The 59,582-nt window shown below is 44.3% G+C and overlaps 4 protein-coding genes across 9 annotated transcripts; 2 read left to right on the top strand and 2 right to left on the bottom strand.

Annotated features, from left to right (window-relative positions):
* The first annotated feature begins 364 nt into the window (after positions 1-364).
* On the top strand, positions 365-11,888 carry JOSD1 (Josephin domain containing 1). 4 transcript variants are annotated; one of them, XM_066633910.1, is made up of 6 exons: positions 371-420; positions 2,114-2,938; positions 4,482-4,610; positions 4,707-4,901; positions 9,633-9,760; positions 11,670-11,888. In XM_066633910.1, the coding sequence occupies exons 2-5, from the start codon at positions 2,754-2,756 to the stop codon at positions 9,730-9,732; spliced, it is 609 nt and encodes a 202-aa protein (XP_066490007.1). In that variant the 5' UTR covers positions 371-420; positions 2,114-2,753; the 3' UTR covers positions 9,733-9,760; positions 11,670-11,888. The 4 variants fall into 4 exon arrangements, with proteins under 4 accessions (XP_066490005.1, XP_066490007.1, XP_066490003.1 ...); XM_066633908.1 differs by having other exon boundaries at positions 365-416; positions 9,633-11,888; XM_066633906.1 differs by having other exon boundaries at positions 9,633-11,888.
* Positions 11,889-12,157: 269 nt separating this feature from the next.
* Positions 12,158-21,204, bottom strand: TOMM22 (translocase of outer mitochondrial membrane 22). The gene is made up of 4 exons (XM_066633911.1): positions 21,034-21,204; positions 18,668-18,786; positions 14,584-14,701; positions 12,158-13,043 (listed from the first exon to the last, which is right to left on the bottom strand). Exons 1-4 carry the CDS (start codon positions 21,139-21,141, stop codon positions 12,969-12,971), a joined length of 420 nt encoding a protein of 139 aa, XP_066490008.1. The 5' UTR covers positions 21,142-21,204; the 3' UTR covers positions 12,158-12,968.
* A 2,640-nt stretch (positions 21,205-23,844) lies between these two features.
* CBY1 (chibby 1, beta catenin antagonist) lies at positions 23,845-30,221 on the bottom strand. Of its 3 annotated transcripts, none has more exons than XM_066634071.1 (5): positions 30,144-30,221; positions 27,612-27,730; positions 26,077-26,182; positions 25,336-25,451; positions 23,845-24,947 (listed from the first exon to the last, which is right to left on the bottom strand). In XM_066634071.1, exons 2-5 carry the CDS (start codon positions 27,687-27,689, stop codon positions 24,867-24,869), a joined length of 381 nt encoding a protein of 126 aa, XP_066490168.1. In that variant the 5' UTR covers positions 27,690-27,730; positions 30,144-30,221; the 3' UTR covers positions 23,845-24,866. The 3 variants fall into 3 exon arrangements, with proteins under 3 accessions (XP_066490168.1, XP_066490171.1, XP_066490169.1); XM_066634074.1 differs by having other exon boundaries at positions 30,153-30,171; XM_066634072.1 differs by lacking the exon at positions 30,144-30,221 and adding an exon at positions 30,110-30,134.
* A 2,294-nt stretch (positions 30,222-32,515) lies between these two features.
* Positions 32,516-59,182, top strand: FAM227A (family with sequence similarity 227 member A). Its single transcript, XM_066634471.1, has 16 exons — positions 32,516-32,636; positions 34,857-34,942; positions 37,477-37,555; positions 39,538-39,629; positions 40,512-40,658; positions 41,421-41,522; positions 45,434-45,538; positions 47,287-47,410; positions 47,733-47,840; positions 49,485-49,552; positions 50,546-50,630; positions 52,124-52,257; positions 53,055-53,212; positions 54,842-54,991; positions 56,339-56,436; positions 59,130-59,182. The coding sequence occupies exons 1-16, from the start codon at positions 32,516-32,518 to the stop codon at positions 59,180-59,182; spliced, it is 1,710 nt and encodes a 569-aa protein (XP_066490568.1).
* Positions 59,183-59,582: the final 400 nt, after the last annotated feature.

Here is a 59,582-nt window from a genome sequence, read left to right as displayed (position 1 = left end):
CAGAGCCCCATCCTACGCATGTCTACTCAGAAGTAAGTCCCCTTATAGTCAGTGGGGCTTGCTCCCAGGTAAGTGTGGAGCGGATGGCAGCCTCAGAGCCCCATCCTATGCATGTCTACTCAGAATCAAGTTGCATTCTAGTCAGTGCGGCTTACTCCCAGGCAAGAGTGGCTCGTGGCACCGCAGCCTGAGGTGGGTCGAAGTGAAAGCGGGAGCCCCTCCCCCACCCGCTCGCCCTGACTGAGGCGCGATTCCCCCCAGGCGCAGTCCTCAGCTCGCGCGAGCGCAACGGTCTGCGACGCACGCAGGGGGCGGGGCCAGTGGTGCGCGTCGCGGGCCAGGACTCCAGTCCCGACTGCGCATGCGCGGTGGCACCTCCGAGGCTGTTGGTCCCTGCAGGTTGGGGCCGCTGACGGGTGGGTGAGTGAGTGAGTGTGGTCGAGGGGGGCTCGCGCACTGGTACCTGTGAGGAGCAGAGGTGCCCCTCCCCCAACCCCACCCGAGAGGGACCTGGCCGGGCTGGGGCACGAGGCGGCTCCCCCTCTGTGAGGGCCCGCGCGTCGCCCCCGTGAGGAGACCTTCCGCCCGCAGCGCCTGGAACGCCCCGAGCGAGGCCCTTCGTGGCTCTCACTCCTCAGAAGCAGCCGCCCTCCCACCTCACCCTCATCACCGCAGGCTGGAGGGGCTGTTTACAAGGCTCTCACCTTGTCCGCCCGCGGGCACGCTGGGAAGGCAACGTCTTCCGTCCTGCCCCGAAGGGGAGGCAGCGCTCCTAGGTTCGGGGAAGGGAGGTTCGCCCTGGGCAGGCCTCGCAGCTTGGCCGGCGCTCGGGTTAGAGAGGACAGCTTGGGGCTGCCACCCTGGCCACACTTACCTGGGAGGAAGGCCCACTGGCTGGAATGGGGCTTGCTTCTGAGTAGACGTGCCTAGGATGGGGTTCTGAGGCTGTAATCCTATCCACACTTTCCTGGGAGGAAACCGCATTGATTATAATGGGACTTGCTTCTGAGTAGACATGCTTGGGTTCTCAGGCTGCCACACTTACCTGGGAGTAAGCCCCACTGTACTGCAGTCCTATCCACACTTTCCTGGGAGGAAGCCCCATTGACTATAATGGGACTTGCTTCTGACTAGACATGCTTAGGTTTGGGCTGTTAGAAACCTCCTGATGGGGCACTGCTTAAAATCTTTGCTCTTGGTTGTGGAGGGTGTGGGGATTCTATGCTTAATTAGATCTCTTCTCTCTCTCTCTCAAAATTTGATTTGTTTATAATAATAAAGGAAAAAGAAAAAACACAGTCAAAGATAGAGGAAAAACAATATTAAAGGTCACACACACACACACACACACACACACACACACACACACACACACACACACGGGAGAGAGACCACATATATGGTGGTGGTCAAAGCACAACAAAGAGGCTCTTAATGAGGCAGTCTGGTCTCCCATAGTCTGTAGCAGAGTGTGTGTTAGTAATAAAGAGGCTCTTAATGCAAAGACAGGCAATCTATCTCCAGTAGCCTGTGCAGCCAGCAAGTGTCTAACAGGGAGTAGCTGTTTACACAACAAATGCACTAGATTGGGCCACATGTTCACTTAACGACAATCACATAACAAGAGGGATAGGAGAATATATCCCTGCGGTTAAGTGGCACGCACCTGTATATAAATGTAAAAAATAAAAAGAATACTTACAATAATGTAAAGAACGGTTGAATGTTCTAATTACTTATAGCTTTATATCTTAATATAAATTTCCACCCATATATATACATTATATCCCTAACAGCCTCGCTTATCTACTCATTATTCCATTTCATATTATTATTTCAGATTAATATTCTCTATTCCTTACAATCTAATCTTCAAATCCACAGCTCATTATCTCATTATTCTCTCTCTCATGCACACAGTCTATAATCAATTTCCAGTTCTTCATAAAATTTTCTGTTGATTTCTCTTTAAGTAAAGTCAAAAGTTTGTCCGTTTCTGCAGAGTTCATAACTTTTGTCCACCATTCTTCTATTGAAGAAATATCTGTAGTTTTCCAATATTGTGCATAAAGTATTCTAGCCGCACTTATCAGATCTCTTCTTTCTCCATTAGGAATGCAAGAAGTCTTGGCCACTGAATTTTATCCTTGGTGAAGGCAGAGTTGTTTTTCTACTGCTTCCCTGGAAGAGACAGTTTCCTTCTCTATTTATTGGCATCTGTGTTTTTTGGGGGTAACAGCCTCTTTTTCAAGAATGGAAAAATGTACTTGATGTATCTCTGGGCTCCCTGTATTTCTTTTGAGCAGCAGCAACTTAGCCTTTCTTAGTTTCACTCAGTTTGAGCATACTTTCAAAGGCAGGCTGTGGACCTTGGTTGTATCATTGACCAAAGGAAATGGAGGAAAAGGAGCGATGTGATAAATTTCATCTCACACTCTGGTGTTAGGCTCATGTAAATTCTAAAATTTTCTTCAAGGAGTGACAAAAAGAAGAGAATATACCAAGGACAGCTTCTTGCAAGCTGAACTAGGGTTAGGGGAGAGAAAGTGGATGGGAGAAAAATGATCCGGCTCTTTAAGTTACTTTTGCAGCTATCAAGTAAAGATGGCTATTAAAACAACAGCAGGTTTGATGGTTGTGTGAGTTGGAGGTGCTTATAAAAGAACGGGCCAGTCACTCTTCATTTTGTGTGCACTGGGAAGGACTTTACAAACTTTACCATCTCCCATCTTCACATCCTACACTACGAGAAAATGAGTTGTGTGCCATGGAAAGGTGACAAAACCAAATCGGAATTGCCAGAAACCCCACAGCTGACACCTGTGCGTATTTATCATGAAAAACAACGCAGGGAGCTGTGTGCCCTCCATGCCCTCAATAATGTCTTCCAGGATAGCAATGCCTTTACACGAGACACGCTACAGGAGATTTTCCAGAGGTGAGAAGAACTTGGCTTTGCCAGTGTTATGTTATTGTGGAGTTGTTTCTTCTTCTTGCAGTTTTGTTTCTCTTCTCTGTGGGGTAGATGAGAGAAAGAAGAAAGATCCAGAATATCAATAGTTACTGAGTGAGTTTCTTTTGCCAGTTATTTCTAAACATTTTGCTAAGCAACCAGTAAGCTTGTCTTTTGTTCAAAGGCTCACCTGTCCATTGCTGTCTCTGAATCAGAAATAATATCTGCTTAGGTCTGTTTTGAATATGTACACATTTGGCAAAATAGTCCGGTATATAACAAATGTGGATTTGTTGCAGTTTCCCACAGTGAATATGAACAGTGTGAAAACAGCCCTTTCTAACATTTGATGTGCATGGTAATCATAGTCCATTGAGCTACAACTGGCAGCCCATCCCCATGTCTCTTACAGTCCACTGTTTGGGAATCACTGTCTTACTGTGCTGCTCAGCCATTTAGATGGGAAAGATCATGGCTTGGTAGAAGAGCACCTGCTCTGCATGCCAAAAGCCCCATGTTCAATCCCTGGCATCCTGGGTACATCTGGGAAAAATCTTTGTCTGAAACCACGGACAGCTGTTGTCAGCAATGTATTATTGTCTGTCAGCAATAAATATTGCAGTTCAGTGGACCAATGGTATAGCTCTGCAGAAGACAGCTTACTACGTACTTTATGTATGTACTATAATACATACTTCAAAACTGAAATTCTCTCAGTACCTCTTTGGGTTCCCAGTCCTGTGCACATTTGCCCATTAAAGAAAGACTTTTTTCATAAAAGACATGCAAAGTTTTCTAACTTGGTGACTGAAAGGTTTTATTGAAAATGAAAACAGGTGATAATGACAACACAGGAGCTTCTGTGTTGTTTATGCAGTGTTTTCTTGTTCTTTGGGAAGTTCTGTATATTCCTCAAAGCTCTCAGGAGCCTTAATTTAAGAGATGGCACATGGAAGTGTTACTCCCTTGTGTTTCTATCTTGGGCTTGCTGAAAGATCAAATGTACAGACATGTGCAGGAACTTTTAGAAAAACTTATAGGTTCTTAATGGTTTTGTGATTTAAGGACTTAAAAGTGTAATTTCAGAAGTATTTTGTCTAACCTGCAAAACGATTGCTACTGTGCAGAAAAGTGACTCTATATTGTCTACATTTATCTAATATCTTTCCTTACCAGTTTTCTTATTACAGTAGTCCATGATCCAAGACTAGTGATCTATCTAGTCTTGTGATCCAAGGCTAGTTAACACTTTTCTGAAATGGGTCTTACCCGACTTCTCTCTCCCAAATGTATATTGCATAGTATAGCAATCTCTTCAGATCCTCTGACCTCCCCTTAGCCATGAAGTTCAGTAGGTGACTGTGGGCCAGTCACAATTTCTCAGGATAATCTGCCTCTCAGGATGACTTTAACATGGTGGGAGTGCTGCCCTGATCTCCTTGAAGGAAGGTGAGATATAAATGTTATAAGTAAATCTATCTGGGACGCTATTGTCTTATACATTTGTACAATAACGTCTCGTGTCCAGGTTGTCTCCCAATACCATGGTGACTCCACACAAGAAGAGTATGCTGGGAAATGGGAACTATGATGTGAACGTCATCATGGCAGCACTTCAGACCAAAGGTTATGAAGCAGTGTGGTGGGATAAGCGCAGGTAAGTAGAATCAGAATGCCAGGTGGAGGTGGCTACTTCCCAGTGCATAACTCTGTGAGAAGCTTACAGTATGTTGCTATTTCTTCCTCTGTTCAGGGATGTTAATGTAATTGCCCTATCTAATGTAACGGGCTTCATTATGAATCTGCCGTCGAGTCTCTGCTGGGGTCCCTTGAAACTTCCTCTTAAACGGCAACATTGGATCTGTGTCCGGGAAGTGGGAGGCACATACTACAACCTTGACTCCAAGCTCAAGTTGCCAGAATGGATTGGAGGTGAAAGTGAGCTCAGGTGAGTTGTCTTCCATCCTGGCCTGTAAACTGGGTGCCACCTTCTGCACACATTGTAAATTGGAGCCCATAATCTATACTGGATGCTTTGGTTTCACTTGTCTGAGAGATGAAGAGAGTGAAGTGTGACAGAGGTGAAGATCTGGAACAATTTGGAACACATTCAGAATATTTTCACTTCTTCACAACAACATTAGGAAAACCATCAGCAAAAAATAAGAGACATAAGTTGGCAGTAATTTTTTAGACCAGTATTTCCTAAACTGGATCGCAGCCCAGTTTGTGGTGGGTCATAACATGATGCTCTTTGTCACACTGCAAAACATTGCTGTGAGCCTCCGGAGGCTGCTTCTGTATTGTGCTGGGCTTGCTACCCACTCCATTGGCCTCCACGGACCCTGGAATGCTTTGCGGAAACAACCAGAAGCAATTTCTGGTTTGCTTCCACAAGACATTCTGGGGCCTGCAGAAGCCAATGGAGTGGGTAGCAAGCCCAGCACAACACAGAAGCAGCCCCTGGAAGTTCCCAGTAATGCTTTGCAGCATGATAGCATCACTTCGCGGCCCACCACAGAGGACAAAGTGGGTCGCAGCACTAAAAAGTTTGGGAACCTCTGCTTTAGACTTGTTTCTGACCTTAGCTTGGGCAATTACAGTCTTAGCCTTTGTTAAATCTGAGGTGGTAATTTTTGTACTTCTCAATGTGTATCTTTGAAAAAGAAAAGGAGGGAAATCCTTGGTATTTTCATTGCCCCTACAGTATGTGTGGTAGTACTACCATGCCCTCTGCAAAACTATTGCATTTCTACTTGGGTTGTAGGCTTTGAATTCAGTGCCCAAGCCCCAGGCACTATAGCTGTGGTAGCTCTGAACTGATTTCTTTTTTTAAAAAATTCTAGTAATCCTTCATGCAGCACTTCTAATTTATAAAGTGATTATACATTCCTTTTGCCCATTTAGTGGAGAGATGCCATTATAATTTATATATGGGGCTTTGGTATCCATGAGGGATTCATTCTCAGAAACCCACCCCACCCCTGTGGATACCGAAAACCGCAGATACTGAAATCTGCTGTTTCAGTCCCATGTTTCAGAGCTGTGCTTTGGTCACCTCTGGAAGGCTTCAGAATGGCTGTTAAAGCTGAAAAAATGCAACTTCCAGTTTCTAGAGGGAAACCAGAAGTGACATTTTTATGCCTTGTAAGGCATTCAGAGGTCTGGGGATTCTAGAGTAGGGGTGCCCAAACCCCAGCTTGGGTGCCACTTGTGGCCCTCGGGGACTCCCAATCTGGCCCACAGGGAGCCCCCAGTCTCCAATGAGCCTCTGGCCCTCCGGAGACTTGCTGGATCCCACACCGCCCGACATAACTGCTCTCAGTGTGAGGGCAACTGTTTGACCTGTCACATGAGCTGTGGGATGAGGGCTCCCTCTACTGCTTACATCTGTGATGCAGCAGTGGCAGCAAAGGAAATGCCGGCCTTGCTGTGTGCAAGGCCTTTTATTTAAGTTGAGCTATTGCAAGACCTTCATTCATTCATATAAGTTCCATCTCTAATACATTCATTTATGTAAATTTATTTAAATTTGAAATGTAAATTATTTTTTTCTGGCCCCCAATACAGTGTCAGAGAGATGATGTGGCCCTCTTGCCAAAACGTTTGGACACCCCTAGAGGGGAACTGGGAGTTGTTTTTTTGGCCTTAACTGCCATTCTGAATCCCACAGAGGCTGCGGGTGGACACATGGGGCCTCTGCTGGCTTAAGAAAGCCCTTGAGGCAACCAGAGCACTACTCTGGTCACCTTTTGGAGGGTTTGGGTTGGGCAAAGTCTGGCTCAATGCGGATCCAGGAGACCCACGTCAGCCAAACCCATGGATATAAAATCTGTGGATAAACAGGCTCCACCTGTACTGAGGATTGTTCCTTTTGGGATACAAGCAAAAAGATGGAGCCATGATAAATTCATGATAAATTCTGATTATGTCCATTCATGTTCAAAACAGATGCCAAATTAACAGTTGTGATATATAGGGCGCAATCCTAACCCCTTATGTCAGTGCTTTCCAGCACTGGCATAGCGGTGCCAATGGGACACGTGCTGCATCCTGTAGTTGGGTGTCACTCACAGAGGCCTCCTCAAAGTAAGGCTGCGGTTTTCAAACTCACAGGGAGTTTGTGGCTGTCAGAAGACTACAGTGAAATATCTTATGCAGTAGAGAGGGAAGTTATCATTCTCCTGAAAATGTATGCATCAAAATTGACAATATTGCACTCAATAATACCCTGTGTACTACAGGGGCACAAATATTATTGCTAGTTCAAAACATGCTTTTCAGGATCTACCACCACTACTACAACTGTATTGTAACAAAACAACCACCAATGAACTGCACTAAACTCTGCATTAGAACCTTATCCAGGATGATGTTGTCACTTGGGAATAGTAAGTGGAACTGTTTTATTTATTTGAAAAATTTCTATCCCATGTCTCCCATGCGAAGCAAATGCCCAAGGGGGCTTATAAAACTACAAAAAAAAATGTTGCATTCACCATTGCGTTTCTATAATTTGGTATATAGTAATTCATTTCTGGTGTGATCACATTCCATTGACTTGTTGTCCTTCTGGTCACATGGAGAGATTCTCTTGCAATTTTAACATAGAAGGCCATTGCTTCTGGGAGAGTTGTCCATAGAGATTATTTACTACTTTCTATCTGGCACCAGCCCCATTCATTTGAACAAGGCAAGTGTGGCTGTATGCTTAATACCTGCCTTAATACCTTATTGATACGCTGTGTTTTCAACTGCTGAAGAAGTGCTGCGGGGGGGGGGGAATAAATTGGTGCCCTTTCCCTTTTTCATAAACAGTTACTTCCTTAAATTGTTGACACTGTTTGCTTTGCAACAATTATTAAATAGGGAAACTTTATTGCTCTCCAAGTTACAGAATACAGGAAGTGCCTTTGACTTGTCAGGAGCCGGAGCATTGGCAATCTCATGGACTGCTATAAACATTTCTAAAAAACCTAATGGACACACCTAAAGCTATAACTTTGTCAGAGTCTAGCTTCTTTAATATGGACAAGCTAAGACTGCAACTTTAATATGAGCACTTTTGCTGTAACTGTCACATGCATGAAAATCTGTCGCACTCATGAACTTATGATAGCTTTTGAGCCACTAACTTGTGATATATCACAGCCAATAGATTGCCAGCACTCTTCGTCCTGAAAAGTCAAAGACACTTCTTGCACCCCATTCAGTCACTGGCTGTGATGCTGTGTCCTGTTTTAATGGAAGAGGTAAAGGTAAAAGGATAGCATGGAGAACTTGGCTTATATTTCTCAATTCCATTTCTGCATTTATACCTTTGGCAGATGCACTAGCAAAAAAAAAAATCATTATTGTCAGAAAGCTGACATGTCATCAGTGCAAGGAAGTATGGTATTGTTAAGCAGAACTATTTGTCATGCAGATTCTCAGTTCACTGGTAGTTATTCTGAAACTACAGTTATAGTAAAAATGGTAGATTCTGACAAGCACCTTCTAAACACAAAAGAAACTACTCCTGCGCATACTCCTCTACCTTAATATAATAGTCCTTCTGCAAAAGGTCATTATTTCCATTGATCAGATGAGTTCCTCTGGCCACAGAATAAATGATGGAGCTTGGACTTGAACCCAGATCTTCCAGACCCTAATCCAGCTCTCTGGTCTTGAACTGTAATAATAGATAATCTTAATATGACTCTGGCTGGGCTACAATAGGGACATGCAAACATACTTTAGAAATTAGAGGTGTAAAACACTCGGAATACCCTCTGTTCATTTCCAACAGCAGATCGCCATTTCTAAAAGCTCAAAGAAAGACATCTTTCTGTGCTGCCAGAAGCCTCCATATTTCAGAAGATCTCCTAATAGAATGAATTCCAAAACTGTTGCATTGCTGCCAACTGTGTAGTTTCAGCATGCTGTTTTTTTGGCTCTGTGCATAAATGGAACTGAAGAGTATTCAGTTTCCTAGTCAAGATAACGGAATATGAGGAAGATAACTGTTTTAGGTAATCTCTTTAGATATTGAGCATATATACTCGATTATAAATCAAAACATTTAAGCCTAAAAATCAACTCTTATAAGCTTGCTTAACGTATTAACAGGTTAACACCTGCTTCCTACCACAGATGCTTTTGTGCAACATTATATAAGTTGCATTTTAGCAACATTTTCAGGGAACTCCAAATGTGCAAATAGGGTCAAACAAGTGACAAAGTACATTTTTATTCAATAACTTAATTTTGGTCTTCATTTAAAACACAGATGCTATTACAAATTGGCACTTAATACCCATAGTGGTGGCACTATGGATATTAAGTGCCAATTTATAATAGTGTCAGTGTACCTTATGATTTCACTTTGTTACTACTCTTCAGTAGAGTTCTTCGGTAATAATTACTGGTAAGTTGTTTGATGTGTGAAAATGACCACCAGCTTTTCCAGGATCTGGCTTCAGGTAAAATCAGACAAAAATGATCTAATTCAAAATATTTTACACTTTTTACACTTGCCTTATCTACGGGTCATAGCAAATTCCATTATTTTGGGTTCAAAATTTGCCCTCGACTTGTGAGATTGACTTACGTGTGGGTGTATATGGTAGATCCAAACCCTTTAGAGGTCTTTAAAACTAGTATCTTGAATTGCGTCTTTTTCCCCCTTTGGTTTCCACAGGAAGTTTTTGAGATACCAGCTTCGAGGAAAAAACTGTGAACTTCTGTTAGTGGTGCCTGAGGAGGTTGAAGCACATCAGAGTTGGAGAGCTGATGCATGACCTGCAAATACCCTGTCCTCGCACTACAGTACTGGTGCCTCTCCCCCACCAACTTCTCTTGTCATGTGATATGGATAATAAGTGCTCTGGCTCCCCTTCCACTTGAGGAGTTCTTCAGGAGGCTGTTTTTTCCTTTTCATTTTGGGGGTGCAGTAAGGCACCACAAGAAATTGTCACGGCCAACATATAGGAGAACAGAAGGTGGATGATTAGTGGGAGAAGGAAAAGAGCTAGCACTATGCTTTTAATTATACTGCATAGTGTGCTTTAGGAGTGGGGTTTGAGAATTCTTCCTAAATTTCCTGCTTTCCTTTTCTTCCCCTTGATCTTAAAAAACTTTATAATGGATTGTACACTACTGTCAGCAGGAATTCCCAAAGATCATTTGGGAGGATGATGTATCTTTCCTTTGAGGGCTGGGGCCAAGCATGCTCCCTCCATAGCCATGTCTCCTCCAAACACAAAACTATTTTGAAGAAATTTGCAAACCATATAGGTCTCTCAGGAAACTAGATATTCTTAGCAATGGTATGGTGCTTGTGGATTCTATAATAGTAATTGTCCCAAGGGGTAGTGGACATGTAAACAAAATGGGACCATCATTGTGGAACTCCTTACAGAAGTCTTGAGACCTGCTTCGTACTCTATTAAAAATGTGCCCTTGGTCAGTGCTTGAAAAACCAAGGGGCTTAAGGAAGCTGTAATCAACAGATGCTAATTTGAGTCAAATTACTTTTTGTGACAGTGCAGTACTGCCTGCATGTATTTTTCCTGCCACTTGTGCTGTGATACAGGGAGATATTCACTGGCCTTTGGTGAATGGAATCATGAAATAAAAGGGAGGAGTAGCCAGATTTCAACAAGGAACCAATCCTTAGGAAGCTGGTGGAGGGCAACTGTTAACTTTTAAGAGGCAGTATGAGGAACAGGATCAAAGGGCTAGATTTCTGTGGCTCCTGGCATAGGGCAAGTCTGGAACGAAGAGAGGAAAAATTTACAGCAGACAGGCTACGCCGTGTTCTTCCATTGTGACTGGCAAGTGAGCAGTCCCCCTGTATTAATCACCTTCTCTACTTCTCCCTGCCCCTTACCAATCAGTGAAAGAGTTGAAGACCCCAGCAGAAAAACTGAATTATAGCTTGCCTTGTCACCTTATGCAGGTGTTCTGTGTGGTATATTCTTGTCACACTTAGTAGATGAGATGGAGAGATTAGGATGGACCTTCACACTATTGATTCTTCCTTGAGCCCAGGTTAGTCTGTTGTTACATTTTTCATAATGTTTTTCACCAGCTTATTTTCAGTATAGCGGAACTGCAAGCGTTAGAACCCATGTCAGTTTTGTGCTGTGGGGCAATTTATGTGATTAATTACAAAGAAGGGCTGAAACTGATTCCTATGCGGAAGGGTATATTTGGCTTGCCCATCATAAATATGAACAAGACGCACACCTTTTGCTAAGCCAGCATTCCAAGTAGCTAAACTTTCTTCACAGTTGAATGCAGCAGTTGAATGATCAAGATAGGAGTGATCCTGTTTGTAGGCCTCTAGATAACCTGCAGCCAATATATTGGACGCTCGAGCGGTTCTTCTCTGCAGGTACTATACTGTATGCCCAACTATTTATAAAAAGGCCTCCCCTTCTGGATATACATTCCAATGACCAAAACCAGCTGGCAGAATTTGTACACAACACATACACACACTTCCCACAAGCAGAACATCAGGCTTGCAGTTCTGCTTCTGACTTGAAGCCATTTTTTTGTCAAAGAGCATTTTAAAAAAAATCAGCAGGAAAGACTGTTCTCTATGCTGACTAAAATAGCACTTTGGAAGACCCTGTTCGCATGGAAGCCAATGGACCAGTGCACAATATGCAAATCTCTTAAAACTTATGGCTTTCTCTCCTATGTATTTATGCCATTGTTCTGTTCCTAGGGAAAGTGGTGTGAATCAACAGCTCAGGAAAAGGGAACACGTGATCACACACCTCTCTGGACCAGTGTTATGGCAACAGAGGAAAGGAACCAGCCCAGTCCCATTGCTTGGGAATGGAGAAGCCCATAATTGTTTTCTTGCTTGTTTTTGTTATAGCCTTGTCTTGGGTTTGTTTACAGAGATGTATTTTGTTTAACCAAATATTAAAAATGAAAAACACTTTGTGTCCTGTCACTTGTGTACTGAGTTATGTTCTATAGCACTGTATAAAAAGGAAAAATAAACATACTTGTTATGAAGTAGTAGCCTTACAGAAAGTCTTCTTGCCCAGCTATTCCATTCTAGTTTCAAGGAGCAGAAGCCATGATCGCAAATCACTTCTCCCACCCTCCACTGCTGAGAACACCCATGTAAAACTGAGCAATAAGGTTCTTTTCCTTTGCACCCAGATAAAAAAACCATGAATGATGGAAATTAAACATGAAGAAAACAGTTGCACTGAAACTATTTAATACAAAAGTGTTGTACCCAACTTTGATACTAATAGGTTCAGCACATACAGAGTGGGTAAAGATGACTTCCTGCTTTTTATAAACACGAAACACTGCAAGACATGTAATTTTCTTGCAATAATAACTTACTCCAAAGAGTGAGAAATTATCCCATATGCTGTATCTATTGATACACGCCATTTCTTGCTATTACTGCTCTGAAACAGGTCCTGGATACAGCAGAAGAGGAACACAGGACTGTTTACTGGCTAAAGTAAGCCAAAGTCTGACATGTCCTGGGGTGGCTTACAGGAGCTGAGGATACCAAAACAGAAGCTTCTCAAGTCTTCATAGTTGCTTACAATATGGATTAAGTAGATGGAAAAGTCATGACTGCCTAAGAGTGAAGGATGATATCCCTTATTGGAGATCCCAGTAGGGGCTCTGCCTTTATTATTAATGTTGATGTGCCCAAGGTTTAAGGCAGCAGTTCCTACCCAAGCTTACCATGGTCACATCACCCTGCAGTCATGTAGCCCTATCACAGAAGCGTCATTATCCAGATGTCCCAGGCAACACCATCTTGAATCATACAAGATCACATATGATTCAAGATGGTGATGCCTAGCTCTCTGGGGCACCACCATCTTGAATTTAGCACAATTTGGGATGGTGGCACCCAAGACAGCAGGTAAGAGGTCACTGGCGTCATCCTGCAGTGCAGAGTTGGAAAAAAATGCCCCAACCTAACCATTCAACAGTTCAAACAAATGACTTCTTTCCACGATGTGGCTCCAGTGTAGTTTTACTAGATTTTTCCAGGAAGAGAAGGCAGGGCACCTGGCATCCCACCAGATAGTCCTGTGTTGGGTCCCAATAGAATCTGCAAGAAATCAGGAGAAAAACAATTGTTGAAAAGCAAAGTGAATGTTCAACCTCTACAGCTTACTGAGAAATTTTCAAGACACCCTCTTCCTATATTTTGCATTGGTTTTTGCAATGAAGAAAGTAAATCCAGTAGCACACTGATCATGTAGCCACCCAAGTCTGTATTTGTGCTGTCTTGTAGCAAGGGGGGAAGGAACATCAGTTAATGCAGAAACTTCAACTTTGCAATAGCAGATGCCAATGTTTTGGCGTTCAGCGAGATGACCAAATAAGTCTTTTCTGCTAAGAATGACACTTGGTGCTTTAATTAGGGTAATGCGCGTGACCACAGTTTAATTTAGTGAAAGAAGAAAGCCAGGCAAGGTCAGTCAGACTAAATTTCTGTCAAATGGAGAGGGCAGCATCATTCTCTCTAGTCGAAAGGAAAATAAGAATATATAATGTTACTAGCTAGGAACATGAGAATATATGGGGGGGGCACCCCATCTGCACTTTCACATCCACAGATCAGGTCCATGGGGCCTCCCCATGTGGGGCCTCCTCTGGAGGCAAAGGGAGCTCTGCTCCCCTCATCTGCAGAGGGTGAGCCCAACAGAAGCCATGGATTCCGTCTGCAGCCTCTGCCAGGCTCAGACTAAGCTCGGTAGTGGAAAAAACATCTCCATGAAACGAAAGTGACTTCAATGCCTTATAAGGCACTGGGAGGACCGGGGAAGCTGGGGCAGTGGCAGCCGGGTCTTCTCCAAGCATCCCAATGCCTTACAAAGCATTAAAAACAACATTTCCAGTTTCATGAAGAAACCGGAAGTGCCATTTTTTTCCACTGCCGGGTTTAGTCTGAGCCCAGCAGAAGCTGCGGATGGACACCCACAGCCTCTGCTGGGCTCAGAGGACCTTCCAGAGGCATGGGGAGCAGAGCTCCTCTCACCTTCGGAGGGTGGGGACCAAGGCGCTTGCCGGTATCTGTGGTTTCACTTAACAGCAGGGAATTCTGGAACAGAACCCCCACGGATATGGGGGCACGCCTGTATAATGTTCCTAGCCAGAAATATCCCAGCCAATGCTATCACTCAGATGTTTTGCTGGAAGAATGGACCTATACCTCAGCTGATATGCTTCTAAAGGTACTAAACAGCCTCCAGTCAAAGAAAATGGTTCATGGTTTTCAGTTGACTTATGAACAGTTCAAAGGCTGAAAGGTAGCAGTAGCAGAGATGGGGAATGGAGATGCAGAGATCTACTCCATCTTGCACCAGTATTTATGTCAATTGGGAAGTATGTGTATGTATGTTGATAACACAGTACGCACAGTTTGCTTCTAGCGAGAATACAATGTGGGGATTGTGACAAGATACATGTACAGAAGGAAGGATACAACTACATGAATGATTTAAAGCTTCAGGAATTGTATTGAAGGGAGTGGGGGGGGGGGGGAAGAGGCCAAAGGTCTACAAATAAAAGAAGGAACTTGTTCTGAAAAAAGAATTAGAACAATTATGTCAATTGGCTACAGGAGAGAAGACTTCAGTTCTCACCTGCCGTTGTTGCATTTGCTGCTGCTGCTCCATCTGCAGTTTCTCAGTTTCAAAAACAACAGGAAGAACTAGGATCATAAAGGAAGTGGTCCCAATCCACAGAGCTGCCCTGGAGAATCTTAGCAGAGAGGAAGGCCATAAGCAGGGTAAAACACAAATTTTCCATGCTTACTAAAATGCAAGGATCAACCCTAAAAATCCGGCTTGGATTAAATTTCATCTCAAAATTCCTTCATGTGGTGCCACCAATGTCTACGAACCTACTCCCTAAACCTCTTCACTATCTGGTTTTTGCTTCCAACTAATCACAACATGTATGAAGTTCTTCAAACTTCAAGGTCTTCTCATTTTGGTATATCAACTATCCTTTAACACTCTCTATAAAGGGTTAATAAACCAAGGAAGGAAATCCATGCTATTAAAGAATGGGCAAAATTTACCATATTTAGGCTGTGGTATTTTAGAAGTCTTGCAAATAAATTTGTTTTTTCTTTTTGTAAAGAAGTTTCTGGCTCTCATCTTTGTGATGGCCTGGGAAGGTGACAGCAATCATGAAAGCTTCAAAGCCAAACATAAGCAATCTAAACATATCCTTTCTAGTCCTCTCATGATTTGAAACACTTAGAATCTAACAACATTTTAATTTAAATCCCCAAATTAACCTATCCTAAAGGTTTAAGAATTGGCAACCAACAAAATAGAATGGCATGCCAATTTTATTAATCAAAAAGACTGAAATAGAGCATCCTAGTGGTTTGGAATACTGTGGCTTAATAGAGCAAATAGGAATACTGTTTCTATGTTTGCAGGCATAGGGCTCAATCCTATCCAACTTTCCAGCACCAGTGCAACTGCAGTGCAGACCCAAGGTAAGGGAACAAAAGTTCCCATACCTTGAGGAGGCATCTGTCACTGCCTCCCCACCAAAGGATGCAGTGTATGCCCCACCGGCACAGCTGCACAGGCACTAGAAAATTTGATAGAATTGGGCCTATGCTCTGCAATGTTTATTTAAGAAATGTATATCCTGATTTTCCCATGCTGAAGCAAATGCCCAAGGCAACTTACAAAGCTTTATAATAAAGTACCAAGTATCACAACAGGTAAAAACATCAACAAGGCATTAAAACATTAACATTACATATTGAAATGTAAATCAAAGCAGAGCAAAATCGAACAAATATCATTGGGCCAATGGGGAACAAATTAGTACAGGGAAACTGTCAAATCACATCTGTTTCAGAGGCACAGAGGGCAAAGAGCCACTCTAGCAACTAAATGCTAGATGGAACAGGTATGTTTTGAGCCCTTGCTGAAAAGCCATGAGGGAGGGAGTAGTTCTCAGTTCCCTGGAAGGGAATTCCATAGTTGTGGTGCCACTACAGAGAAGGCTTGCCCCAAGGTTGCCACCCCTCTCACTTGGGACAAAGGTGGCAAAGGAAGACTCCCTCAGAAGACCTAGGAGGGCAGGCTTGAATATATGGAAGGAGGTGTGGTCTTTCTGATAGCCTTGACCCAGATCATGGAAGGCCTTAAAGATTAGAACTAGCACCTTGAACTGGGACCAGAAGTGGATGGGCAGCCAGTGTAGCTGCTGAAGTGGTGGTCCACCACAGAATCATATCAACTAGCCCTCGTAACCATTTGAGCCACTATATTCTGCACTAACTGCAGTTTCTGAACTGTTTTAGAGGGTAAATGTAAAATGCATTGAAGTAGTCCAGTCTTGAAGTTACTAAAGCATGGGTCACTGCAACCAGGTCCAAACAGCTCAAGTATGGTCTCCTTATCCTAAACCAGTGTTTCTCAAGGTTTGTTCCCTACTGTACCACTTCACATGGTCCAAGTATCTCTGGGAGTAAATGGTGATGACATCAAGGCCAGTTATTTCTGGGTTGGGAGACCAGATACAAGTGTACCAGATGGTGGCACCCATACCTATACCACTGGTTGAGAAACAGTGTCCTAAACTATATTTCTGACTCCTGATAATTCAACAAAAGCCCTTCCTTTTTCTACCCTCAGTTACCATGACCTCTCAATTCCCTATGTCATTGGTGACCTATAGAAATGCCTCCTGTATTTACATGAATTTATTACACAAATATTTGGATTGCATATTTATTACATTCTACATTGATTTCTGCACTTTTTCTTTGTGGGGAAAAAAACTTAAATATTCATGAGAACATAAGAAGAGCTCTGCTGGATCAGGCCCAGGGCCCATCTAGTTCAACTTCCTGTATCTCACAGCGGCCCACCATTTGCCTCAGGGAGCACACAAGACCACAAGACCTGCATCTCGCTGCCACTCCCCTGCATCTGGCATTCTATTCACCCTCACACAGCCCAACAAAGACACCAGACTGCACTTGGGTTTAACTTGGGCCACTTTATTAAACACATATGACCAATTTTAACACATGAAACCTACTGAACACACTCCCCCCTTGCCAGTCTGGGGTAAGTGAAAAAAACTGCCATTTATGGCCAATTCAGATGACAGAAAAAAATTCCTACCCGGCCCTCATAACGAGCGACCAGCTAATCTCAGACTGTACATACCCATCATGGCTTTAATCTGTGATGGAGTTTTCCTCCAGAAACTGTCCAATCCCCTTTTAAAGACACCTCAGCTGGATGCCATCACCACATCCTGTGGCAAGGAGTTCCACAGACCAATTACACACTGGGTAAAGAAAGATTTCCTTTTGTCTGTTCTATCTCTCCCAACACTCAACTTTAGTGGATGTCCCCTGGTTCTGGTGTTGTCTGAGAGGGAAAAGAGCATCCCTCTATCCACTCTATCAGTCCCTTGCATAATTTTGTATGTCTCAATCACGTTCTATTGATTGACCATCATAATCATTTTGACAGCCTAAACAGAATTATTTTGAGCTGCACATTGAAAAAATTCACATATTACATCCTGAACAAAGTGCAGTCTTTAATCATATTTGTCCATGAAACTTTTGAAACCTTCAGCGTAAGCACCTCAGCACCCAGGCTCAATCACCAGCAACACAAATAGCTGGTGTTACACATGAAGCAGTCTTCCAACAAGTCAGATCATCAGCCCACATTCCTTAGTGCTGTGTACACCAACTGACTGCAATTCTCCATGGTCTCAGACAAGTCATTCCCTGTCCTAGATGGAGAGGCTGCCAGGGGTTGAACCTGGGACCATCTGCATGCCAAGCAGGCACTGCACCACTTAGCTTTCCTGCTCCCTCTGTCACCACAGACTACAATATAGTTTTGATGAGGCCTACCAAAGTCACATCTACAGTCAGTTCTTGTTATCCACTAGGGTTAGGTTTGTGGAAAACCTGGATAACAAATTAGTGGAAACTGAATCATTGAGTCTATGGGGAAAATGAGGTTAGGTTCCAGTGGACCCTCTTCACCATACACTCTATGAACTTTATGAACCTGAATCTTAAGTTGAAGTATATGGGGCTGGGTGATAGTGAGGGCTCAAAATCTTCAACATCTGATGCTTCCTTCTCCATGCTGGATACCCCTCAATGCTCTGAAGATTGTGGCAATGACAATTTCTCCATGTTGGCTATCCTTCAACTCACTGAAAGTTGCTGACCCAAGAATGAGACCTCAAAGTTCAGCAATGAGGAGGGGGTTGCTTCAATTGTCCTCCTCCATTACTTAGCTCCTTCCCTTGGCTTACCCTGGCCCTCAGGTAGCCTTCCAGAGATCTCTCATCATCAGCCTCTCATCCTTACCAGGGTTGTGAAGGTTCAGCTGGAGTCACCAAGACAGTGCCCAAGATGGTACAGCAAGTCTGGAAACAGACACAAAATGTGTCCAACTACGGGCCAATACCAATGCCTGTTTAATGTGCCAGTCGCACAGTATAATGAGAACACATTCACAGATAACAAGAGGAAGGTGGTATTTCTGCCCCTCACAGAAGCCGCTTTGGGTCCCTTCAGGGAGAAAGGCGGGGTATAAATGAAGTAAATAATAATAAATACGCAAATTCGCAGATAGTGAGTTCACATCTAAATGACTGTATTAATGATCATGACAGGAGGTAGAACTTGGACCCTCATCTCCCATTTCTCACCTGTACATTTTCTGGGCTACAGAAAGAGATAAATCAAAGGTTGCTCCAGCTGCAGACCGGACGCCTTCAGGAAACATCTCTGTCAAACCCCAGAGCCTCTCTGCCAACGTTTCATCCAGCTCCAAATGAGAAGCAAAAATAAATAAGCGTGGGGTTACCAGATACAAAAAGGACAGACAAAGGTGCCTATACCTTGCAACAGTGGTTCTCAAACATTTAGCACTGGGACCCACTTTTTAGAATGAAAATCTCTCAGGACCCACCAGAAGTGATGTCATGATGGGAAGTGACATCATCAGGCAGGAAAATTTTAGCAATCCTAGGCTGCAATCCAACCCACACTTACACAGAAGTAAGTCCCACTTACTATAGTTGTTAAAAGCATATATATAGTAGCATGACAAAAGTACAGGTGTGTAACATTTCCCCAAATGCAGTCACATACTATGGTGGCACCAAGTTTAATATATTAAAAATAAAATATTGAAATGAATGAGGACCCACCAGAAATTGGCCCATGACCCACCAAGTGGGTCCTGACCCACAGTTTGAGAAACACTGCCTTGAATCACTGTATAGAAGAGGGAATTTTGGCAGGCGCAGCTTTTTAAAGTCATCCATGTTGAGCAGCACCTGCCAAATTCTCTCGTTATGCAATGGTGGAAGGTATAGGCCAGGGGTGTCAAACATAACGCCCAGGCCCATGGAAGCTTTTTATCTGGTCCTCAGGTTCTTAGCTGCTGAGCAGTGTTGAGGCATTCTGGAAGGACAACCTATATGCAAATTGGGCTTGAAATTATTTCTTGAAATATAAGCAAGATTTGTGTATTTTCTCTTCTGTCATTTGCAGCTGATGAGTTCTTAAGTGAGAAAAAGTGCTTATTTTTGATTATGACCTGTTTAATATCACTTCCTGCCTAATGATATCACTTCTAGCCCTCAGCAGCATCATGAATGCTGCTTGGCCCTCAGTATGAAACAAGTTTGACAACCCTGGTATAGGCACTCTGCCCTCCATTGTATCTTGTCACCCTGAGTCAGTCAGTGTCTGTCTGTGTGCATGAGAGACACACACACACTCAGAGTGACAAGATACAGCAGAGAACAGAGTGCTTCTATCTTTAATCACTGTATAGAAGAGGGAACTTGGGCAGGTGCAGCTTTTTAAACCCCTCCATGTTGAGCTGCTCTTGCCAACATCTCCCCTCCTTTTGTTGGCATCCTTCAGTCTCGGAAGACTATGGTATTGTACTCTGTTCTGGAACAGAGTGTCCTCTCCAGTGTGCAAAGCCTGGGAAAAGTAGATATGGAGGATAGACTGTTTCCCATGCAGCAAATCTCCTCTCTCCACGTCGCTGAAATGGCCCAATGGAAAGGCAGAGGCCAATACGGTTGGTTCCAGCAGCGTCACAGGAGTTGCCAGAATGTGACTGTGTTCAGCCATGAACTGCCTCAGGGACTCCGGCTCCAGATTTTGCCTCCAGGTTGAATCCTGAAGCCTTTTCCATAACTGGATGTAGCCATAACGCAGTGGAGGTTTGGGATCAAGTTTTCTTTCTCTCAGATGAGCTGCCTTCCCAGGCTGACGAGTCCCATCTACCGGGTGGCTGTTTAGTCGCCTCTTATGACAAGTACAGCCAAACTGAGGCCCTATTTTTATCCCCAGCCCCCAGGGGAAATCTCCTGGGAAATCCCCCCTGCTATGCAAAGGTTAAAGGCAAAGGCACTCTGCCCTCCACTGGATCTTGTCACCCTCAAAATGTGTGCGTGTATGAGAGAGAGAGAAAGAGAGACTGTGTGTGTCTCTGAGTGTGTGTGTGCGAGAGAGAGAGACACACAGAATGTTTGTGTGAGAGAGACTGTGTGTGTGAGTGAATGAGAGTGTGTGAGTGAGAGACAGAGTGTGAGTGTGAGAGATTGAGTGTGTGTGTGAGTGAGAGACAGTGTGAGAGTGAGTGAGTGTGTGTGTGAGACAGTGTGAGTGCGTGTGTGTATGAGAGAGTGTAAGAGAGACTGTGAGTGTGTGCGAGAGAGGCAGAGTGTGAGTGAGACATACTGTGTGTGTGAGTGAGAGAGACAGTGTGTGGGTGAGACAGAGTGTGTGTGTGTGTGTGTGAGGGACTGCGTGTGTGTGAGAGAGAGAGATGGCCAGGGAACAGGCAGGGCCCACGCGTGCAGTCGTGCTACAGAAGAGGGAACTGGGCAGGGGCGGCTCAGCACGGAGGGTTTCAGAGCCGCAGCTGCCGGGCCCCTCTGCAGGCGCTGTGCCTGCCCCTCTGCAGCCGGCCACCCCGGGCGAGCGCCGCGCCTCTCAGCCACCCCTCAGCAGGCCAGGCCAGGCCCGTCCCGCAGCCTCGCCTGCCCACCTCCTCGTCGTCCTCCTCGAGCTCCTCCTCCAGCTCCTCGGCCTTGCCGGCGCCGGCCTTGGCCAGCAGCAGCTCCTCGGGAGAGAGGGGCGTCGCGGCGGACGCCATGCCTGCAGCAAGGTGAGCAAGCAACGGCCACCGGCGAGGGGAGAGGGTCAGCGGAAGTGACGGGAGGCGGCGCGCGGAGCGGCTCTGCGGGGCGACAGCTAGCGGTGGGAGGGAGAACCGCGTCGCTGGCTGGAGGAGGGGAGGTGCTCTCCGGACACTCCCTGCTGGGCTGACACGTGGTGTGACTCAGTCAGAGGGACAAGGGCGGCAGCTCCAGCCTCCTTCTGGCCCCACAACAAGCCTGCGAGGTAGGCCTTTGCGCCTCCCCTCCTGCATGGGGCTCAGGGTGGTTCACATGGTTTAGCCCCCTTCTTTCCTCACAACAGCCCTGAGAGGTAGGCCTTTATGCCTCCCTTCCTGCAAGGGGCTCAGGGTGGTTCACATGGTTTAGCCCCCCTTCTTTCCTCACAACAGCCCTGCGAGGTAGGCCTTTTGCCTCCCTTCCTGCAAGGGGCTCGGTGGTTCACATGGTTTAGCCCCTCCTTCTTTCCTCAACAACACAGTCCTGGAATCCCTAGCATGTATGCACTGCTGAAACAGAGACACCTGTGTTGGCTCGGTCATGTCGTGAGAATGGATGATGGTCGGATTCCAAAGGATCTCCTCTATGGAGAACTCGTGCAAGGAAAGCGCCCTACAGGTAGACCACAGCTGGGATACAAGGACATCTGCAAGAGGGATCTGAAGGCCTTAGGAGTGGACCTCAACAGGTGGGAAACCCTGGCCTCTGAGCAGCCCGCTTGGAGGCAGGCTGTGCAACATGGCCTTTCCCAGTTTGAAGAGGCACTTGGCCAACAGTCTGAGGCAAAGAAGGAAGGCCCATAGCCAGGGAGACAGACCAGGGACAGACTGCACTTGCTCCCAGTGTGGAAGGGATAGTCACTCCCAAATCGGCCTTTTCAGCCACACTAGACGCTGTTCCAGAACCACAATTCAGAGCGCGATAGCATAGTCTTTCGAGACTGAAGGTTGCCAACTACAATCTTTCTTCACAACAACCCTGCAAGGTAGGCCTTTATCACTCCCTTACTGCAAGGGGCTCAGGGTGGTTCACATGGTTCCTCCCCTCCTTCTGTCCTCACAACCACCCTGTGAAGTAGGCAGGAGTAAGAGAGTAACTGACCCAAGGTCACCCAGGAGGCTTCCTGGTTAAGCAGGGGATTTTAACCTGGATCTTCCAGCCCTTCACCATCATGGCTCTCAAATGAACAGCTTGGATGCAGATGTCTTGGATAAAGCCAGTGGTTCCCAAACTGTGAGCCATGGCTCATTGGGGAGTCATAGAAACAAGCCAGGGGAGCCATGGAATCATCATGAAAATCCTGCCGCCCTACACAACATATAGGATTGTAGCCCTAAAGGGGAGCCACAGCCAATAGGTCAAGGGAGCCACCAATCAAAAAAGTTTGGGAACCACTGGATAAAGCATAAGACACTGGCACCAATAGAAGTCCCCCCCCCTTTAAATATTAGCAAGGCTGGCCCAGCCGTGAGGCTGACTATCTGCCCAATCCTATCCAACTTTCCAGCACTGATATAGCCACAATGCAGTGGAAGGGAACAATCAATCCCTTACCTTGAGGAGGCCTCTGTCACTGCCCCCACACTGCAGGATGCAGCACATGTGCCACTAGTGCTAGAAAGTTAGTTAGGATTGGGCTGTAAATTGGGATGGGTTGGGATGGAGCAGCAAACAAACAAGTAAGGGATGCCCCACACCTTGAATCTGCCCACCACCTCTTTTCACCCACCCACCTCTTTCTACTGCTAACAGTCCAGACCTTTTGCGGTTGCTCATTTTCACAATCAGAATATGATTGCTTAGCTCCCCTTTCTTCTTCTCCCTTCCCTGCCTGTTTATTGATGCAGCCAAATGGGCAAGGAGCAGAGAGGCACAATGATCTGGAACCCCATGTGATCCCCATGAATGCCCTGTTTCCTCCCTATTTTTGCAGCTAGTAAACCAGCTGCTACCCTTGAGCTTTCAGGCACCAGCTTGTCCCAGCTCTGCAGTCCTCAAGAACTGAACCCGGGGCCTTGTGCATACAAACAGCATGGTCTGAAGGCACATTTCCTGATTTTAGAAATGGGTTATGTCAGAATGCCGGATGCAAGGATGGGCACCAGTATGCAGGTCTCTTGCTGTCTTGTGTGCTCCCTCGTGCTTTTGGTAGGCCACTGTGAGATACAGGAAGCTAGACTAGATGGGCCTAGGGCCTGATCCAGCGGGGCTGTTCTTATGTTCTCATTTATTTATCGTACCCCACTCTTCTCCCCCACAGGGGAGAAATCTTGCTGAAATGGAGGGGGGAGGGAATGCTTGACTGAGGCTGCCATGTATGCTTGCATCCCATGCTTGCATCCCATGTATGCTTGCATACATTTGTTCCTGCTACTCTAATGCCACCTGTCGCCATTTTTAATTATAAAGGAAATCCAATGTTACTTGACCAAGAAGCTCTTAAGGCAGTGGGGAGGAAAAGGAAATGAAAAGGCCATAGTCTCTGCCCCCACAAAGTAGGCAATGTCCTCATTTTGCACACACACACACAGCGAGCGAGAGCATACTTTTCTAGGGTTATTCTTGGAAGAGTCAAACAGCTTTTTTCTTTAAAAGTCTATGACATAATTAAAGAAAAACCATATAGCATATGTCATGAAAACAAATACACAAGCTTACAAGGAAACAATAGAAATACGTGATCAATTTATTTTAAAAGTATAAAAATAGACTTACAGAGCATTTGGCCATCATTCTACCTTAGAGTGACATGAATGAAACTGATGGCTGGGGAAAAATAAATAACTGACAGGGAGAAGAATTTGCTAAATAGGTTTCTGCCAAGTCAAAAACTGAGTGCTAGACCTCATGAGGCATTATGACAATCATGTTTAATTGTTTCAAGTTATGTGTAATTTCTATTATCGGGACAGGAATAAAAATGGAGGAGAGCCAGTGGTTCAGTGAGAATAGTCAGTCCATACCAATGAAACAATAGAGCATTTGGGTTGGGAAAGACACTATATACAGCATGGGGCTCATGCTTCACAGCCACCTCACTGCAGTATGTCAGATCCCTTTAGAGTCAGTACCACCAATATTCACAATGACCCTTAGAAACATTCCAAGTAATTTAACTGTCACCTCATGTCAAGTTGGCTTCCTTCACTAGCACACACTGCAAAGCTATAGGTAGGGGCCAAGAATGATGCTTGTCTCCACTGCTTTATCTTTATCAGCTCATTGGCAGGCACTCATGTCTGAGATTTTAGTTCTCCGTATACATGGGAATCCTAGATCCAAAGGTTCATAGAGAAAATCCACCGAAACAGCAATATCCCTCTCCTATGCCCTCTTTCATGTATGGCCATATATGCATACCAAGACCTTTGGCTGCCTTCTTCTTAGGGTGAGATGACACATCTAGAAAATACTTCTACTGGTTAGTGGAAATGAGTTTTGCTCAGAAGTGTTAAGAGCACATAAACAAAAGCTCAGCAGAGGGAAATAACTACAGTAATAAGACATCTACATTCTGACTGTACTAGGGAACGTATAATGATGTCTTAGCTCATGTCCTGTAAGGGTATAACAAGATGTGAAAACAAGAACTGCAAAGTCTTCCAAGGTAGATGTGGCTTCATCCATTCTGGACAGTGGATGCTCTGAACCAGATTTCCCTGCTCTTCCCTCCCCTAGCTCCAAAGGATCGGAAATTTCCTGTTCACTTCCTCCTTCGGCTGTAATTTTTCAGTTCCTCCAGTTCCTTCTCCATGAGGTGGGACTCTGCAGTTGTCTCAGAGAGCTGCAAAGAAAAGGCAGAAATGGAAGTAAAAGTATGTGTTCTGTAAAACTGCTCTATGAACTTTTTTTTTTTGTAGAAAACTTCTCAAGTGCCACATTTTAATTTTGGGATCGCTCATCAGTCAAAACTATTCAGCAAACTTTGTGGAAGGGGTGGGGACTTCTGCAGATAAATGGGCAGTGGAATGTATGTTCAATTAACTGACCTATTAAAGGTCTAGTTACTGTACTAGACTCTGGTTTTTTCAAAGACCCAATAAGAAAGACCTAGAGAATGAGGCTAGCATGGGTTTGAATTCCTGCTCAGTTTCCCAAGTCTGCTTTAAGAAGGCACATTGATGGAGATAAGGGCTTTGATAGAGAGAGCAAATGAATAATTATGTTCTCACCATATCCAGCAAAAGATCCACTTTCAGCCGTAGGAGATTGTTTTCTTCTTCCAGCTGTTGGTTTCGTTTGCGAAGACGCTGTGTCTCTCTGCGGTCGCCACTGCCCCCCAGTGAGTCTAGAAGTGAGAAAGATGCTGGCAATAGAATCCAGATGCACAATAATGGAAAAGGTATAAGAAGCCACCTATGGCCCTCCAGAGGCTCTGCAGCAAACAAGGAAATAAATGTGGCCAGCCCATAACGAACATGGCACAGCCAATATGCAGACATACCAGTGCATACTGCAAACCCCGCCCCCTTTTCTGGGAAGAATGAGCATCAGGAGCAATGTGATGTGAAGGAAGTTCTGCAGAGCAAAGGCCAACTCAGATCCCCAAACCAGTTCCAGTACCCAGGAAGATCCAGGCCACAGCACTGGTACTTTTCTCAGCACATGCCCAGAAACCAGCATCAGAATCAGTCCTTTTGAATGTCTATCAAGAGACAAAAAGGGGGCAGCCCTTTGAACTCCCTGAAGGCACTCCCATTTCAGAGGGTCGAGGATGGAGACAGCACAGCAGACAACCAAAATTCTTAAGATCACAGTGAAGTAAATCTTACAAGCTGCACCAGGATAGTGAGAGGAGGGGTTCAAGGTACCTGGGGGAACATCAAACCAGGACTGTGTGCACCAAGGCACTGGATGCTACCCCAGCTAGGACTACAGCCACTCTGTGGCCAGCAGGCCTAGTGCCCTCTTACCTGATATCCACTGGCCATTCTCAAACTTCAGGCTCTGTCCAGCAAGGGTCATGATAGGAGTGCCATAGTCTAAGCCAAGCTCCATCTCACGGGTAGTTCTGTCCAGCTATGAAAGGAAAGCTGACTTAACATTTTTTCAAAGAATGTTCTTTGCAACCCCCCTCCTTAATGTTAGGCATAATGGGACAAATACTAAATCAATACTTCCAGAGCATAATATCTTATTTGAAACACTAATTTAATTAACCTACCACTTCTATATCACACTTCTATATCATCAGTGTTCACTGTTTCTTGACAGTTTCCAACTTGTGAAGCACTTCAAATGGATTAAAAAAACTCATGCCATACAATGCCCCATAGAGTAGGATAGTCCAGAGATGCTCCTCTAAGTCCCATATAAGTCCAATCTATCCAGAATTCCCCCCATCCCCACCTAGCTTAGGCAGACAAGAAGCACAATTAAAGTCTTTTTTTTACATCTCAGTTGGAAATCTCAAAAAATTCAGAGCAAGAGTCTGAAAGTGAGATTTTCAAAACACAATCTTATTTTTGTAAGGTTGGGTAACTGGTTGAATTAGTCACTTCTCAGTTTCAGTGATCCTCAGCAATTCAATGGAAATATTGATTGCCCATGACCAGGTATTTGAAATGCTCTCCTAGTGAGTTTTTAAGGTTTGATATTAGAATCCCAATCTACCGTAATTGTGGAGACAATCCAAGACTTTCTGATAGCTGGGATGTCAAATGCTGCTCCCCTTTACCTGGTGACTAGCTAGCCTCTGCTCCTCCCACTTCCTGAATTGGAAAAAGAAGCAGTAGTGAAGAGGAAAGGGGAGGACAGCATTGAGGGTGGAGCCTCCAATGCTTTAGCCCAGGGTGATCTAACATGAGGCCTGTGGCCCACAAGGCATTCTTTGGCAGCCCCCCAAAATCTGCAACCTCCTCCACCTGCTTCAGCAACTTTTTGATCTCCCTGCTGTGGTGCTCCAGCAAAGGAGAAGCCAGAACTCGGAGTTGGGAGATCCATCCCCTGTGATGGAAGTGTACCTACCTCCTCCTCCTTCTCCTCCACTTGCTTTGGAGACTCACAACCTGGAAATAATTGGCAGTGATGTCGCCAATTACTTCTGTGTCTGCACACTCAGAGGATGACACCAGGGTTGTGTGGCCCCCTTGCTATTAAAAGTGGGACTGCCCTGCTCAAGCCCAATGCTCTCCTCCCCTCTCCACTTCTTCTGCTTTTCCTATTCAGAAAGCAGGAGAAGGAACAGTAGTGAAGGCGAGAGAGTAGGTGGAGGTGGACATCTCTGCCAATCTTCTGCCTGAGGTAACTGTCTTCAGTCAGCCTCATGGATGGGCTGGCCCTGTGTACCTATATAGCCAGGTCACTTCACTGTATGGCTCACAAGGTATAGCAGGTATTTAGGACTGCCTCTGCCTGCTGAGTAGCCATTCTGTGCATGGGTTCCTATGGGACCCCCCAAAAGGAACCCTGAAGTCTACCTACCCTTGTTCTCATTTCCACAACTTACCAAGTGCAGATTGGAAAGGGAGGCCGATTTCCTGGGTGGAGTTTTCTTTGGACTGAATGTGTTCCCAAAAAGTGGCATGGCTTCTCAGTCTGAAAACCTGTTTGCTTCACTCTGGTTGCCTGAATAAAGAAGGAAGCAAAATAAATCATTATTAAGGATCTCACCTTATCTCCCCACAACAAAAATGAGCCAAACAGTGTACACTCTGAGAAGCACTACTGTTTGGTCTTCCTACCAGTACCAAAACAATGACAATGCCAACTGTCAAAATGAGTTTCTTGCCCTCCTGGATTTGGAAGACAGACAAAACACTTTCTGCTCTCCCTCCCTGACCATTTTGAAGTGGCTCATATAAAAAACCATTTAAACCACATTTCTACTATGGGCATTGTTTGTCCTAGCCTGTCTTCCTCAGGTTAAGTAAAAGTAAGAAGAGAATGGAAAAAGGAACAGAAAAATGAATACCAGAAGCTGCCTTTAAACCCCCAGTGAGGCTAACTTCTCACCAGCTCTCAAATACTGGAGGCAGGGGATTGTTCAGTCTTTTTTTTCAAGAAATAGGAAGAGTTGTTTTTCCAACATTTGAGAAAACTTTATTTAGGCTGCTATCCTTTACTCCCTTCCAGGGAGTGAGCCCCAATGACCACAACTGCACTGACTTCTGAGTAGACACATAAGATTGTACTGCTAGGTTATTAAAACAACAATTATACAACCAATTATTTTCACTCTTCCTTACTGTTGTCAACATCAAGACTACGCCATCATAACTTCCTCAAACTAAAACTTTTCTCAGAACCAAGTTAAGTGAACATTAGTTACTGCATCTTCCATTTCAGTGTTCCAGTGCCTGATCAGTGTTGTGTTTCAGTGTGTGTTCCATATGATCAGGCAGGAGGTTCAATCCTCATGGAAGGAGCTTACAGTCTGTTCTACAACCCAGCTCATGCCCAGTCTGAGGAGAATCAAAAAACTAAAAGCAAGTGAACACAGTCCACTTCCCAAATAGCTGAGAAGTCTGATGCAACTATTCTCTCCATTCCTCTTCCCTCAGACATCAACTGCTTTCATTAGATGCAAGCAGACATTCAATAGTTAGAGTCAGGGCTGGCCTTAAGAGCCACAGGGCCCAATTGAAAACATTTTTGTGGGGCCCCACGTTTACAGCCACAGTCTGTAGAATCTTAGAGATATACATAAAATTTCTTATAGACATTATATCTCTATGGTAGAATGGAAAGCAATCAAAATGTGCACTTAAAAAGTGCATGTGAGTTAATGGACCAAACAGATCCAAGCCAGTGGTTCCCAAACTGTGGGTCAGGACCCACTGGTAGGTTTCCAAAGGGTGGGTCTCCAAAGGGTGGTGGAAAGATCAGATAACTAATTGCCTCAAGCCCCGAGGCCATTGAAAAATCAGATACCATAGCTGCTAATTACCCTGCAAAGAGCTCAACTCTTGCAGTTAGCATGCACGTGTAAATATAGAGATATAAATGCCTGAGGGTCTTTTTTCGGGTTACTATTACTTATAAACAAATAAATTTATTCCTAGATCTCCTTTTTAAAAAAACCCTGGTAAACCTAGGTGGGTCCCGACACAGTATCATTTTAGAAAGTGGATCCTGGTGCTAAAAGTTTGGAACAACTGATTTTGGCACATTTTAATATAAAATTGCATACAAGTCTAAGGCCCAAATCCTAACCCACTTTCCAGCACTGGCATAGCCAGCACAGCCAATGGGACATGTGCTGCTTCCTGCAGTTGGGGGCACTCATGGAGGCCTCCTCAAGATGGTTGGTTGGCAACCTTCAGTCTCGAAAGACTATGGTATAAGCCTACAGCACCTGGTATTCTCAAGCAGTCTCCCATCCAAATACTAACCAGGCCTGACCCTGCTTAGCTTCCGAGATCAGATGAGATTGGGCATGGAAAGACTATGGTAGCAGCCTACAACTCTTGAGGGGGCACCCGGATAAAGGAATGCTTGTTCCCGTACCTAGGAGCTGCATTGCCCTCATGTCGGTGCTGGAAAGTGGGTTAGGATTGCACCCTAAATTATCCTAGTATGGAGGGTCCTTAGGCGCAAGGCCCAATTGGTCTACTGGGCTTAACCCAGCCCTGGGTACAGTAGAGCACCCCAGGACCACGTCACCACATTGGAGAAGTTGTCATTGCTGGTGAATTTCTGCCTGTCATGCAACTTGTTGAAAACACGAGTTCTGCGGAGGAGTGGTAGGCAAGGGGCAACCCTAGCCACATCCCAACTGCCAAGGATCCTCACCCCCAAGGAGTCACCCAAAAGCAAACTTTGCTGGACTGGGCACAACTCCCCACCAACAGATTCCTAGCTCTAGGGATAACCTGAATGCATTGTCTCCATGGCTCCTGGGAAGGAAAGGAGCAAGTTGATCCCACCACCACCCCAGCAAGCAGGGCAGGAGACCCGCTGATATTCCCTAATTAAACCCCTGATTACCCCCTGATAAGCACAAACCTGGAGGACCACCTAACATCCCACCATCACTTACACAACAGACCTCAGTATCCCCTTTAGGTCCTTGGGCAAAATCTGCGCATGTGCGCTCTTACCGGAGGGACGCCCAGCTGAGCGGGTGTAACAGATCAGAAGGTGTGGGATCTAGGATTGTACCACTGGGCAGGAGGGGAGTCGGGAGGAAAGCGTTTTAAAAATAATGGGTGCTATGATACTATGATGTGATACTACACTAAAGAGTTGAAAAATCAGCTCAGTAAACCTTATCTGCAGGCATCTTGAGGGGTAATAATCGAGTTTAGAAAATAGCAAACCCCCCTTTCTCCTTGTGTAATAGTAGCGTCCCAGGCTGTGCGAAGGGAGGAGCGCAGATTGGACCGTACCATTAATATAAAATGGGGGTGCAGGGGGAACACAGTTCTGACGCCGTTTCTTTCATAGATATGGAAATAATTATATTCATCAGCGAGTGCGCCCCCCATAAAGTCACTTAGATCCTCCAATTATAGCGAGAGCAGCTTCGTGCAGCTCAATAGGGCTCTCCATGGAATAAATGGTACGCTCCGGCCGGTTGCCGTGGCAACCGAAGGACGCCCTGGGAGAGACCGGAACTGGTTGGTAGGGAGACCTGTTCTGGGAGTGGCGGGCGGAATTGTGGCTCTCAGGCTCTTGGGAGGGGGGAGGGGACACATCCAGGAGGGGGGAGGAAGGGAAGCCTGGCATGTTCCCCTCCAGGTGTTCTTGGGAGACCCACAAGCAGCACATAAAGGCAGCAGCCTCCCTTGTGGCTGCTGTCCCCCACCCTGTGCATCCCCGGTGTTTGCAGAGCAACTGCCATGGCACGTGGAGGTTCCATTTCTCTACCATGAGTCATAGCTTGTAACTAGAGGCGTAATCAGGGCGGATCCTGAGGGGCACCTGCCCCAGGTGCTACGCCAAGGGGGTGCATGACTGCCCCTCAGGCTCCACCCTACAGTAGTTGCGGAGGACTTCACACACCCCTTGAAGGTGAGCCTCCACAGGAGAAGGGGAAAGGGCATGACGCCACCTCAGTGAGCGCTCCCTCCTCCAGGGAGAACCCAAAAGTGACTGCCTTGCACCGCATGCAGCGCAAGTTATTTCTGGGGTCTCCACGGAAGAGGAGGCGCTGGTGGTTTCATGCCCTCATCCTTTCTCCTGTGGAGAAGCAATGGGGGCATGAAGCCGCTGCAGTGAGTGCTCTCTCCTCCTGGGAGAACCCAGAGGTAACTTCACTGATGTCAGGTAAACATCATCTGACGTCAGGTAACATTGTGATGTCACTGACAACAGGTAATGTCATGTGACATCACTGTCCCAGGTGCCGGGGCGGTAGTTATAATCACCTCTGTTAATCTTAATTGCCAGGGCTAGCACAAGGTCCTGGTCAAAAGTTGAGCTAGGAGGGTGGTGTGGTAAGTACAGCACGCTCTGTAACATACCATGTAAGCTGCCCCTGCCCCTTGCCATCCAAGCCATTCAGGATAGCAATGGTACATTGCCAAATGGCTCTGACACCGAGGAGAAGGTGCATTGCGGAGCATTATTAGTAGAGGAGTTAATGGTGTGGCAGAACTACGAAAAGACTTTTGACAAGGCTTTAATTTTGATTCTCTGTGCCATCCCAAGTGAAGAAGAGTAAAATCAACATCTGTGATTTTCAAGTATGGAATTTCTTCCAAAAGTACCTATGCTTCTAGAATTCTTTACTGCTGGTGGGCTACTGCAATTGCTACAGATTAATGGAGACAAATAGGAGAATTTGTCTCAAATGATCTTTCCTTCCTCTCTCTAAGCCATGGGTGTCAAACTTGATTCATACCGAGGGCCGAAAAGCATTCATGATGCTTGCTGAGGGCCGGAAGTGATGTCGTTAGGCAGGAAGTGATGTCATTAAACAGGTCATAACCAAAAATAAGCACTTTTTCTCACTTAGGAACTCATTAGCTGCAAATGACAGAAGAAAACAATGCACAAATCTTGATCATATTTCAAGATATGCGAGAGTCCAACTTTCATGTGAGGCCCTTACAGCAGTAATACCTCAGCACTGCTCAGCAGCTGAGAGCCTGAGGGCCAGATAAAAAGCTTCCGTGGGCCACATCTGGCCCCCAGGCCTTATGTTTGACACCCCTAAGCTATATATGATGCTGGATGTGGGTGGAAAGTGTTGTTTTTTCTTTATAAAGTACCCTTTCTGTTAGAGTGTGAGGGATTATACACCCTAATTTAAATCAGCTCAAGATAATTGGTATTGCTAGTTCAAGAGTAATTGTGCTTTGAGAACAACATGGTTGGAAGTATTTTATGGGAAATGTGTTTTTAACAATAGTTTGTTTCCCCATTCCCTCATCTTTTAAGGATTAGTAGATTTTTTCCAAAGGAAAGATGGAATGCGTACCTACTCAGTCTTTTGTGAGCCCTTTAAAGGGATTCTTGATATTACCACCTGCAACATACGAAAAGAAAAGTGGTGACATGGGTTGCAAATTAGATGACAAGCCACGGTGTATCCTTTGCTCATATAGTAAACAGTGTTTGCTTCAAAACGAGAAGGCTTGTAAACACTGATACATTTCTGTTTTAGTTTTTATTTAGTTTAAAGGTACCCTTGTTAACTAAATGATTATTTGGTGGTTTCCTCTCCCTGTTTTTTTTTAAGAGGTTATATGCACTATACATTTGGGAGTATATGTAGTATATGTACCCACCGGGTAGATGGGACTCATTAGCCTGGGAAGGCAGCTCATCTGAGAGAAGGAAAACTCTGATCCCAAACCTCCACTGCCTTGTGGCTACATCCAGTTATGGAAAAGGCTTCAGGAGTCAACCTGGAGGCAAAATCTGGAGCCGGAGTCCCTGAGGCAGTTCATGGCTGAACACAGTCACGTTCTGGCAACTCCTGTGACACTGCTGGAACCAACCGTATTGGCTTCTGCCTTTCCATTGGACCATTTCAGTGACGTGGAGAGGGGGGATTTGCTGCATGGGTAACAGTTTATCCTCCATATCTACTTTACCCAGGCTTTGCGCACTGGAGAGGACACTCTGTTCCAGAACCACTATTCAGAGCGTGATACCATAGTCTTCTGAGGATGCCAACATAAATTTGGGAGATCTTTGCCAAGGGCCCAATCCTATCCAATTTTCCAGCACTGGTGCAGCCGCAGTGCAGCTCCGAGGTAAGGGAAAAAATGTTCCCATGCAGCGCATGCCCCATTGGCACAGCTGCACTAGCACTGGAAAACTGAATCCTAAGTCAGGCTGCAATCCTTACACACTTTCCTGGGAGTAAGCATAATTGAAGTCAAGGGAACTTACTTCTCAGTAAACATGCATACGACTGGGTTGTCTGTCACGAAGTCTCCCAGCATCAGATCCTCCGTCAAGAAAAATAGGAATACTATTGCAACCTTGATACATAGTCATTGTGTATCTTGTTTTCCTATTGCCTTTCTACTGTTTTTATTTGTAAGCCATCCCGAAGGCCTTTATGGGCAGAAAAGCGGACTAACCATACTAAAAAAATAAACAATCTTTTTGGGATTATTGTGCAGATGGATGGTGGCAAGAAAATGCTGCTACTTACCTTGTGCCTTGGGTTAGGACAAACTAATGGATAATTACTAACTAGAATGTGGGCCAAACTGAGATCTCAAATCAGCTCCAACTGGCTTAAATGCACAGCTATAAAAGAAAATGTTTTAGCCTTAGTCAGCCTCATCACAACTAGATTCAAGACTCAGGAAGGGAAGAGAAACTACCCGAGTGGCACCTAAACTGTCCCATTCCCTCTCAGTGCACATAATGCTCATGACTGTTATTTTCTTCATTAGTCATCTATGAATACAGTGATGGCAGCATGCAAGTAGATGGGAAGCATGTAAGTTGATGGGAGTAAGGAATGGACTCCATCTCTTGCCATGTCCGCTATCCCTAGGTTGTCTTAACTCCAGGCACGGATCAATCCTATCAATCTTCAGCAGTGCACTGCGACCTTAGCACTGGTGCTAGGTGTTGCAAACATGCCATAAAGTATGTTTGTGACTACCTGTGAGTAGGAAGTGCTGGCACGAAGACCTGTGCTGAACTGCCACATTTGGATCCCATCGTACTGCTGAATGGAGCAGGTAAAGCAGGTAAGCTCAAGCCAAGTGGCGGTCTGGAGGAAGGTAGGGAGAGAGTGTAAGGGGGCGGGATGGGCGAATCAAGCCCGGGAAGGTGCAGGATCAGTGACGCTGGTGTGCATGGAATCCTATCTCCCTCCTGAGGCTTGAAAGCCTGACACAGGGCTTCTTGGTTCAGTGCCAGCATTTTAGGTAATGTCCCTTTACCTCGAGAAGTTCTCCAGCCTGCTGGCAGCTGGGTTAGGATGCAACATGGGTCATGCAGCCCCACTGCATCACCCAAGGATAAGATTGGGCTGTCAGTCTTGTTACTGATTCCTCCAATAAATCTAGTCAACAACTATGAATTATATGAAGAAGAAAAAACATGGAAAATAAACCTGTATCCTGAGAAGTTCAGGAGTACAGGATACTGTACATGTGATAAAATGGACTGTTGTCTAGGTCAGCTTATGTGAAATAAATTGCTTAGTCTTTGAAGTGCTATAAGATTCTTTGGTTGTTTTCATGGAAGAGAAAGTAATGGGAGGGGAAAATGGCAGCAGGAAATTCTTATACCTCTTTAAAGGCTTTCCAAAGATTCCTTAACAATAATCCTTTAGTATATGTCATTGGTAACATGAAGAGAGTAAACCAAAAAATTGCTCAGTTAGAACTGGGACTGAAAAGATTTGACAGTAGTGATGTGGTGAGTAAAGAGATCTTATGACAATATGATGCTGCCTTATACCGAATCAGACTCTTGGCCCATATAAATCAGTATTGCCTACAATTACTGGCAGTGGTTCAATAGGGGGCTTTCCCAGCCCTATGTGAAAATATCAGAGATTGAACCTGGGCCTTCTGCATGCAAAATCCGTATTTTTCTGCTGAGCTGCAGCCTCTCCCCTTGCACTACTTTTGTGCAAAGAACGCTGAAGCATTTTTCTGATGCTTTCTCACCAATGGTGGTTTCGCAAAGTATCAGCTATTTTGGCAAGCTGGAAATCTATTTTTTTTTTAAAGAATAAGTGAAAGTTGCATATATGAATTGTATTGACCAGGTGCAATGATATTATTGCACCAGCCAGATCTATGGGTTGCAAGCAAGACTTGTGCTGTAAGTCTCATTGAAGCTTACTTCTGAGTAGGCATGTTTCGGATTGCATTGCCAGTCTCACTGATTTCAGTGGGAGAGATTTTAGCACTTGCTTAATATTTACATTGAAATCAATGAATCTTTAAAGTATTTTAAATTTGGCTAAATTGTGCTGTGTGTGCACGTGTATGCATGTGTGTGCAGGCTCTGTCCTGTATCCTCATCAACAGTACCCCCTTGGGTAATGGTGCACCTAGCACAGCCTCCGATGAGGAATGCAGTCTGCAGGCAGGTTTATGCAGGAAGAGACAATCATACAGCTACCCTGAGCTCAAGCCATGTAGTGCTTTGTAGGTAATAACCACCACTTCAGACTGGGCACAGAAACTGGAAACCAGTGCAGATCAAATAGCCCATGTGCTTTGACCTGTGAGTGATTGAAAGCACCCTTGGTGCTACATTTTATGCCAGTTGAAATTTCTAGACAATCTTCAAGGGCAGCCTCAAGTAGTCACAGTAGTCTAAATAAGGAGTGACTTAGGGCCAAATGCTGGCCAATTTTCCTGTGCCGGTGCAGCCATGCTAATGAGGCGCGAGCTGTATCCTGTGATGGAGGGGCAGTCACAGAGGCCACCTCATGGTATGAGAACATTTGTTCCCTTATCTTGGGACTCCATTGCAGCTGCACTGGTGCTGGAAAGTTGAATAGGCTTGGGTGTTAAGGTATGGATCGCTGAGCCAAATCTGCTTCCTTCAGGAAAGGAAGGCTCCATTTTGCTCCCCCCGCCGGGAATGGCTCCGAAGGGAGGGGCCGCTTGCCCACCTTGCCCAGACGCCCTGCCAGCCTGAGTGCTCCGCCCCCTCCAGCTACACCACAGAGCAGCACTTCTGACCATAACTTCCATTTGCGCTTCCAGGTGCAAGACTGGATCCAGACTACAAATGGACTCCTTCAAGGGGAGTACAACCCTATCCAGAACAGGCTATAAATCCATCCTAGAATAAACTTTCCTACTGACTAGCAGCACCTCTGTCTTGCCTGGATTAAGTTTTAATTTTTTAGCCCACGTCATCCATCACACGTGCCAGTTCATAGCCTGATATAACTAGAGAGTAAAGCATGTGTAGCTCCTCTATTAAAGTACTATCTCTGATCTCTTGAACAGGGGAATTTGAACCAAACAAGAGATTAAGAGAAATATAGAGTAAATAAAAAGTGATAGAAAAGGGGAGGGAACTTTTTAAAAAAAGTAGACCTCATTAGTATATCTTGACATTTTAACCACTTGAGCTCATGTAGTTACTCCAGGGACCAGGGATTCTTTAGTTCTCAAATGTTTTATTTTACTTACATTTCTAACCCGTGCTATCCCAAATGCCTGAGAGTCCAATCGTATCCAAATTTTCAGCCCCGGTGCAGCCACAATGCAGCCTCAAGGTAAGGGAACAAATATTCCCACACCTTGAGGAGGCCTCTGTAACTGCCTCCCCACCACAGGATACAGTGCACACCCCATGGGCAAAGTTGCACCAGCACTGGAAAAATGGATAGGATTGGGCCCTAAGGTGGTTAGCAATAATTTAAAACAGAATCAGATTGAAATAAAAACCCAAGGACTACAGCTCTTTGCCCCTATTTTCCCAACTACAATGTGACCATTCAAACCATTCGTTTTTTGGCTTCTGAGGGTGAGAGATACTTACGTTTGGACTGGAGTCTGCAGGGAAAAGGAATCACATGATGATGAAGTACAGTACTTAGGAATGCTCAGTGTTTGCTCTTGCTTTACTAATGGCCTCTGAGCGGCCCGCTTGGAGGCAGGCTGTGCAGCATGGCCTCTCCCAGTTTGAAGAGACACTCGCCCAACAGACTGAGGCAAAGAGGCAAAGAAGGAAGGCCCGTAGCCAGGGAGACACACCAAGGACAGACTACATTTGCTCCCAGTGTGGAAGGGATTGTCACTCCCGAATTAGCCTTTTCAGCCATACTAGACGCTGTTCCAGAACCACTTTTCAGAGTGTGATACCATAGTCTTCCGAGACTGAAGGATGCCAATGAATGACCAAAAAGGTAAACTCAAGGTTCTAGGACTTTTGAGATAATTTGTGTGTAACACTTTTCTCTTTCATTTTTGTCATTGAAGGTGATTGAGAACTTAGAGCTGAAGAGACACCCAACACCAAAGGGTGCCAAAAAAGGGCCTAAACATGGCAGGGTGAAAGGTAAGCATATTGTCTACCATGTATTGTGCTGTTGGGTTCTTCCCTTGAACTCCTTCAAAAAGAAATGATAATTTGAATATATTTCGTTGAGTAAATGTATGTTTTACAATCTCTAGTAACATTCAGCCTAAATGTGGATGAAAGAGAGGGATGAGGTTGGAGGTAGTAGTCTTCCTGTATTGTTAGTGGAGTCCAAATGTTAAAATGCATAGATTTCTACTGAAGTTTTGAAACTAAGAAGAAACATCTTATAAATAGTGCCACATACGATTTCCAGTTTTGGGAATATGATAGGGCTTTACGAATATCATCTACAAATGCTTGCCAGCATCAGCTGAAAGAGAGTTCCTTTGGGATGTGATTTGTCCATACTTCCAAGTCCTTACTTTAGTCCCTTGTGGATGACTTTGCAATGCAATTATTTGTCACGCATCTCATTTGATAATTTATTGTCTTGATTTATGAAGACAATAAATTTGTGTCGCTTGGAACACAAAGATTGATAAGGCATCTTCTCCTAGATTAAAATCTTTTAGCTTGCTTATTTTGCTGTGCCACTATCATGATACTTGCCTTTGCAGCATCTGAGCTTTTTCTAAAGACTGAGGCTGAAAACAGTAGTAGTCTTACCAGGAAGTAAGTTCCATTGAATGTTGCAGGACTTACTTTCTAGTTAACACATTTAGATTTGGGGTATAAATAACTAGGGCACTGCACACAGCACTAGAACTAGATGTATTGTGTGAATTTGTTTTTTTTTTCTAAACATGTACATAGGGCATAGGGTTTAAATTAGTTGATGGCAAATAGTTAACTATTTTTGGGCGCAATCCTAACCCCCTATGTCAGTGCTTTCCAGCACTGGCATAGCGGTGCCAATGGGGCATGTGCTGCATCCTGTAGTTGGGTGTCACTCACAGAGGCTTCCTCAAAGTAAGGGAATGTTTGTTTCCTTACCTTGGAGCTTCACTGCCCTTATGCCAGTGCTGGAAAGCACAGGCATAAGGGATTAGGATTGTGCCCTTAGTCTGATATAAGTGTCTATAGAGTTATGACACTGTTGTGTTTAGCCTGTTTGTCCTGGAATCAGAGAGATCTGGCTCCAAATCCCCATTTGGCTATGAAGCTCACTGGATAACCTCAGGCAAGTCACTATTTTTCAGCCTAATCTACTTCACTGGGTTGTTGTGAAGATGAATTCAGATACCCCATGTAGTTTACCATAAGCTTTTTGGAGAAAACTTTATAAATATGCTTCCTGCATTTTTGTCACCGCTTTCCTCCAAGGAGCTCAGAGCAGCATGTATGGTATATGTCCCATTTTATCCACATACCAGGCCTGAGAGGTAGATAGAGGTAAGAGATCCCCGCAGTGAGTTACATAGCAGAGGAGAGCATTAAACCTTCATCTAAGCCAGGGGTGCTCAAACTTTCAACTTTAGGGATGCTGGACCTTTAACAAGTGTATAGAAGAGAGAATTGCAGCAGGTGCAACTTGTCATCCCACAGATGACAAGCTGCACCTGCTGAAATTCTCTCTTCTATACACTTGTTAAAGGTCCAGCATCCCTAAAGTTGAAAGTTTGAGCACCCCTGATCTAAGCCAATACTCTGTCAATTAGATCCCACTTAGTCTCAGTATATATATGGGATCACTTCCTCATGGAATGAACACAAAACTGGTGCAAACCACAGATGTGGAGCATACCTGAGTTAGGGGTACCTGGAGAACTGTATGTGAATAGATCTCCGCGCTTGGAATCAGTTCAATCCACATTGCAAGTGGGATATGTCAAACCATTAAAACAAAGCATAGGCACACTGTGAAATGCAATGGAAAGGGGGAAAAATACAGCATCCACTTTTCTGGATGAAATGAAATCTCTACAAACCACAAACCCAATACTCTGAGTTGAGTCCCTTGTCTTGATTAGCCATTGTTTTGTGAGATGCTATTCAGCACAGTTTTTTCCCCCCTTTAGTTGCAGAGAGAGACCAGAAGACAATGCAGAAGGTGACTGTGCAGACTTCAGACCTTGATGTTGTACATCATGGCAAAATAGTTCCGAAGAAGGTACAATGGTGTATGAAGGAGTAGGAACCATCCATTCCTGTGCATATTTGGATTATGATTTAGAAAGAGACAGAAATGTTAGGATTTCAGAATGTCATGATGTGTGAGCTACATTGTGAGAAAATTACGTATGTGAAGATGCTATACTGAGTGAGACAGTTCATTTTTTTGGTTTCTTATTTTCAGTCTTATCACCGGTTCATTTATGTAAGAATATTTAGCATTTGTATCATATACAGGTCATGCCTCATTATCTATAGGGGATTTGTTCCTGAGCCCTCACTGGATAAAAAAAATAAGTGGATACCAAATCAATGTAAAAATAGCTTTAAAGATCCACTTCCAGGGTCTTGCTCCTTCATTGTCACCCCAGAATGCATTGGTATAGTTACTATACCACGTTCAGCCACTAGATGGGGTGAATAAAGGAATCTAGTGGAATGAAATAATCTAACAGCACAAATGTAGAAAATGGGATTTTGGTGCTTTTTCCTTGTTATAAGGAATTTAAAGGTGGACCCTGATATCAGTGGTGAGTCAAATCAGTGAATACCAAGGTCCCATCTGGTCAAATCAGTGGATACCAAGGTCCTACTTTCAAGTGTTCAAAGCACTTCACATACGTTATCTTTGCAATAAACCTATGAAGTAGGTATTATTCCCCTACTGCAGCTGGAAAGCTGAGACAAAAAGAAAGTGAGAGATGATTCCATGACTGCTATTCTAGATTTCAGAATCCTTTGTCAGAGATATGAAACTTAACATAATACTGTGCAGAGTGATCCTGGCACCTAGTTCAAGGGTCAGAGGTTGCTTTTGAGGTACTCATTGCATCAGGCTGTAGATCACCTGAATTTCTCATGTTTTTCCTTTGAACCCTAGTTTGTCTCAGAAAAGGATAAACTTGTGGAATTGTATCAGTACCCAGGATACAGTGAACAGGAGCTGACATCACTGCCAAATGGAATCGAGCTAAATGAAATTTTAGAGAAAGTTATTCGTGCCCAGAGGAAAACAGCCATTGGGAAGGTACTTTGCATACTTTAAAAGTACAGGAGAATGTGGCATTTTGGAGCAGGGATGTTAGTAGGGGTGGTGTCACTGTGTAGGGATGTGCATTTGTAAATGTGCTTATACTTGTCACTACTTGTGGAACAGTGTGTAAGACTTAAATGTTACTGTCAGTTGTTATTGTTATTGTTATTATTATTATACTTTATTTTTACCCCGCCTTTCTCCCGAAGGGACTCAAGGCGGCTTGAGGTTAAAACAAGGTTAAAACAAATTAAAAACATAATTTAAAAACAGATAAAAAAACATAGCATATCATAAAAACAGTAGTCAGATAAAAACTATTCAGGTAAGAGCATAGTGCAGCAAATTAAAAAAGGATCAGGCCTGTGAACAGATGTTAAAAAATATTAAGAGATGTTAAAAAGATGTTAAAAAGGCCAGGAACTCAGAAAGCTTCCCTTCCAGAAGTTCCCACTCTTGGCTACTTACTCAGTTTAGGTTCCAATCCTATACACACTTTCCTGGGAGTAAACCTCATTGAATTTAATGGGACTTACTTTTGAGTAGACCCACATAGGATTGCACCGATAGTCACAACCAAGTTAAGGTTGAATGGTGGCATTCAAGGTGATTTAGCCCTATTGTCTAATTGGATTCTAAAGTAGTCTGGTTAAGTCTAAGAAAACAGGAGGCAAACTGAGCACTGCAGAAAACCATTGTTTTCCAAGATTTTATTTTTAACATCTAAACCATAATAAACTGTTTAATTTCTTATAGACGCACTGGTCAGTGAAGATGTTGCGAAAGTTTCTCCATGCTCCGTGCACCCAAGCTATTTTGCTGGACAGTTTCTGGTGGCTATTTCTGCACCTGTATCACGTAAGAACAAGGGCTGAAAATTAGGGTTGGTAGATTGTGTTCCTAAGAACATAAGAACAGCCCCACTGGATCAGGCCATAGACCCATCTAGTCCAGGTTTCTGTATCTCACAGCGGCCCCACCAAATGCCCCAGGGAGCACACCTGATAACAAGAGACCTGCATCCTGGTGCCCTCTGACATATCCCACTTCTAATATCAGGAGGTTGCACATACACATCATGGTTTGTAACCCATAATGGATTTTTCCTCCAGAAACTTGTCTAATCCGCTTTTAAAGGCATCCAGGCCAGATGCCGTCACCACATCTTGTGGCAAGAAGTTGCACAGACCAACCACACGCTGAGTAAAGAAATATTTTCTTTTGTCTGTCCTAACTCTCCCAACACTCAATTTTAGTGGATGTCCCCTTGTTCTGGTGTTATGTGAGAGAGTGTAAAGAGCATCTCTCTATCCACTTTATCCTTCCCATGCATAATTTTGTATGTCTCAATCATGTCTCCCCTCAGGCATCTCTTTTCTAGGCTGAGGAGGCCCAAACGCTGTAGCCTTTCCTAATAAGAAAGGTGCCCCAGCCCAGTAATCATCTTAGTTGCCCCTTTTGCACCTTTTCCATTTCCACTATATCCTTTTTGAGATGCGACGACCAGAACTGGACATAATACTCCAGATGTGGCCTTACCATTGATTTGTACAATGGCATTATAATATTAGCTGTTTTGTTCTCAATACCTTTTCTAATGATCCCAAGCATAGAATTGTCCTTCTTTACTGCCACCGCACATTGGGTCAACACTTTCATCGACTTGTCCACCACCACCTCAACATCTCTCTCCTGATCTGTCACAGACAGCTCAGAACACATTAGCCTATATGTGAAGTTTTGATTTTTTGCCACAATGTGCATGACTTTACACTTACTTACATTGAAACGCATCTGCCATTTTGCTACCCATTCTGCCAGTTTGGAGAGATCCTTCTGGAGCTCCTCACAATCACTTCTGGTCTTCACCACTCAGAAAAGTTTGGTGTCATCTGCAAACTTAGCCACCTCACTGCTCAACCCTGTCTCCAAGTCATTTATGAAGAGGTTGAAAAGCACCGGTCCCAGGACAGATCCTTGGTGCACACTGCTTTTGACCTCTCTCCATTGTGAAAATTGCCCATTGGCACTCACTCTCTGTTTTCTAGTCTTCAACGAGGTCTCAATCCATGAGAGGACCTGTCCTCTAATTCCCTGACTGTGGAGTTTCTTCAGTAGCCTTTGGTGAGGGACCGTGTGGAACGCCTCCTGATATTTTTGTGTGCTATCCTTCTGCTGCCCACTATCTCTTCAGATGGTGCATTCCTGGCTATAATTTCATGCCTTGGAGAAGTACCAAGACAGGCAGGAGGGTGGTCTAGTTCAGTTGCTGGTGAGAGAGGCATGGAAGGCCCATGGCAGGGCCAGACCAAGGCCTCATACCAGATCAAAGCAGCAAGGGAAAGAAGACCTGAAGCAGGAGCTGAGTGAAGGACAGGCCAGGGTCAGACATGGGATGAAACAGAACCGCAAAGGCAGAAGCTGTTGTTAGAGTTAGACTGGTGGTAGGACATGAGAGTAAGCAGGGCAGAGCAGGACAAGATGTGTCCCCATTCAACCAAAAAGTCAGCTGACTATGCACAACCTGACTTTGTTGCTTGGAGAATGCCCTTGCTCCTGAGAGATGGGCAGCCCAATCCTGAGCTGCCCGGGGCGCCCAGGCTCGGCGGCACAGAGAACGGCTGCTGCCAGATCCTGCACGCCCTGAGCTACTGCGGGAGGCGCCTCGGGAGAAGGGAACTTTGTCCCCTTCTGCCGGGTAAGGGAAGCAGCCCCACAATGGGGCTACTCACTTTACTGCCGACCTTTTGTCGGCGGTAAGGTAAAGGTGTTTGTGTAGGGTGCAGAGCCCTCCACGAGTGTCTTGGATCCTGCAGAGCAGAGCTCCACAGACCCACCTCCCTCCCTAATCCCCAGGCGCACCTCCAGCCTGCCCCTCTCCCTGCGTCACACCTCCACGTCACGCCTCCCCCCGCCCTCTCTTCGCCCCCCGCTGGCTTCCCCCTCTCTGGAACACCTCCTCCCCACCCCCGCCCCTGCTTACCATGTCGTGGTGAGGCTTGGTAAGTTTGCGACACGGAGTCATGCTGCCGAGCACAGGATTGGGCTCTTAACTGCCTGGTTTACTGACCAGGCAATGAAGGGTCAGGTGCAGCTGGCACAGGAAGTACAGTGCCAGAGACTAGCCACTGGAACGACAGGTACACACCCATCCACCCACCCCCTTACAGTTCCTCCCAGTGACAGAACTACAACAAATTGCAAATGAATATTAAGATTCTTCATTTCATTCGGCACTCAGAGGGTATAATCTCTCCTCACGTCATCTTTGCTATCTCACTTCCAACCGTACCATAGATATACCATATATATTTTTTTTGTATTCTTTTTAATTATTGTTGTAAGCCGCTTTGGGTCCCTTCAGGGAGAAAGGCGGGATATAAATGTAGTGAATAAATAAATATAGAAAACTTGATTTGAAATTGTGCAAGTATCACAAGATCAGGCAGTTGGTACCTCAAAACACCAGGAATCACCTGTGCGGCCCACATTTCATTGCATGACCTGCCCATTTAGCTTGTTTAATACATAATAACCATCCTGCAATGTCCCTTGCTTATGTTTTGACAGACGCCAAGCATTATCTTTTAAAGACTTACTTAAGTTAAAGGAAACTAGAAATGATGGTTGGGAGGAAAAATTCAGTGCAGTTGACCTTGAAAAAAACATTTGTTTTCTCTTGGTTTACAATTCTGATATTTAGTTTTGTTGTTACCATGAATTGTTTAATGTTGTAGTTTTTTATATATTAGATTTATTTCTTTTATAATTTTATTGTACTATTTTGGAGCCCCATCCTGAGCTCACACTGCCAGTGCACCATTTTGTCCCCTTCCATAAAGCATGTTTGCAGCCCTCAGTACCATAAAGCATGTTCACGGTCCTCAGCGCTGGTCCAGTGCTGATGCTAGCTCAGTGCCAGCTAGTGCTGGGATAGTACTGGTGAATCACTGGTGCTCTGCAGCTTGGTAGTCATGTGGACCGCCAGGGAGCGGAGAGGTGAGTGGAGGTGTAGGGGAGGCACAGAGGAGGTGTTCCAGGGTGAGGGAGGCAGAAGGTGAGCGGGGAGAGAGAAGTTAGAAGACATGCCAGGGAGGGAGGGAGGGAGGGAGGGAGGCGGGACTGGTGGAGTTCCTCTCCACCAGATCCTAAACCCCCATGTCGGGTCTGCTACCCAACACAGAGGCTCTTGATTTTACGGCAACCCAAGGGTTGCCGTAGAATCAAGTAGCCCCATTACAGGGCTACTCACCAACTGGGGGAAAGGGACGACAGTTTCCTTCTCTGGAGGTTCCCCCATCGCTGCCCAGTTAGTCAACCCAGCAATCCTCCTGTCTGCCCTGAGCCTCTTACTGGTGTTTGTCATGTTGCATCTGGCCTCCCAATCCAGAATAAACTGGCAATCACATCATCACCATTTACTTTCAGTAGCTGGGCTATGCAGAGTGGTACAATGGGGAACAAACGTTGAGAAACACTGGACTAGGAGCCTGAAAGAAAGATAGGGGATCACACTAACAACTGGGCTAATACTGGAGGAAAACATGGTCAAAGTGCCAAGATGAAGACACTCCTTTACCATAAGCTATCTATAGTGTGCTTATGCTGTTATGTTATTTATTTCTCTATTTGTACTCTGACTTTTAGCCAGGAGTTACCCTTAGAGAGGCTTATAGGTCTACATAACCTTTCTGTGGGGCCATCACTATGCTATGTTGGATGAACAAATGTCTCTTCAGTAACCCCTCTCTTATCTTCTTTTCCAATAGCCAAATCGAGAGATTCAGGGCTGTTTGTTTGAACGCATTGCAGAAAATTATTCCCGCACCGTGCTGGGCTGTCACAGGGTTTCCAGCCAGGAAGACATCCTTAAAGTGAGCATTGAAATACTTTAGAAAGGAAGAACCAGACTTCAAACAGGGAAGTAGAAGTGGATTGTGGTGGGATGGTAAACACATTGCCCCAGGTAATTAAGATGCTCTGGAAGGACTTTAGGGATTATCAGCTGAAATATAGGAGTGTAGCATGGTTGAAAATTACCCTGAAATTTCTTACTACATTCTCAAGGCTTCTTTCCTTATCAGTGAATATATGCTCAAGATTTATGTTGCAGAAATAGCTATGAAGAAGATGCACAGAGCACTACCATTTTGCCAAAAATCCCAGGCATTGTTGATGCTTCACCTTCTTGTGAGAACCCTGCTGGATTAGGTTGGGTCAAAAAAAGGCTTTCTAGTTCAGGATGCTGTTTCAAATCTTGGCTAGCTCCATGCTTCTCAGTAGCTTACAAAAAGAGTATGACAGCAGCAGCCCTCCCTTGTCTGTCCCTAGCAGCACCCGGTTTTCCGAGAGACCCTTCCTTCAAACATGAAAACTCCTCAGTTAAGCTACCAAGGCTAATAATAGTTAATCGACCTCTGCTCTGTGGTTTTGTTTAATCCTTCTTTAAAAAGCCATCTAATCCTCCAAGAGCGCTTCAGTGTCTTCCTCTTCTTTGCTCTTCTGTCTTACTATAAACTTTCTGTGTCACAATTTTCAGTGCTAGAACTTGGTGCCACTGTCAAGCATTACCAGCTTGTTCAAGAATCACCTTTCTCTTTCTCTACCCTTGAGAAACTCATTAAAAGAATTCAGAAAGTCTTCTCTGTTTTGCATACAGGATTCTCACAGCTGCAACAATATAAGCTGCTAAGATAAACAGTCTTTCACAAATGCTGGCCTTGATTTAGCAAGTTCTGGGTGAACTGAAAACAAGTGTGTTTGATTTGGTTTGGTTTTGTATGGAAATATAAGCAAAAGCAGTGAGAGTGTTTAAGGCTGTTTTGCGTTTTATGTTTTCCTAACACTTTTTCACCTTAGTGGCTCATTAATCCATTGCGCACAAAATCTTTGTTTCTGGTTCAGTGCTTCTTGTGTCCTTTCATTTAAGAAAAGGGAAAAGTCTTCATTATAGAAATGTAGGTTAAGAAAGGAACAGCATCAAATATTTGTCTGTAGTCATATTTAAATAGGAATATTACACATAAACACACACCTTCGCATATTACAATCCTTGAGTAGATTCAGAGGTTTGATTTTCAAACTTGCCACCTTCAAGAAAACTTTTCCACAATTACTGATCTACCATGTTAAATAACCAAGGGACTTGTCCATACTTGGTGTGGAAAGCAGTGGCGTAGCTGGAGGGGGTGCAAAGCAAACCATGGTGGGGGATGCGGAGTCTTTAAGACTTTGCCCTACTGTAGTTTTGATCTCAATTGTGACCCCTCTCATGCCATTTTAAGTGAAATATTTAATTAAGATAACACTCTGGGGAGGCCACAATGGGGCTCAGAACTGCAGCTGGAGTTAAAGTCCTAAAGCTTTATCACCTCTGCCATGGTTCTGGCCCCTTCTGTTGGCCCTCCTGGTTGCTCTTTTATAGAAAACCCCAAAACTAGTAGGCCACATTCTGCGTAATATGTAGTTTGACCCTTAAAAGTTTTCAGAAACACAGAACCCAATTTGAAAATGTCTGGATTAGGACTTTGGATAATCTCTGGCTGTAAGATGAATGCAAATGCACAATTGCAATAACAAATGTTTGGGTTCTGCTTTCTCCCCCTTCTTTCTGGAGCTGTAGCATTTCCCATCCCTGCTGAGTCAAACTGTGTACACCTGCTTCTGTTACTGTTTCTCGAGGTCCTGGTTCAATACATACGAATTCAAAGCCCAGCTCTGTGACATATTCTTCGAATGGCTGGGAGGTGAGACTCTGTGTCAGTCCCGTGTGTAGCTTGCGGTTGTCTGCTTCCCCCCACCCCTGCTGTGAGCGAGCCATATTCAGCCTAAGGTGTGTCCTGCTTTTTCTGAACTACTGTCCTCTGTCTTCCTCATGCTCGGTTGAGATCCAAAAAACTGCAGATCTTTTTGGGTTATTGCTTGCTTTCCTCTTATTATTTTTTTCCTCAAGTATAAAAACAAAATATGCATAACCAATAAATTAAATGTGTGTAAATGATAACAATGAGTCCATTCTTTGTCATTGCATTTGTCTCTCACGATTAAATCCTTTCCTCTCCAATATAGGTACTCTGTACGCTCCAGGGGGTTTCAATAAATGGGATTATTCCCAACTGGAACCCGAGCGATCCAGGAGAGAAGATTTGCTTTCAGGAAAGGAACAACTACGGCCCGGTAAGTGTCCTGACTAAGCCAACTTTCTGTATCAGTGTATCAGTGGAGTTAGACAAAACAGACAACTGATATTTCAGATGACATGCCCTGTCTTGGAGGCCTCATTACCAGGGTAAATAAATCCAAATTCTGAACTAATCAAGCCCAAATCATGTGTCAACTGTGTTAATAGGGCACATGCAATTAAATTGGCATTAGAGAAGCTGTAGTTCAGTGGGCAAGTGCATTCTTTGCCTGTAGGCAATCCCAAATTCAAGTTCTGGTAGCACTAGTTAAAAGTATCTCAGTTAGCAGAGCTAGGGAAAGGTTGAGATTTAGTGCTAATGAGAGTGGACAGTATAGGGCGATGTTAAGAGGCAATCTTTTCAAATTGAATTTGTTTCATTTGACATTTATTGTGTCATTAGTGTGCCTTAGAAAATGTGTGCTCGCAGAAAATCTGGTATAGTATATTCAGGGCTGGCCCAAGACTTTGTGACATCTGAAAGTCTTTCTGAAAGTCTTTCTGACTTTCTGACATTTGGCCAGAGGGCCGCGTGAAATATCTGGCGAAGTGCTGAGGGCCTGAAAAAATTTAAATATAAAATTTAAATAAATAAATAAGAGATGGAACTTAGATGAATGGATAAATGAATGAGTGGGCTCATTCACTCTCCGGCCCTCAGAACACCCTCTAGATGCAGTCAGAGCACAGCTCTGGTCATGTTCAGTCGAGTGGGCCAGAGGCTTTCAGGAGACAAGAGGCTGGCCGCGGACTGCCTGACCGGCCGCGGACCGAATAGAGGCTGCCTGTGGGCCGCATTTGGCCCCCGGGCTGAGGTTTGGAGACCCCTGCTCTAGCTCAACACTCTCCTCCCTTCTATATTTCCTCTTAATTGCTTTTAGTGTTATAGGAACAAAGAATTGTTTATCACTTTTTATACTGCCTTTCGGTTAGTGCAGCAGGCTCCAAACTGGAGACCACTGTGCATTGCAAACAGCGTCCCCAGCGTGACTGGAGCTTAACGTTCTGCCACAGAGGCTTCCATTGTCACCACCAATCAGTTGCCCCCCCCCCCCCCATGTGTGCTCTGCCCTGCCACATCTCCAGGAAATCCTGCAACAGAGCCTGCCAGGGCAGCAGAACACAGAAGTGGTGGGGCGGAGCAAACATGGGGAGTGATCGGCGGCAACAATGGAAGCCTCCCCCACAGAAGGGTTAGCTCTGTTCACATGGGGCGGGAGATGGGGGGGAAGATTTGAGAGGGTGCCTGATCCAGTTCACAGGCCAGAGTCTGGAGAGCCCTGTGTTAGTACACTCAAGACAATTTACAGTTTGAAATAAGGGTATATAATGTAATAGACATGATACAAAAGGGAAAAGGGATGGAAAAGGAACAGGAAAAATAAGCAGATTCAGGTATCGGTTCTTCCTTAAGGTTATGCAATTCTTATAATGCCCAAATGTAATGACCCCTTGTGGAGACAATCCTGGGATGGGAGAAGCCCAATGGCATTTGGTCCCAGCTGAGATAATGGCATAGGTCTTGCTGTGTCATCATTCCCACTTTCCCTGTATCAGGTGGAATAGCTGCTAATGGAAACAGTTCTGAGAGAGGAGGAGCTTACAGTATAAGTAATTATCAGTATTTTTTATTTCCTCAGATGCAAACGTTACGTTTAAAACCCACAAGACCTCTCCTTCAGTGAGGCCCCTCTCACGACGCCACAAGGTAAAAGATTCATTTATGTAAATGAGTTTCAAGAAGGGAGCTATTACTTTGAGTGGTATAGGCTAATCTATGAGGGATGTGAGGACATGGAAATGAAAATTTAGCTTTACAGTGTGCATGTGCTTGTGTGTGTGTGTGTGTGTGTGTGTGTGAGAGAGAGAGAGAGAGAGAGAGAGATGTTAAGAAAATGTCCTTCCAGTGGATCTGTTTTCCACATAAAGCAGTTGCATTTAGAATTATGGAGTTGGAATGTACCCACAAGGTCATCTAGTCCAACCCCCTTCCTGTAGCAGGAAATCCTCCTAGACCAGCAGGTGCCTGTTCAACCACTGTTTGAAAATCTCCAGTGGTATGGAGAGGCACAAGCCATCTCAAGAAGATGGCCTATATATATCCTATCAAGATTCTTGCCTAGAAACTGGAATAGGTGGGTGGGTGCATCTCTCTCTCTCTCTCTCTCTCTCTCTCTCTCTCTCTCTCTCTCTCTTGAACCGCCTGAACAGGGAGCAGAAACCCCCAAGTTGCTGTGCCAAGCCCACAGGTTTTGTAAATGCCTCTTCAGAAGGCTTGGCTGTGGATATAGTCTTCAGAACCGTGACTATCACTGGGGAACTAAAATGTGTTTTCTCTCATGAGTACCTATCAGATAGTGTATGGGGCTTCAGTGATAACGTGACACACTCCTACCCAGTGCTTGGAGCAGTTTTAGAAGTGTTATGAGCACTTAACCTTTACAGCAGATGTGTGCTCATGTAATCATGTAATGTAAAAGAGAAAAGTGAAAAAATGCCTGTTCTTGCCCCACCGTATAAAGTCTTTCCCCCTTTTAAAAAAAGATGTATTTTATTTGACGATGGTAAAGATGATGATGTGTCAAACCATGTACCAGCACTTAACATAAAAATTCAGGTTTACTTCTCCCCCTCTCAAAGATGAGATGCCCAAACATGACGTGGTATGAATTTCTTCTTCATCTCTTTTCTTGTGACTTAGAAAAACATATCTGCAAAGAAAGCTGTTAACAAGGCTATGACGCCAGCATCCAGGAAAAAGCGTTCTCAGCAGCCTTCTCCAAAAGGTAGCACACTGAAAATTAAAAGAAATATACTCTGGTTTTCCCACAGGATCTATGTAAAAGCAGTAGCAGACCTCCCCAGCTCCACACACCGGGGCAAAGATCCATGATGGCACCCTGCCCATGGGCTGTTGCTGCCCCCCCCCACTCACATGAGGCTCATGGAGCCTTGTGTGACCAAAGCCTCCATCAGGGAAGCTTCCTGAGGCTTCCCCAATGCTATAAACTGTGCTTCCAGAAAATTGGAAAGCCTCAGAGAGGCTTCCCAGGATTCTAGAGGCTCATGCTTGGGGCATTTTCTCCATCAAACATAATGGGAGGTCCGCCACTGTGTAAAATAATTATCCATGGCACTGTGTGTCCAAACTACTGTCATGTAGGGTATTGGAGGTTGTGAACTGGGGGTTCTGCAGCAGGACACAGGCACCTTGCTCCCTGTGCCAACATAGCAGTTTCCAAGCAGAGGATGTTTTCAGCTTGCACTCTGCTGCATTACAGGGCCACAGATCTAATGTCCAGAACCAGTAACATACCTCTTCAGCCCACAGGAACCAATAAGGGCCTGGCTGGCCTCATGTAATCGTTGCTTTGGGCTTAGTTCCTCAGTATGAGCCATGTCACTTGACTGACCAACAATCAGACCTTGCCTCATCTGGCCTGCATAAACCAGTACTGTACTTAATTCTCCAACCATCCACGACCAAGTCTTCTGTCTGTGCCATTCTGATCTGTGTTGACCCTATCTGGTACTTGGCCCCAGTCTATCTTGACCACATCTGCTGCCTCTGATTGTTCTGAGGATCAGCCTGTTCTACCCCGAACACTTCCTCCCAGCTTCAATCTGTCTCCAAACCGAGTCAAGGCCTGACATATAGCAGTTGCATATATCATACATGTAGCCGCATTGATGTGGTATGACTGATGGATAACATAGAACATCTTCAGGATCCCATAGAGCAGAAACTTTGTCTATGAGTATAGACTCAGCAGTGTACATGGGCAGGTTGTGAGGTCCCATGAGACCTTAAAATCAGGGGTGGTAACAAGCCAAAGCTCAGGTGCCTGGTGCAGCAGAAGGCATCCCATTTCTCAGGAGAAGGAAACTTTGCTCTAGTTATGGTCCTGATCAGGGCCCAGATAGTGCACCAGAAAAGATAGTTCATCCAGGCCTGGGAGATGGTACAGCAATTCTGTGAATCAGCTCCTGGTTTCTAGCAAACTGCTAGACAGCTCTGCTGTTGTTCAGGGCTTGACCGTCTGACTCTTGGCCAGCACTGCTAGACAGTTGCTTTTACTAGTCAGTCAGTACTCTGGCTCCCATACCTCTCATTGGCAGATTTCACTGGTTTGACTGGACCAATCTCCTTCCAAGACCAAGAATTGGTGTTTTAAAATAGTGCTTTAAAATATATTAATCGGATATATAATTAAATTAAGAGATGCCTTATGTAATAACAGATGAACAGCTAAGCAGCTGCTATTTTTTCTTTTTCCAGAAAAAGTGCATCTCCCTGGTCAGTCTTACTCTGAGCTGTATGCTGACAAATCTAAACAGGGTGGTCATGGCTCATGGAACAAACCACGAAGCACACCAGAAAAGAAGCTAAAGGTTGCTTTGCTTCCTAGGGAGGTAATGTATGGAGGAGAAACTGTGAAATGCCTTAATTATTGGTGGACCTGGAAGAGGAAAATGTATGCTTTATTGCTAACACTAACATGCTCCTGAATTCAGGACAAAAAGTTTAAAGATTCTGTTCAATTATCTCATAGTATTAGCTTGATTAATGTTTTTTGCCACTCATAAAAATCAGCTTTCCCTATGACAGTGAAATGGAAATGGAGCATCCTGAATAAACCAATGACACAACTTTTGTGCATGAAAGAGTACAGTATCTACAGGCCAATTCACACTTGCTAGCAGCTCCTATATAAGCCCCTTGGGAAGATGTGTGGCCCCAGCCAGGTTGGCAATTAGGCATCACTCATTGCAAAGAAACTTTTGTGAGGTCTTGAGCACAAGTTGCCTGAAAGTCATAGAAGGAGTTTCATCCTCCCCTTTTCTAATTCCTACCAGTATATTTCCTCTCCTCCACTCAATGAGATAAGTACCCACATACCCTCTGAATCCCACCACTTGTAAGTCCCAGGGATAGGCAACTGTTTTGTTTTTTCTTCCTTTTGGGGGGGGGGGGCAATGTACACCACCTTGTGAGTGGTTTTTTAAAAATATTCTACAGAAATAGCTCATGGCACATTTTTATGATGCACATAAATTAATGTACTAGTGTGGGTAATGACCACATGAAAACAAGATGGTAGCAATGATTGTTTATAGATTGATGTGTTTTAGTGAGATTGCTCACTGAGGATGGAAACTATTCCCAGTGTCATAGGTCTGGAGTAAAGCTATCTTTATTTTTTTTCCAGTCACATCCAGCCTGTGGTGGTCCTGAGTTCACCTGGCATTATTTAAATATCTATGGACACAGCCCGCTAATTCAGCACTTCCTTCAGAAACGGCGTGCTGACCTAAAAGCAGGATGTGACATGTTTATGCCAAGGAGGGAGATCTGCAAGCCAATACCATATCCTTATGCTACACACAGGAAAGTAGGGACGGGAAAGTAGGGATGGTGTTTTGTCCATAAGGTTGGCCAGCATCCTGAGGGATCTGCAGACATGATGTTGGAGATCTGTGATTGTAAACCTAACTTTTTGTAAAAAGCAGCCACAGTGCTGCTGCTTTGAATTAATTTGGATTGAAGTGCTGCTGTCAATGTTCTCTGTCCCAAATCTACTAGTACACTTGGCATCTCTTATCTGAAATACTTGGGACCAGAAGCGTTTTGGATATTGGACTTTTTCCGTATTTTGGGATACTTGCATATACCTTGGGGGTGAGATACCTTGGGGTTGGGGCCCAAGTCTAAACATGAGATTCATTTATGTTTTATATACAGTACACCTTATACACATAGCCTGAAAATAATTTTATACAATATTTTTAATAATTTTGTGTGACATGTCACATGAAGTCACGTGTGGAATTTTCCACTTGTGGCGACATGTCAGCACTAAAAAAACCTGCAGTTTTCTGAATACTTTGGATTTCAGAATTCCAGATAAGGGATGCCCAACCTGTATTTGCTGAGTTAGGGAAAATTTACAGGTACCTGAAAATTTTTCCTAACATGGCACATCATGTTTTCTTTTGGGGAAAGAATTTTCATCAAGAAAATGTGTGGATTAAGCCCCCATTCTCCATGTATACCATTGTTCTGATCCAGATCAGTCCGTCTCCCCCTTGATTGCAAAGTTAAAGAGACAGGAAAGTTGTTTTTCACATTTCTATATCGTTCTTCCTCCATGGAAGCTCCAGGTGGTGTCTTTGGTTCCTCTCCCTCCTTTTATCCTCACAACAACCCTGTAGGTAAGTTTGGTTGAAGGATAGTGACTAGATCAAGATCACCCAGTAAACCATGGCTGAATGGTGATCTGAACTCAGATCTTCCTGGGCTTCCAGCACTCTAGCCTCTATACCACACTGGCTTTGATCATAGGTCCCCTCATGTAATTTGGTTCTGAGTGTGCGCTTTCAAACAAGCACCAGAATCTTTTGCAGCATGCCAGGGTTCCTTGGCAGATATATTAACGTGGAAATATTTTCCAGTTAGAAACTTTGGAAAATCATTGCTTTATAAGTAAAGTTTTGTTAGATGTCAAAAAACAAAGCTTGCCAGGAAGAAGAACGAAAGGCTGCTTGTCTGCGAAGAGAGGATAGTGAAAAAGTCTAAGAGACAGAAAAACCAGAGCAGGAGTTAAGAGTAGTAACATGTTACTGCTAAGGATTGGTTAATTTGGGGTCATCTTTTGCAAAGATTATAGATTTGAATTTAGAATATTGCCTGCAGTCTAGACAGAGGCCTGCCATAGTCTCGTCTAGCTCATCATCTGAAGAAAACTGATGTTCCACAGTCTGCTTTAGACTTCATTATACAGGTATGGCCCAGTATCCAAATCCATGGATACCATGTGTATAGGTAAAGACCACAATAGATCGTGGCTACCATTTGATGCACAGCTAAGCATGCTTAAGGGGTGGAAATCTCTGCTGTGTGTGTATGTATTTATTAAAACAAGCTCTGGTACATGTTCTTCTTGGAATGCTTGAGCAAAGCAATCAGAGTAGAATTTTCCTTTACACTTAAAATTACGGATTCTGTCCAGACATATGCAGATGTGGTCAAGGAAGCTTTTCAAAACCTCCACCGGAGGCATAAAACCTTCACAAGAACTTATTGGAAAAATTGGAGAGAAATGAGGAATTTTGACCAGCAATGCTTGGAAAGCCAAGAACTTTTCAGGTAATTAAAGTGCTCACAAGTACTGTTTTATTAGGGCCTTGTAACTTCTTGTACAGTAAATTAATCATTTCTTGTTTGTTTATCCACATTGTGAACTGTCATGCTGGCTCACTGTTATAACACTTTTAAAACCCTTGTGTTTATATTGTTACATCCTTGGGTTTACATAATTATGTTGTTACATGCTCATGCCCCCTTTCTCCGTGGTGAGAATTTCCAGAAGTTTTAGCAGTACCCAAGCTTGGGCTTCTTGTAGAAGAGAGAACACTCAAGATAGTATATTTGTAATATTTTCTTTATTTACAAATATACAGGTTTGAGCATTTGGGTGGAGTTAGGTAGCACTCTCCTGCAAACACCGGCTACATGGGTCTTATACGCATGCCTGCAACTGATGGCCACCAGCTCCTTGTCTTTGTTTCTCTTTCAGCAGCTTCCAAATCAAATCCACTTTCTCTTTCCATGCCTTCCCCAGAATCTTCTAGCCCATGCTGTCTTTGTTTCATTAAGGCACTCAGAGTGGGAAAGGGGTAATGGGTAACTTTACATTCTTATACTTTGTTCCCTAGTCTGTGGTCCGATTGCATGACGGTTTTATAAACAAAAATGAAGGTGCCCATACAAGAGCATATTCTGGACCATTAGGGAGTCATTGAGAACAATGAACTAGTCTCCTGGATTAAAAGCAGTGGTTGGGTGGCATTCCTGACTGCTTACTCACTAAAATATTTTTGCAATGCCCTACAGTTAGACTTGTACAGTACAGCCCTTAGACCACATGCTGTCCCTTAGTATTGTACTTCCGTTGCATAGGTTTGACATTTTCTCTGCACTCACAATTGGGCCCCGCACCTAAGGGGGCCCTGCACTAGGAATGATCTCCTGCCATGTGGATTCTAGGCCGCAGTGGCAAAATGTGGGAAATTAAATGGGAAAATGTGGCACCCCCCCCCCCAGATAACGCATATATATTGTTAGCTCTGTGGAATGTAGTTGTGTGAATATAGGATGTGCAGTCTCCCTTTACTTTTCTGGACTGCTAATGTAGCAAACGAGCAAGACTATCCCACCATTCATTACATATGGATGAGAAATTATATTACTTGAGCTACAGAGCATTACAGAAACTGTGGAAATGGCTTGGACACATTTTGAACATGTAGCAAGTTCCTGAAGAGGCCATTAATTAATGTTTGAAAGAAAGTTCTGCAATGTAATCATTTCCTGGTTTTCTCTTTACAGTAGTTTCTTCGATTGAATTAATGCATTTTTCCTCTTCTTCAGCTGTTGAAGAAGATAATTTCAGTTATTGCAAAGTTTGCATTTTGTCATCCTCTTACTTCACAGACAAGAGATGCAAGAAGAGATGAACAGAAGAATGGCCCAAAAGAAGCAAGAGTTGCTTCCTATTTGCTCAGATAGACCAAAGAATTCAGACAAGATTTAATGCTCATTACCAAAAGATGCCATCAAGGAAGCACCTTAAATGTGTCTTTTTAATGGAATTGGAATAAAACATATGCTTTGAATGAAATGCAGATTAATATATTGGGAGAATGTTGTTCTAAATATCATCCCTATACTTGTTGTATAGAATAATGGTTTGGGTACAAAGAGATGTAAATACAGTACTGATTGAAATAATTTTGTACTGTATTAAGGCAGGAGCATAAGCTGGTTCATCTTCAGTTTCATCCATTATTTCAGATATTTCATTTATGTTGAAATCCCCTTGTTAATATCTGATTTTTTCATACCACTCTTCAGAGTCCTTTCAATTTATGAATATCTGAACTGAAGCTATAGGTGACCGCAACTTTTCTAAAACAAGCCTAGCTATAGTATGCTGGACAGACAATGCATACAGGCACCCAAAAATTGCCTTTTGAAATTTTGCTACATAATATTCTATAGTCCAAATCCTAACCCGCTTTCCAGCACCGAATTGAATATTGTTGTTGTGCAGCATTGCTGGTGGCAGGGATGCAATATTCAGCTTTTTGGGCCTACATAGACAGCAACATTGTGAATCTCTGAAATGCACATCTGCTAGTGGGCAAATCTGTGAGGGCATGTCAAGTTTAGCTAGTCTGAGATCCAGGATAGCAATTGGGCCAGGAATTGGCATCTGGCGTCTTTCTGGCATCTGGCACAGACACATTTTATCAAACATCCAACCAACAGAGGCCCAAGTAAGTAGCAGAGTAAGTAAGGCCCAGAGCCTGACTGCTAACAATATTTTTATTTTTACAACCTATCTCTGAATCTCCAGCTCTTGGTCATCAAAACAATGCAAGGCCCACTTTTCCCCTCCCCATTTGATTGATTGTTCTCTCCTCAACCTACCTTCCTCACCCTCTAATTTCCCCACCCTTTCCTGCCTATTATTGCATTACAGCATAGCCAGTGGGCTGATTAGTAAGCCTGCCTATGAGCCAACCAGGAACTCAGAATCAAAGGGCCCCACTTGCTTTTTAAATAACTTCCCCTCCTCTTTCCCCCTGGCTTGTGACTGACTGGCTGCATTGAACATGATTTAAAACTTGGTCAGAAAGACCCCTGTTGCTTGTGTGCTGATCTGTTATTAGAAAGTGGGGGCTGGAGGGGTGTGTGTGCGTGTGCACGGGGGGGGGGGGGAGCAGCCTAACTATCCTTGGATAGATCTGCCAGATCTCAGGGTTTGACCCAAAGATTGGGGGCTTTCACCTCTTCAGGTTTTCCTGGAGCAGTGAGTAAACTCTTAGGTGAGGATTCAGAATCATAAGGCTAGCCCAGTGGTACTCAAACTTTTCCGGCCAGTGGCTCCCTTAACCCCCATGGCTGTTGGCCATGACTCCCCATCATGTTCCTGAGGGCTGGAAGTGACATCATTAAACAGGAAGTGGCCAGAAATATTTATATTAAATATATTAAATATAATATTATATTTATTATAATATAATATAAAACCTTATATATATATTAACTATATTAATATTAATTATATTAATCATATCATTAATTAAATGCAGATCTTAAAAATATATTATTAATACACAGCAATATACATGCTTTATAAATGATCAGCTGCTGATCACTGTCGGAGACAGGATGCTGGAGTAGGTAGATTTTGTCTGGTCCAGGAGGACTCATTTTTTTAAACTTTGTAAGCATACCAATAGAATTGTTTTATCAAATGAACTTTGTGAACAACCAGTTTGGCCAACATTACACATACACACTTCTGTGGACCCCAATCCAACTAGCCATTTCTCCCATTCTCCTTGGATAGGATTGAACCCTTTATTAATTTAATGAAATTAAATTTTTCCAGCAGCTGGTGGGGAAAACAAAAATAAACCATGAAAATATATCAGAGCTGATAAGGGTTTGGTTAGGAAGCTGATTTGTCTCCTATACTAGGAGATAGCTCAATCCTATGCATGTCTACTCAGAAGTAAGTCCCATTAGAGTCAATGGGGCTTATTGCCAGGAAAGTGTGGGTAGGATTGGGTTGGCAATCACTTCATCAATGGCTGATAAGTATTCCCTTCAAATAGCAAGATTCAACACTTTAAAAATACAGCCTCTCCTCTTCAGTCAAACAACAAGATTGATAAATCACTTTAAAAACAGTACCCTTTTTCTGCTCCTGGGCAAGTAAAGTGTGTGCTTGTCTCTCCCCTCCCCCTTTGCCAACTGCATGGAAGCAACTTTAAGAGTCCTGATGACTGGTAAAATAGGAAGCATTTTATTTGGGGAGGGGAAGGAAAGTGGGAAGGTTTGGAGATCAACAGGGCGGAGTGGAAGAGGGAGGGGGTTGAAAAGAGAGATTTCACTTTAATGAGAAGCGATCCCAGGCTGGGAACTAGGAACCAACCAGACAAGAATCAGTGAGGGTTAAGGACTGCAAGCTGAGCATGCTCGGTACTTGCCAGTTGGGGGTTGGAGTCCAAGAGCTTTGGAAACAACATGTAGCAAACACAGAAGGCGGCAGCTTCGAGGTGGAGGGAGAAGAGGGCGGGGCGACGGCAGCCACTCTCGCAGCTGAGCAACTCCCATTTCTTCTGCTTTAAAAAATAGCGCAGACGATGGGCAGAAGACGGGCCCGTATTCTGCCCAAGGGTGTGACTGTATCGCTGCGAGAGGACATCCCGCGCCTCCCCTTTGAGTTCCTGGCGCCTCCCTAAAGAGCCGCACCTCACAGTTTGAATAACACTGGGCTAGCCTGTTCTGCTGGGCTTGAGAGCTATTACTTGGCCTGAGTGATGAGCTAAGGCCTGAACGTGATGGACCTGGATCACCTCCAGGTCCATCACATTCAGGCTTTATACCATCAGATATAGCCAAACTCTGCTTCCTGACCTACTAGATGTCATCCCTGGAGCTATATTCCAGAGAAAATGTAGTCACCGAAGAAGCGCTGAACAACATTGAGTGCCTGCCTGTGCTGGAGGAGCTTGACAGTGAACCAACCCTAGAAGAACTTCACGTGGCCCTGGACTCCCTTGCCTTTGGCAAGGCACCTGGAAAAGACAGCATCCCTGCTGAAGTCCTAAAGTGCTGCAAAGAGATAATTGTCACTGAGCTGCATGAAATCCTTTGTCTCTGC

This window comes from Tiliqua scincoides, chromosome 7 (assembly GCF_035046505.1).
Source record: "Tiliqua scincoides isolate rTilSci1 chromosome 7, rTilSci1.hap2, whole genome shotgun sequence".
NCBI classification, from domain to species: Eukaryota; Metazoa; Chordata; class Lepidosauria; order Squamata; family Scincidae; genus Tiliqua; species Tiliqua scincoides.
The sequence above is the reverse complement of the archived record's forward strand: the minus strand, read 5'-3'. Positions and strand labels throughout refer to the sequence as shown.

What these genes read in the sequence shown, in the direction of transcription:
- TOMM22 (XM_066633911.1), bottom strand. Translation starts at nt 21,141, where the DNA reads ATGGCGTCCGCCGCGACGCCCCTCTCTCCCGAGGAGCTGCTGCTGGCC. An exon ending in TCGAGGAGGACGACGAGGAG is followed by an intron (nt 18,787 to 21,033) that starts GTGGGCAGGCGA and finishes TCTCATTTGGAG; the next exon opens with CTGGATGAAACGTTGGCAGA. An exon ending in AGCAAATGCAACAACGGCAG is followed by an intron (nt 13,044 to 14,583) that starts GTGAGAACTGAA and finishes GATTTCTTGCAG; the next exon opens with ATTCTATTGGGACCCAACAC.
- JOSD1 (XM_066633908.1), top strand. Translation starts at nt 2,754, where the DNA reads ATGAGTTGTGTGCCATGGAAAGGTGACAAAACCAAATCGGAATTGCCA. An exon ending in CTACAGGAGATTTTCCAGAG is followed by an intron (nt 2,939 to 4,481) that starts GTGAGAAGAACT and finishes TCTCGTGTCCAG; the next exon opens with GTTGTCTCCCAATACCATGG. An exon ending in GGAGGTGAAAGTGAGCTCAG is followed by an intron (nt 4,902 to 9,632) that starts GTGAGTTGTCTT and finishes TGGTTTCCACAG; the next exon opens with GAAGTTTTTGAGATACCAGC.
- FAM227A (XM_066634471.1), top strand. Translation starts at nt 32,516, where the DNA reads ATGGAATGCGTACCTACTCAGTCTTTTGTGAGCCCTTTAAAGGGATTC. An exon ending in TAAACATGGCAGGGTGAAAG is followed by an intron (nt 37,556 to 39,537) that starts GTAAGCATATTG and finishes TCCCCCCTTTAG; the next exon opens with TTGCAGAGAGAGACCAGAAG. An exon ending in GAGATCTGCAAGCCAATACC is followed by an intron (nt 53,213 to 54,841) that starts ATATCCTTATGC and finishes ACTTAAAATTAC; the next exon opens with GGATTCTGTCCAGACATATG.
- CBY1 (XM_066634071.1), bottom strand. Translation starts at nt 27,689, where the DNA reads ATGCCACTTTTTGGGAACACATTCAGTCCAAAGAAAACTCCACCCAGG. An exon ending in CCCTTTCCAATCTGCACTTG is followed by an intron (nt 26,183 to 27,611) that starts GTAAGTTGTGGA and finishes TTCCTTTCATAG; the next exon opens with CTGGACAGAACTACCCGTGA. An exon ending in TGGATCTTTTGCTGGATATG is followed by an intron (nt 24,948 to 25,335) that starts GTGAGAACATAA and finishes TTTTCTTTGCAG; the next exon opens with CTCTCTGAGACAACTGCAGA.